The 72,089-nt window shown below is 41.2% G+C and overlaps 1 protein-coding gene across 1 annotated transcript; it reads right to left on the bottom strand.

Moving 5' to 3' along the window:
- Positions 1–4,723: 4,723 nt before the first annotated feature.
- snta1 (syntrophin, alpha 1) lies at positions 4,724–39,905 on the bottom strand. The gene is made up of 8 exons (XM_086041826.1): positions 39,499–39,905; positions 31,296–31,481; positions 11,184–11,379; positions 10,909–11,098; positions 10,543–10,673; positions 9,790–9,986; positions 8,107–8,294; positions 4,724–5,737 (listed from the first exon to the last, which is right to left on the bottom strand). The coding sequence occupies exons 1-8, from the start codon at positions 39,785–39,787 to the stop codon at positions 5,645–5,647; spliced, it is 1,470 nt and encodes a 489-aa protein (XP_085897952.1). The 5' UTR covers positions 39,788–39,905; the 3' UTR covers positions 4,724–5,644.
- Positions 39,906–72,089: the final 32,184 nt, after the last annotated feature.

A 72,089-nucleotide genomic window follows, 5' to 3' on the forward strand; every position in this document is an offset into this window, starting at 1 on the left:
GCCTCAGCTTTCATTTTATGCCTTTTTTTCCCCTTTCCTCCTGCACTTGATCCCATACGCACATTTGACACGGTTTTTGGGGAAGGTGATGGGAATGTGCACCTCACTAACGTTCCACCTGCACTTACTGTAAATGACACCTCCATTGTTGTTCCTGGAAAGTTCCCCACAATCCTGCTTTGAAGGGGGAAAATATGTCACCATAATGGAGCGTGTGCGTGTGTGTGTGTGTGTTGGAGGGGGCGGGGGGGGGGGGGGTGCGCGTGTGCGTGTGTGCGTGTGTGTGCGCGTGGAAAAAATAGATAACATGCTCTTTGAATTGGAATATGAATTGCTCATCTCATGCTTTGGTATTAATCTCTCGGCCTCTTTATTCGCTCTAGTCCTTTTGTGTTCAAGAAGGAAAAGAAAGGAAATGGGGGGAGGAAAAGGAGAAATATTGGATATTGTAGAATGTCCTGTTCGGAATTAGGTCAGCTCCAATCAAATCTTAAATGTTATCGCCCCCCACCCCTCCCATCCTGACTGCACTTCCACTTGAAGGAATAGTCATGTCTTTCTTTGTGCTTCCTCTCAATAGAGACACAGAGACCCCTGCTGACTCCCACCACACACTGATTTGGCTCTAACGCGGCACACGAGTGCCATCTGTCGGACTCATCTATAAAATACTCAACTCGATTTATAAATGGAAAATATTCATAAAAATGCATCAATTGAAATAAAATGAAGAATAAAAAGGTAATTAAAATAATATATGAATACAAAAAAAACAAATAAGTCGAGTTCAGTATTAATAACAAACATAATATTACAAATAAAATACTACTAAATAAAAAATAAAATAAATCCACCCATATTCCATTTAGCTAGCACCTAGTCAGCTGACTTGGGCAAAAGCTAGGTACACCCTGACCAGCCAATCACAGAGCACATAAAGTAAAACAACCATTCACATTTACAGCTATGGACAATTAAACATTCAATGAACCTAACGTGCATGTTTTTAAGAGTGTGTAGTGGGAAGCCTGAGTTACACAGAGTAAAGAAACAACAACAAAAAGTACGGGGAGAGCATGCAAACTCAATGAGAATTTAGTTGTAATTATAAAACAAAAGCTTTAAAATAAAATGAAGACATTTAATTGCATTTTGTCAGTGACAAATTCCAAAGTGTGTGGCCTTTAAGGCAGTGTTTCTCAACCTTTATTGAGCCAAGGCGCACACACACACACACACATCGGAAAAAAATCTCATGACACACCACTTAGCAAAACGATTTACAAAAAGTGGCTATACAGGGTCATATGTGCCTTCTGTCATCTCGTGGAAGAACATGTCATTGTTTTGCCTGTTACTATACATGGTCGGCATAAATAAATTATGTAACAAAACTGTCTGTTTTCTTTTAAATTAGAAAATACTTTTTTTTTTGTCAAAATATTTGACATTGGATAATTTCCCACGGCACACCTGATGATCTCTCACGGCACACTACTGTGCCATGGCACACTGGCTGAGAATAACTGCTTTCAGGGATGAGCAAGAGAAAGCATGAGAAAGAAAGTAAGAGAGAGAGACTTCTTCAAATTAAAATGCAGATGCATTGAGCCCAAATATTAAATACAACAGAAATTCTTTCATGCACAACATGAGGAAGCCCGTGTACACAATTTGGGATTGCTCAGTGAATGCACAAAACTACATGTGTTTGTGCACGTGAACAATTGAGAGAGTTTGCGCTACAAAGAAAAATCTCTGGCCACAGCCCGCATGTATTTGGCAGTCATCTAAAGAAGAGAAATCACATGCACCACACAAATGTAGGACTGCTCCCTTAGGACTTCTTCTTTTATGTACCTTTTCATGTGTTGTTATGGATCGCATGTATGTCTTTATTTATTCATTCCTCGGCTGTTCTTTGGGGATTCACAATTATGGAGGAATTTAAGTTAATTATGGCAATGGATCTTATTTGCATTAAAAAGTACAATACATTCTTATTTCTCTTCAGTTAGTATAAGGCCATTAACACTAATTGGCATTTTTTGGTTTATTTGTTGAAGCATCTCTCTCTCTCTCTCTCTCTCTCTCTCTCTCTCTCTTTCTCTCTCTCTGTCTCTCTCTCTCTCTCTCTCTCTCTCTCTCTGTCCCTATATATATATATATATATATATATATATATATATATATATATAAATTATACACAACATTAACAAGTCTTTACATCAAAAGTCTCTATTTCTTATCTAGTAAATAAATAACAGAAATAACATATGCATTGACAAGTCTTACTTTTTTCTTTATCTATTAAATAAACAAAACAATAAAAGTACAATTAAATGCACACACACATAACTGATCACTGTTTTTTTTTTTCAATTTTAATAAATAATGAAAAGGTTGTTTTTTTTAAATGATATATAATTATTAGAAACAGTACTTTTGGGAGAAAAGTATGAAAAAAAATAAAACACTAGTTGTATGTTTGCCTAAAAAGGATCATCCTAAACAAACAAACAAACAAATGGTTGAGGAGATCCCTACCATTGCTGTTATGCTGTAAATGCCCTAAATGAATTGAAACACACACTAAAATAATGAAAACATTTTCATTAAAATAATTATGCTATCTTAGTCCTTAAACCACCTTTTTGTGTGATGAAATGATTTGTTGATCGTCTGCTCTTTTGTTTATTTTTAGCAGCGTATAAAAGTCTGCAATTCCCGCACTGTTCAAAGATATCATGTTTGCTCTGTCGCTTTCGACAAAACTGGGAAATTCAGATTCCCCCCGCCGCCTTCTTGTTCCACATTTCTCCCCATCCCAACATTGTCTCCACTGCTCCTTGTTCATCAAAATATATTCAACACCCCCTCCCCACAATCTCTTCCCCCCCTTCAGCAGATCTGACAGGCTGATTGCCAATTTCACCAGAGTTCAGCAGAAGCCAATGTGAGAGCACCCCTGCCGTTTCCACGGTAACGCCGCAACAAGAGGAGGGTGAGCAGAAAGAGGGGGTGGGTAGATGTGATCAAATGTGATGGTTTTGATATACGCGCAGCTCGCATTATGCTGCCACGCACACGCATACACAGCATCTGTTCCATGCCGATAACACGTCCTTGTTGCAGTAAAAGCATGTAAGAGGGAAAACAATTGGCGAGCAGCAGGGCTAATTGCCTCCATCACACACCCCGCTGACTTAACGCTGCCGACCATCATCATCATCGTCGTACGCATCTGTGTGCATGTCATAAACGCCCCCTTGTTGAATAGAGGCCGCATGACAGGCGCTTTTGTTTTTGCTTGTTTACGATGATGAGATGGGCCATTAAGGCTTACCACTGTTGCATGAGAGTAGCATTTCTTTGTGTGAGACCGCAGCAACTCTTCGAGGTGCTCAACGGACCGCCAGGCCGAAGCACTGTGTTCCGATAGTCACAGGTCGCAATAATGGGTACGCCCGAGATGGCAAAATGTGAACAGTAAAAAAAGGGGGCAGACTCTTCAAATGTCATTTTCAGTCGACAGAAGACAAAATGGCTGCCCCCGGAGATGGCTAAAAATGAGTGGATTAAGAACTTATTCCACATACGCATTTATCAAAATACCCTGTTTCAACTAGTGGGCTTGCATAGAACATATTCTTGAAAAAAAAAAAAAAATTCGTTTGTGTTGACTTTCCACTTTGACAGCGTTTTCCATTATATATTCGCATTAAACTAGCAAGTCAACATTAAGGCAATGTTGTTTGGCTGTTTTAAATGCACAACGAGGTCATCATCATTTTAATATATTTTTGTGACTGTCATGTTTGGTCTGTGTTGTTTTTTAGTTTTGTTTTCTGTGTTTTTTCTCGTCAATGATTGTGTCCACCTGTGTGCAGTGCAATCATCTCCCTCCTACCTTGTGTTTTGTCCAGGTGTTTCTCGTTTTCAGTATGCGCCGTCATGCATTTTTACTGTCATGTTGTTTTGTTTCTCCTAGTGTTGTGTTTTGTTTCTTCGTGTTTCTTTGTTGCTTTGTGTTTGGGATTTTTCCGGACTTTGTCTTTGTTGTTTTGTGGTTAATAAATAGTTTTTTTTCAGTAAGCCCTGCTTCTCCTGCCTCCCTGCATTTGGGTCCTCTAACCCAGGACAGTGACCATTTTTTTGCGGTGGTGTGCAGTGCAATTTTTCACAGTGATGTGGTTCAATTAACCTTTGAATATTTTCAATAAATGTGAACTCAATATGCTTCCAAAGTAAAAAAATATATATAAGTAAGAAGTAAAATATGAAATAGTGTATGAAGATGTAATTATATCAAATATTTTCAACCTTTGCGTCAGTTATTTATTTGTATTGAATTATTTTTGAAATTGTGAAGTTATGACTTTACTACATTAAAAAAATAATTTTTAAAAGTTTCCCTTTTTATAGGATGACAAGACACCCCCTTTAAATGTGAATCAGCCCCCATCCATCCATTTTCTTTCAATTTTAACCCGGGTCCTCATGAGGGTCGCGCGTCCCAGCTGACTTTTGGCGAGAGAAGTGGGGAACACGCTGGCCTGGTCTCGCCAGTCAATCGGAGGGCACACTGGGACAAGCAACATCTTACTCTCACATTCACAACTATGGACAACTGAGAGTCTTCAATTAAGCAGAAATGTTCACCCCAAACCTTAGAACTGTGAAACGTGTGAATCCTATAAAGGAAACAGTAGGACAATGTATGTTAAAAGTTACCAAAGTTTATTACTGGTTATGTACAAACAACCCTTAAAAGGCACACCTTTGCTTTTTTAAATAAGAATACACATTTTACTTTTGGAGAGCGTTGACGCATATATTATGAATACAAGTCGATATTTTGTGTTGCAAAAAGATTGATTTCAACGTGACATGTTTCATGTTTTGTGTGAATACAACAAGTACTTTGTGTAGAAGGCCATTTATGTGCTCGAGTGATTAAATAAGTATACATTAACTAAAAAGTACGTGAATGCATGTGTGTACCCTTCTTTAGTCGAAGTCCATCTATTTACGAGGCCCTCTTGGTTAGTTGCCTTAATGGTTTTAATCAAAATCTGCAGTTAAGCTAAAACAAGTCAAATAAAAATAACTTTAATGACATTTTTTGTCATATTACGATCTCATTCAGTATTATCATAAAACCAGGGGGGTATCATAAAAGAGTGTTGTTTTGTGAGAAGGCAACTTGAACATCCACAAGTTCATCACTTAATGAATCCTTACATTCATTTTTGATCACGCACTGATCAGTCTCCCGTCATTCCGCTAAAGCTGTCTTCTTTTATTTAAATAGAGGTTTGTCCAACATCAACCATCAAGACATTCATGACGCATACATACAGAACAGTGAATCAATAAAAGGTGAAGGGGATGCTTACCAAAACTGGGGGGGGGGGGGGGGGGGGGAATGCCAATGGCTGCTGCATAATCAATGCGTGAATCATGAGCGCTGCATTTGTGAAAAATCTCAACACCCAAATGTCCGCCGGCCTTCCGTGAGAGACCAGGACGAGCCGGAAGAGAGGAGAAGAGGTTTAGTCATCACTTGCTGCTCTCAAGTCAGTCTGGGTTGTTGTTTTTGTCAATGTGTCAAATATTCCTAATGCAAATGTTGCGGACGTCATCATGCCAGGAGGCCGAGTCGCTTGACCTTCGCGGAGAGAAACGAGTGGATGATGAACACAATCGTCTTGGGGCAAGAATGAAGGTCCAGTTGCTGAGGACAAAAAAGGAGTGATTAGTTTCCCAATAATGATTTGTAGTAGTTTACCTAAATTGGTGGATTACCGTATTTCCTCAAATACACAATACATTCATCAATGAATCCCCTGGTGCATGGAATAAAAAAAAAATTTTAAATGCCACAAGACAAAGTAACACCTGCTGACGCCCTTCAGAAAATATTACCTAATTAGCACGAGTCAGATGATCATGTGTCAAACTACAAGCGGGGCTGTAAAGCTGATGTTTAAGGGACTTCAAATGAAGAATTACATTGAATAAAATAAAAGAAGTATATAATATGAAATTGTTATTATATTAGGCTTATTTACTTAATGATTTATTTTTTTTAATTTAATCATATATTTATAGTATTTGTAATCGGTATAATTATTACAATTAAAGTTGCATATTTATTAGATGTACATTTCCAAATAACGGATAATTATAATTATAATAGTAAAATTAAAATGCATTCATAGAAAAAAAGCCCTGCTGTCTAATATTGTATATGCCTTACTGCTATTAATAACAGTAATATATGTCAATATAAATGATGTACTACAGGAGTGTCAAACTCATTTTTGCCGCAATCCACATCATAGTTATGGTTTCCTTTGGAGAGCCATTAGGACTGTGAACCAAGATAAATATATTATAAATCGCCTGATATTACATTTACACAGCAAATCGATGAATAGCTAGTTTTGAAATCGAATGCCAATTAAAACTATGTTCACACATTATTACATTTATTTTAGAAGAAGCCGGCTCATTCAGCCGACGCCTAGCCATAGAATGACGCGATGCGGCTCATGACCCAAAGTCAGAATCGGCTAAGTACATCTAATTGCAACATTGTACCAACAAGTTCAACACACAAATGCACATAGCCAGCTAATATTTAGCTTAGGTCATACGTAGCTGCAGCATATACATAAATAACTGTACATACAGATACATCCTATGGTTACATGGACTGCTTAGATTGGATAGACTTTCCTTGCTTGCCCTTAAAATGCAGCGTTGTTTGTCATATATATTTTCTCTCTAAAGCAAGACAAGGTTAGCCAATCAATTGGTGTTCAGTAGCATGCTTTTAGTAACAGCTGAAAGACGCACGCGTGAGTGTATGTGTGTGTGTTAGAAAAGGGCTGAGGGGCTGTTCGCGTGAGTTGAATCCAATGCTTCTTTTTTCAATTGAAGTGAAAGTCAACTCAACTTTTTTATTTTCAAGAAAATGTTCTATGCAGGCCCCCTAGTTCAAACAATGCATTCTGATTAATATTGTGTTTGTGGAATATGAGTTAAGTTGTAAAATCCATCCATTTTTTACCATCTAAGGGGTCGGCCATCTTATTACTTCTGTCGACTGAAAATGACATCACAGATGCGCTGAGGGCTCAAATAACGACCAATCATGGCTCAGTTTCAGAAAACAGGTGAGCTGTGATTGGTCGTTACGTGAGCCCTTAGCAACTGTGATATCATTTTCAGTTGAAAGACGTGACATAATGGCCGCCCCCAGTGATGACTAAAAACAGGTGGATTAACTCTTATTCCACAAACGCAATATTTATCAGAATGCCTTGTTTCAACTAGTGGGCTTGCATGGAGCATATTCTTCAAAAATAATATGTTTGGGTTGACTTCGCTTTAATAAAGTATTTGCAAAATAAAATCAATCCTCTTATTCATGTTAAGGGTATTAAAATTCAAGAAAATAACTGAAAAATTAAGGGATTTTTTTTACAATAAATAAAATATGCGATTAATTACGAGTTAACTATGAAAAATGCGATTAACTATATATATATATATATATATATATATATATATATATATATATATATATATAGTAGGGTAAAACTAACCTGTCTCACGACGGTCTAATCCCATATATATATATATATATGTATATATATATATATATATATATATATATATATATATATATATATATATATATATATGTTTACAATAATATGTAAATATATTCTTAGAATTACTATGAATAACACTATTTACAATTAATTCAAGTGCATTTGAACAAATAATCTTCAGCTCCACCATTCTAATTAATACCTTACTACAAATAACATTTGTTATATTGTACGTATTAAGAAAATAAAATAATATTGATAGATTAGTTCATTATTGTGTACACGTTTTATCCTATCAAGGAAATCAGTTCTCACTTCTATCACTTCTCTTTTTCAATGATAAGTTCGACAAGGGGCAGCTACTGACATAACGGAGAAATTAATAGTCGCCTGGTACTCTCTTCAGTTGAGTCGATAAATAACCACCTGGCTACTAAAAACATGAGGAAAACAGTACGAGCAATTTGTGTGCTTAACTGACAATTTCGGCCTCGGGCCCTCCAAAGTCAAGGAACATCATGCGGACGCCGTCATCCGACGACATCCTCAGACGCTCGAAAGGATGCTGCAGCAGGACGCTCTTGCGGACGCCCAACTCTTCTGTGAATAGCGTGAAGCCCTCGTCGATGTGCACACCCAGGGTGCACTCCTTTCCGTTCCAGCTGCAGGCTACCGTGGGGGGGTAACAGAGTGTTTAAAGCCATTGCGTGCACACTGCTCTTATTCTATGCTTTTTAAGCATAGCAGACTATAAAAAGAAAAAAATGGTTGAAACTAGAAAGGCCTACTAGAACAGCTGAACTTTATTTTGGGGGTAAGCAGAGGTACTTTAAATGGTGAGGGTTGTGAGATGACGCCTATTTAACTTTTTTGTTGTTTGTTTGAATGTGACTGTTTGAATCCGAACGCAAGAACCTCGCAAATAAAAGAACAAGTGACATAGAACAGGGGTGTAAACTTTTTCTTTATATGCCCTGTACAAGACGCTACTGTTGTCCATGTAATGAGATACAATACAAAAGTCATTCATCCATTTTCACGCGCCAATTACATAGAGACAACTATTCACATTCATTCACATTCCCACTCATTGACAATTTTGAATTTTCCATAAATTTAAAATGCATGATTTTGAGATGTGGAAGGAAGCCACATTATTACCACTTGGTCACCATGCTGCCGGCAATATACAGAGCGTGTTGCAGCACCTCATATGACCACTAGAGGACACTTTAAGACTATAAAAGTAAGTTTCTATGAGTTTACACTGTACCGTGTATACCTGTTTTAAAAAACCCAAAAAGCTTTATCTAGACTGTCTTCCTCATAGTCACATAAACCAAGGAAACTACTAATCGTGTCCCTTTTCTTATTCTCTGCAATATAATGTAAACAACTCTTGACGTCATTATCTCTATGACCGATTCCTAACGCCGGCTGGTTGTTTATGTCTCCAGAGTAGACATGTGGGCTGTGTCAAAAGCAAACACGATATGGATCATTTTGAACATTTAATGCAAAAACTAAAAGTGATCATCAAAAGAATCAAAAGTGGGGAAATCATTTGAAGGAGGCTTGAATGACTTTGAGAGACTACTTCCCATCCCTACTTCCCATCCCTTAAAACTCAAAGTGAAATTATGTTTCTCCTTGTAGAACTATTCAGCTACTAATAATAGCCTATGAATTCTACTTGCTATTACAATTTGCCTGTATTCCCTAACATGTATTATTGCGTGTAAGTGCCAAAATGTAAGTTTTAATGACAAAATTTCCGAATTTGTGTTAGCATGATATTTAGGCTAGTATGTTAGCTAATACAGCCGATGAACGTCTGTGGGGGTGGTTTGTGTTAAATAATTATAAGGAGAAGGCAGGTGGAAGAAATGGTCTTTAAGAACATTGCTGCCATTTTGTGACATCGATATATGATGACAAACCCATTTCAGGAGGGTGTCAAACATTTGCCTACTCATGGCAGGGATTCGTTGTAGTGTGTGAACCGCTGCATGCATGTGCTAAAATGCTTTGCTGCCCTGCCGTATGCTTGTGACGTGATGAAAAAGGAGAATTGTAAGTGAGTGTTGTGTTTTAATTGTTGATTTCATTTTATACTTGTATTTAATATTAACGCGCCTTTGACTACAGTGTTGCAACTATGTACCTGTCGTGACCTCCTTGATGAGCTCAGCGGCATTGTGGCAGCCGTCGACCAGTAGGTGTGTCCACGCCGACAGCTCCTTGGGGGAATCCACCCGGAACACGTGGGTCTCCACACCTTGCTTGGTGCCCGAACGCAGGCCAAATGAAAGCTCCGATTCCAGGAGTGGAGATGTTTTCCCCGGGCCGGAGTGAACCAGCCTACGGCAGGCATGGAAATTGCAGAAAGAAGGAGGACATACAGTACAGGGTTAAAGTATAAAAAAGGGTGGAACCATATGAAGTATGACTCATAAATTCTCATCACACTCATGTTTTCCGAATTCAACATCTGCTAAGGCAGACATGGAAAGAGTGAGAATGTGACTCCATCATCACTGAACTGGACTTGGTGTGGCAAAATTTTTACATTACAGGGGATACGCCAAAAGCAAATAGGGGGGAATATACAGTGCAGATGCACTGAATGAATGTCTATAAGGTCTGACATGACAGCTCATGTAACACTTCTACTAAGCAGCAGCCGCCTTATGATCATAAACATACAGTTGTATGAAGGTCCTATTTGTGCTAACACAAATCACCTGATATGATATCCCAGATAAAATACAGTTTTCATCAATTTATGTAACAGTACAACACTGTGTGCCAAATTGGAAGTTGTCTTCTTTAATTTCCCAATACAAAATATCACCATAAAAAAATTGTGGGTGAAAATCACCCGACGTTAGTGTTCTCGGGTTAATCTATGTCCTACCTGGTGGTGATGAGAGGGTGACTCTTAGCGGGGCTGCAGATGGCCTCTTTGCTTTCGGGCAAGGCGGGGTAGAGAAGCAGCTCTCTGTCAGTCAGCACAGCGAGGATGGGCCTCTCGGGTCCCTGCACCGCCTGCACACATCACACATTTGTTGACAGCCTCTTAAGGAATCAGCAGGCACGACGCAAGGATGACAGATGGGGTAATAGAGCTCATCCGGTTCTTATTACATGTTGCATACACATCTGCCAAACAATCCATTTGCATCTCCACCAATTTGGACATTTTCAGACACTTCCTGCAACTGCAATGCTTTTTTCCTATTGAAAAAGTGGATGTTAAATGTGCTGTAATCCCTCTCCTTACCTGTTCTACAATCCAGCCCAAGTGTTTGACTTCCATACCAGGCTGCAAGTTCTTCATCTCGTCCTTGACTTGTGGTAAAAGGTTGGCAGCACCGGCCTGGATGGCGTTGTACCAGGACTGGGCCATGGCTGGGTCTTTGGCCCGCAGGAACACAGAGTTCTTTCTGTTGGGCGAAACCACCTCGAAGTACCTGGCAGGAGGAGATGACTCTTGACTCATCTTGACTCTTCTCACCAATCCAAACTGAACAAACCGAGTGAACCGCTTGTATGTACCTGTTTTCTGTGTCAGGGGGGCATTGCTTGCGGGACACCTGGCACATTTTCAGCGGGATGCTGCGGGGTTCCTTCGCCTCGGCGGACAAGAGAGCCGCACCCTTCTGAGGCGTCGGGGGAGGCGAGTCCCATGGGAGAGCTCCGCCAGGGGATCCCGAGTTCTTGAAAAAGGCTGACATCTCCTTGATGTACTTGACTGAAATGCAATGAGGGTCTTATAGCTTAGCCGTTCTTTCAAAAGCGGCAATTTCGAGTTATTATGAAGAGCGATGAATGCCATTATAGCCAAGGTACGGGGAGATTGGGCTTTCAGGTGAAATTTCAGGATGAGCCTAAATTGCATTATAATTAGAGCAAGACTTGCTATTATCTAACAGGGAGCTGAATGGCAAAAATTACAATTCGTGACATGCTGTTTGATGCATGATTGGACTAATACATTTGGAATTGGTATTTAAACAGCCAACACCCCCAAGATGACACCTAGCGATTGGTCAACAGCACCTCACCGTTGTGAGGATGTTCGCAAGTGGCCACTCAGCTTATTGTATCACAGAGCAACATCGGCAGCTTGAAAAAGAGATACAGAGAGACTGAAAGAGTCACAGGGAGGCATAAAAGTAGACATCCTTGTGGATCAAAACGCCTGTGGTGTATTTTGTGGGGCCTTGAGTTCCATTTTGGAGAACAGCAAGTTGGGCAATGTTTTTGTATGCTTGATGTGCAAGAAGATTTGTCTATTTAAGGAAAAAGTTATCCCTTCTTCAGTTACATCCATATTGCGATGTATCCCACCCATATACTGATATCGTAAAATCACTATATCACACTGGATTGATATGGCAGACGAAACACATCTAAATGACGTCCTATCAAGAGCTATTTTTCAACCCCACCCTTGGCTTAACTGTCACCCGTGGGACTGTTCAAAAGGGAAATTCACGATCTGGGAGCTCTGCTGCATTACTGACAGTGAAGACAAATGGCATCTGTGTATCCATAATTACAGGGAAATTTGAGGCTAAAGTGGCCATAACTACACTATGTGGGCATTGGCCATACTATATGTATAAATTCAATGTGTTATTTGCACAGACTTTCCCATGAGGTCTTGATGCTGCCTTGCTTCAACAGCGCTTATTCTTGAACCTTGTACTTATTGCACATAGACCTCAACTGAAAATGCGTTATGGAGATTATTGCAACATTTCCCCATTTCATCAGCCGTTTCTTCCAGTTCCCAGGTGCTTGGTGCCAGTTGGACAAATCTTCTAGTATGTTAATGAAGGTTAGCAACCCTGAAAATGATCAAAATTACCTAAATAAAAATCTCACTTTAACACAACAGCCTAATTGGGCATGGGGTTCTCCAGACTTTTTTGTGCCTCTACTTTTGATCAACAAAATGGTGATTTAGTTTACCTAAAGCACGCCTATTGATTTGAACTCCTCTTATAATGTATGTGTGTGTCTGTGTGTGGTGTGCTTGAAATAACCACCGCAGCACACCACACACACATCCGACAACAGCAAGAGCTCAGGGGGCTTCCTACCTGGCTAGCGTTCCGTTGATGTCACAGTCACACAGACCATATCGGCCTACACAACACCACACACAGGACGAGGAGGAAATATCACTCTTATCACACCCCAAACCAGAGGATAATCGCTGAGAATAATCGTTTTCCTGACATCCAATGTATCCTTTGCCAACTTTTATATCAGTAAGCACTTGTATTCATATTGTTGAAGGGATACGTCTCTGACAGCTGAGCTCAAAGCTGAGCATCTACGAAAAGGCAGCACTTTTGATACAGCTACACAAGATTCATCATAAGAGATATTTAGAGTTATTCTGAACCTGAGGCAACTTGTACTTTTTAACCATGACACTAACACATTTTTACACATGTGCAACACACTCAGAGTAAGCTCTGGTGCAGCAGGCCAAGGTCTGGGGTATGAGTTTGGCAGCAAGTAAAAATAGCCCGGGGACTAAATCAGAAGGCTGAAGGTAGAGATCTGGTTTCACTGAAGAAGTGTGAAGTGCTCTCGTCTTGCTGAAGGTAAAGAGTCATGTAGCTCGGAGCAAAAGAACACCAGGATGGGACATCGGGAGCGAGCGAGGGGGGCTTCCACCGTTCCCAAAATAGATTGCATTCCTGACGCTCAGTCAACCAGGCAGCCTCTCATGCAGCTATTTTGTTTAAAAAAACATTAAGCTGTAGGGCAAATGTCGACAACAGATTCAGTGGGATATAAAATGAAGGAGCAGCTCGAATGGCTTGGCTGATCACCGGTTTAGACCACGTTGAGAAACTCAATTCATTCACAGGAGAGATGTCTTCCTACTACAAACCAGTAAGGGTAGGCAAGAATTGCAGGAAGTTAACTATCATGTGCAAGGTCCAACTTTATGTGTTGTCTTTGGCATGGAAGTGCAACAGTTAGAGTTACTCCGCTGCACCCAACTAGTCAGTAGTGGACATGTCAATACCAGGACCCGAATGAGCTCCTGAAAATGAATTGAAAACAAGTGGTCTGAACATTATATATACACATATATCTCTGAAGTCGCACGGCCATGAAGTTGTACAATTCAGAATTTTACACCAAAATGTTCTGGAAAAGTACAGTATGCCTCTGAAGTCACACAAAATGTCAGAGTTTGAATTGAGCAATTGTAATGACAGCAATGACCACTGGGGATGTGAAAGCTGTCGAAATTGAACTGTGTTCACTCATTCTCCAAGTTACTGTTTTGCTCGAATCATCCATCCAACTGGCTCCCCGCATAACTCCGTTCCTTCGCACTTCTTTAAGGAGTTTCTCCCGAGTATTGGTAAACCGATTTTGGCCATTATCAACAGCAGCCTGTCTTCTGGTGTAGTCCCCCAACATTTTAAACATGCTGCAGTGAGTGCAACCCCTGCTTAAAAACCTGGCCTTGATCAAGGTGTGCTGTCAAATTTTAGACCCATTTCCAATCTGCCTTTTATTTCTAAAATTCTGGAAAAAGTGGTTCACTCACAGTTAAAATATTTTTGGGATGAACACAATGCCATGGAGGTTTTTCAGTCAGGCTTCAAGAAGATGCATAGCACAGAGTCAGCCCAGTTATGTGTTTTTAATGACACCCTCCTGGCAAATGACACTGGAGACTACCTAAGTCTCGCTTTGTTGGATTTGACTGCAGCATTCGATACGGTCGACCACAGTATTCTTTTGACTCGTTTGCAACACTAAGTGGGCATTAGTGGAAGCGCTCCAGAGTGGTTGGCTGGCAGGACTTTTTCTGTTAGCCTAGGTTCCTCGGAGTCCCCCTCTTGTATGGTGTTCCACAAGGTTCTATTTTGGGGCCCTTGTTGTTCTCATTGTATTTGCTGCCCCTGGGTTCCATCCTTCAAAAACACAGTATCTTCCCTCCACTGCTATGCAGATGACTGTCAAATCTATGTCCCGCTGAGCAAAAAAGACGCTTTCCCCTTAAGACCACTTTTGTCCTGTCTAGAGGACATCAAAGCCCGGATGTCACTAAATGTCTTTAATTTCATCCAAAAGAAAACAGAGGTTATGGTGTTCGGCCCCAGTGGCTCTTCTACATCCCACCCTGTTGACCTGGGCCCCCTGGCTTCATATCTAAAGTCAAAAGTCTCAAACTTGTTGAGTGATCTTAAATTGGGCCAGCATATCAGCGCTGTTATAAGGTCCAGATTCTTTCATCTTAGACAGCTGACTAAGGTAAAGCCCCTCCTTTCCCATCAGCACTTAGAAACAGTAATCAATGCCTTTGTTACATCTCGGCTAGATTAAAGTAATGCATTTTATTTTGGATTCGGCCAGTCCTCTCTCAAACGTCTCCAGTTGGTCCAAAACGATGTTGCCGCCTCCTAACTGGAGCTCAGAAGATGGAGCACATAACACCAATTCTGGCCTCCCTTCACTGGCTACCCGTGCATTTTAGGGTTCAATTTAAGATTCTCCTATTTGTCTTTAAATCATTAAATGGCCTCGCACCAAAACACATTTCTATTCTCTGGCTTTTGAGACTGACAGACCTTCTGCTGTTTTACTATGTCTATTATAAGTAGTATTTTGTGTTAATTTATTGATTTCGCTTGTTGTATTATGGCTATTTTGTTGTTGTATGTAAAGTGCGTTGTTACAGTTGTAGCTGTTGTGAAATGCGCTATACAAATAAAATTGTATTGTATTGTATTGTATGTCTTTCCTTGTAGAAGACTGTCACATGAATTCTTATCTCAACTACACTGTGCAAGCATGCTGGGGTTGGAAGGCTGAGAGTTAAGTGGCAAAAGATTAACAGGTACCTGCTACATTTCTCAAGTAGCTATCAACTTGTGTACTTAATGTCTCAGAAATGACCCTCTGTCTATTTGCTCTGGTGCCAAACGATTGGATGTTTGCTGTGTGCGGCAGCCAACGTCTTCTATGTTGCAGGACAAAGATTTAATGTTTGAGGTTGAACAAGAGTGGATTTAAGTGGAGTTTTACTCGATTTCACAAAGTGGCAATTATGCAGGATTTGTTCTTCATTTGCATTGGTCTATAGTAGGTGATGGCGCCATGTAGACAGACATCAAGGCTAGCACTTTGGTTGGTGATGTTTGTTCTCCATATTATCCCACTACAGTAAATAATCGAAATTAAAGAGCAGCAAGATCTGCGATGAGGCAGGGTCATTGGTTTTGAGATATACGTACATGGAGATACAAAGGGCCATGAACCTACATTTTATAGAGCTCTATTTTCACAAAGATGATGAAGGAAAGATGGCAGTGTTGCACCCACAAACAGCTATCGGAATGGAGTTAATTGTGGGTGAAAAGATGAGGGGTTGGGGATGGAGGATTATGAAGGAGTCAAGGAATGAACAACTTGGGAAAGAGAGAGAGAGAGAGAAAGGAGAGGAAATTGAAAGTAAGAGAATCAGAAAACAAGACGAGGTACATCCAGCAAAGCCCAGCCAGAAATGTTGCCATGAATTCCAGGGGCGGTACATTCAATACAGAGGCTAAAATTAGCTGAGATGGCACTGTTATTACTTCAGCTTATCTGGCAGCCAGTGAGACCACTTTTGTACAGCATTTGTGTGTGTGTGTGTGTGTGTGTGTGTGTGTGTGCGTGTGCGCATATATGAGTTCCTTCTTCCACAGAATCCCCCTCTAAGCTTTCCTTGACAAATCCTGACCAGTCATTTTCAGCCAATGCAGTTTAGACATCACTCATTTAAAACTAAGGTTTGTATTTTTTTTTTTTTTTTTTGGAAAGCTTTTAAGGCTGCCAAAGCCAAAAGCACCATTTCCAAAACACTAGTTGTAATGGAAAAGTACCAGCAGATGATTTGCTTTTGAATTATAATTATAAACACATCCAATCAATTCCCCCACCAAGTTGTCAGTCGTAGCTGACAACATGACAGAATAAATACTGCCTGCTACTTTGACTTGATAAATGTCATCAGTGCATGAAAGAATGTGTGATCACAATGTCTGGTTCCGCCTTTGCGTCAAGGCAGCAAAATGAAAATAAAAACAAGAGCACACAAGGAGCACATACATCTGCCAAAAAAAAAGGCCCACAAAAATAAATGTCAGATTACCACCTCCTAGTTGAGCACTTATGTCAACAGCTGAGTTGTGTTTCTGTCACTAATAAAAGCTAGACTTTCGATGAAAGTTTTGTCCCCACTCCTGTGGGAGGCAGTCTTATAACTTAAAAGTGGCTGACAACTGAAGAAGCAACCACGTCGACCCTTGTTAATGGATACGATTTTTAGGATAAATTATCTATGAAAATCTGCCCAAAAATGGTCCAATAAATTGCCACACAAAGGTAATATGATACATAAATACATAAGTATTTTTCAGTCCATAAATATGCAGTGATGTTCCCAAAGTGAAATGCATCTTAAATCAAACAATTTGGAATTTGAATTCAGAATTTTAAGGAAAAATGTGCAACAGAGGCTGAGAAGGGATTTTTTTTGCCTTATCCATCAACATTGTGTCTCCTTTACTAAAACAGGAATTATATGTTAGAGCTAATGTTACTTAATGTGTAAGAACCCTGGCTAAGCTAAAAGTTGATTAGCTTACTTATTCTTGAAGGAACAATAAGCATATAGAAGAGGAATCAGAGAGTGAGAGTAGTTCAAAAAGAATACTTCTCACAACTTCTCTTTTATCTTCACTCGACAAGGACTGTACTATCTATAGCTGACTAGCATTATTTTCTCTTCTCCCGGGCATATGGTCTTGTCTGACTTGGTCATCCTCTGATTAAATCAAACAAGAACAACTATGCCCCCTGAACCAAAACAAAGAATACAGTTTAATGAGTTATTATTAAGCAAGTTAGAAGTGAGACATTTATTCAATGTCCCATTATTTCCTGTGGAAAATCTTGTTTTCAAATGCAAACACGCTGGAGGCTGACAAGCGTCCTACAACCAAGTCTTTGCCATTTGAAGTTTGAGGTGGCATTAGACATCAGTATTGTAAGAAAATTTGCTAAAAGAGCAGCCATTCATCTCTTTCCACTGGTAACCTTGGGAACGGCTGGAATGTCATTGGTCAGCCAGCGACCTCAGAAGCATGTGGTTGGCTCTGTAAAGCATGCCAGGAAAACAATGTCCCAATGTTATAGCACCAACAAGACAAAAAAAAACTATATCTGGAGCCAAAACAACATTGTAAATCACAAGCATTTGCGATTGCCCATTCAGTGTACTCAGGTCAATCAAGGTAAAACAAGCTATTACTGGCCGCAATAAGTCTTAAGTTTTGAAAAAGTGGAGTTCTTACAACAAAGTGCAAATATTTCAAAGTTGCAACACGTGCACACCAGCTGTATATCATGACCATCAGTGATCACACTGTGTGCCTTTCGTGGAGATTCCTGGACCACTTCCCAAAATGTGATTTCTGCAGACGGGTATCTTCTATACACATAGAGGCTGAAAATTTGAGCTTTTATTGGACGTGCCTATGGAACTGGTTTATGCTGAATCTCATTTGTTGAAGTTCATAAGCAGCAATTTGGGCATTTTGTCAGCTGGGAATTTCTGTTGTCTCAGTTAGTTGCCTTGGCCACTAGCACCGGTGAAAAATTTGCTCTACAAATAACTTGTTGTGTTGCAAGTAATCCAGACTGTGTGAAAATGTGATTGTAGCAGAAGATAGGCTAACTGTTAGCTTTTCTGGTAACTACATTGCATTTGCAAACCCTTCAAGAAAGTATTGTTGATGTGACACTGTACATCACCTACTGTACGAGATCTTTGTATGTCCGGTGTTAAGATTAGCCTGGGTTGTTAGTGGAAGGTGCAGAGAGTCTTTGACTCGTGAGCATGTTCATGCGTACAGTGGTGCCTTGAGATATTGTACGTGTGACCTCACAAGTTTTTGATGAGCGCCTTATTTTAGATTTTTTTTTTTTTGGACTTGCAAGCAAAAATCTGACATATGACCGCCGCATGGTTGCAGTGAAGTCAACTCACAATTCTTCAAAAAAGAGGCTTCAAGCTATTTGTGACTCTAATATGTAGTTTACTGTCAAATTTAACATCAAACAAAGATAATTACACATTGCCTTTAAATCCGCTGTCTTAATGCTAACCCATAGTAAGAAACGCCATACACAAATGGGCTAAAGAATAGCGTCGGCTGGGAGCGCATAACTTCGTTTTTACCACTAAAGCCGGGAGCGCTGTTGCGTCTTTCTACCCTTAAAGCCGGGAGAGAGTTTACGTCATTTTCTTTTTTTAATCCAATTCTCGGTCTCTTAGCCAATGAAATGCATCAGAATATACACGCTGTCGTGACGCCTCGGTGGATGTCGCAGAATCTTTTCGAGCATAATGGTGGACGTGCATCGCGGGAGCTCTGAAATAAGTAACGATAGTGACAGACAACGCGCTTGTGTACTTTGAACCAGTGGATCAGTCGAACGTGATATATGGTTAAAATATGTGTTTGTAGACAATGACGATATCGACGCCTTTGTAATAGAATAGAGGATGGTAATTACCACTTGATTTTTTGGGGTTAAAAATGTGCTTGTTAATTCTTTGATTGAGACAATAAATAATAATAAACTCCAGCCTATGTGAAAGACACATGTCTAAGCTCTCAAATTCTTTTGGAATTATATGCATATTATATATTATAAATATATTATATATGTATATTATATCTGCAACAGGGTCTGAGAGAGCAATTATTTTGGAGGTGTTGAATTTCTGGCAGAAGCTCAGGTTTAAGAGGGTAATTCTACAGTTGTCCTTAGGTTTTGGGGAGATGTTCAGCCAGGCGCTTTAGGCCTTAATGGGTTAAGCAAGAGACATTCAAACACAAACGGTGCAGCAACACATACTGGCTTTACTGAACCCACGAGCAACGTTTGCGCAACATGCAAGCCCAGTAATGCCTGTACACAATGAGCGAACATACACAGTTAATAAATAACGAGCTGCCAATGTGTTTGACCGCTTAAGGTGTGCTTCGTTCAGGCATTGTCAGTCCGTCAGTCTGTCAAGGGCTTCTCTTCTCCTGAATGATTTAGATAAATTCATTATTCCCATAGCCCATCTCATTAAGATCATGGCTTACCGCCAACCCCGCGAAGGTACAGCAGCGATACGGAGAACACTGATTCAGACAAGTAAACTCATTCACATTCTGCCAAAGCACCGATGTGATTACTTTGCATAGTGTCAGGAGAGTTCATTATACTAATTCCGCAAAGTGAAAGTGAAGCAAACTTGAACAGGACCTGGCCTGTGGACAAGAGGCGAGTATAAAGGAGGTCGTGATGCAGACTTCTCCAACATTCTGTCTGGAGAGTCAAGATGAATCCACGCACACACACAAACACAGTATGTACTCATGCATCATGCAGCGAGATGGTTCAACCGAGTCCACGGTGACAAAGTCCTGGCCGCTAATTTATCAGGGGCCCTGCAACAGCCAGCGGGGTGCAGAAGGGGTCCCGCTAAGCAAACGTCACGCTACAGAGGGAGACGGCCCTCCGGGCAAAAGTTGCGATTTGATCAGGCTTTGTTATTTTGTGAGATAATCCGTCCCCTTGCTGTGCGTAAGCGCAATTTGCTCACGGGCCAGCAGATCCAAAGGAAAAAGAACCGAGCTTTGTGTCCAGAGGGTCAGAGCTTTCGCAGCAGGGATAATAATGCACGTAGACTTGGGACGGGACCAGAGTCGGACTGCGGCATGAGATGGTCGGGCCACGGGATAACTGCTGTGTGACTGTGACCATTGGCAAGTTTTTAATGAGAGGACAGCAAGACACGCACAGTGGAACCTCTTCTCGCGTCTCTACTGGGAAGACGGTTGACCTCAAATGTGTTCGTTTTTTTGGCAGGAACTCCACACAAATCTGTTAATCCATCAAACCTTTGGCATAAAAAACAACTTCAGATGGAGAACATTCTCAAATGTCAAGTATTGTATATTAAAACAGTTCCCAGGTGTCAATAACATGTCTGTGATACCCTTTTGTGAAAATACCACAAGGCTCAAGAAAAGAATTATAGCACGTTATTTGTTGTCTTGATGAAATTAGCCCTTCCGAGAGGGTGGCCCTGTGTCTTGCAAGTAAGTACCGTAAGTAGCGACTGAACGATAACCTGCTGGGCCAATAGTAAGTACAGATTTTGTTTCCAGGGAGTTGAACAGACAAACACGGATTTATACATCTGTAAGCAGAGCTCAGAATGTTGAGAAAAAGTGATCGAGTGTAAAAACACTAATTCCATTTTCACTCATGGAGGCAGCACTTCATACTAGGGCTCCAGCTATTGAATATTTTTAGAATAGCTTCTTCTCCCGGTTATCACATCGCTTAATTAAAAAAAATGAGTTGGGCATTTTTAAGCAATCAAATGTGCATGTGAGGCGCAGGTATTATTCTTGTCAATTACATTACATTCGAACAAGTTGTGGTAGGCTATATTAAATTAGCTAACCTCGATACCGTGTGACGGCGATGTAGTACATTAGTTCGCTCTGCTTTGCAGTACACACATGGCACTTTATTTTATTTTTTAAGTGTGAAATGTTTCCAATTTTTGACACTCTCCAGCATCACGCCAACTTACAATATTTCTCCACAGAGTGGTGTGTGAGTCTGTACTAAAGTTAGTCAGTGTGCAAAAAAGATGTCTGCAAAGCTCTGAGGCAGAGATTTTGTTTTGATTGGGCCAGTTTCAGCTTTGACATGATAGCAGGGTCATTGCACATGTGAGGGATGGGAGTGTTTTTCTACATTGTAATGTTTCAGACAGTGAAGTCAGTCATCCAGCCACTGCTGTAAAGCGGCTCAGGATCTTCACCCAGTCTAGCTGATCATGTCTACTTTGCCATGTAGTCACAACACGCACTGTCCTTAATTCAACTTGTAGAGGTTTGACTGTGACTTTTGCTTCACATTACTAACACTAATTAGACATTTTTTTCCAATCACACATAAAAATCTAACCCAAGGAACTGAAGTAAAATGTTCTAATTTTGAACAGAGACTCGACAACCTGCTGCTGACCTTTTTAATTAAAGAATTTTTAGGCGGAAGGGATGAGAGTGAAGTGACAGGCAAGACCGATGATCTGACAGATAAAAAGAATGAAGGAATGCATCCTGAGAGATTCAATCTGGCTATTAAAGAAAAGGTGTGCTTTTGGACTGAAAATCTTTTTTGTCTGATCCAGAAGCAGTATGGCTTCATTGGATGCGAAACAGCATCACATCAATGGATCAGCAACACATGCCTTCTATAGGCAGTGAAGATGTCAGAAAGTGCAAAACTATGATAAGCTGTCCATATTCATAACTTTTGAAAGTCGTGATATAAATGAGAACAATAGTTCTGGCGATCATAATCCAGCTTTCACCCACACAGCTGCTGTGCTTATGTGCCATATCACTTGTCGTCCGGCTAATTGTCAGCCGGGCCCGAGAGGGACAATGAGAATTGTAGATCAGCGGGACATCAGAGTAGAGCAGGTCATGTTCGGACTAAATTGCAAGCAGCATCTTGGAATGGATTCTATTCATAATTACATAATGAAGCTGGAATTTGAGAAACAAAGGCTAGAATTCATTTGTAAAACCTTTAGCCCCATTTCCATCAAACGGAACAATTGTGGGTTTTGACTTCAAAACAGTACAGCAAATTGCAAAAACAACCCTGCCATTGAACAACCATACATGCGAACAAGCAGCGGCAGTGGAGAGCAACATGAAAATAGAGAATGTTTTGATAATTACAAGAAATGCGAAGTTTAAACAGAACTTGTGTTTGTATTCATTATTAAGTTAAACGTCTTATTTTCTCTACTATAGTCATAATTGCTCTTTGACCGACCAAATAAAAATATGTCAGAATACTCAACTATTTAATTACTAAAATATTCAATAGTTGCAGTCCTCGTCACAATCCTGCCACATTCTATAACTAACTACTCAACCTACTGTATTTTCCGGACTATACGTCGCTGCGGAGTACAAGTCGCACCAGCCATAAAATGCATAATAAAGTAGAAAAAAACCATACAAGTCGCACTGGAGTATAAGGCGCATTTATGGAGGAAATTAATTGTGATCTTAGTACACATCATTTCCACCGAGCTACAATGGTAACATTTAGTTAACATTTACACATGTAGCATACAAGAAAGTTACGGTAAAATAACTTTAAACTCAACAAAACGGTTGTAGATCAATTAAATAAGTCTTTTATTTATCACCGACTGTGTAGTTGTTTGTTGTTTCCAAGTCTCCAAAAGTATTTATGTATTCGGTTATAATTATCTCTTTGTTCTCTTCCCCGCTCTCAGCTCCATACGTGTGGCTGATGCAAGACCCCAGCCAGTGTCTTAAAGCAACAGTACACCATTTTGTATGGATGTATATTGGTAGACAGTCAAATTGTCTTTATCATACTATTTTAATTACTTATTTATGAAAATGTTAGATTTTAACCGTTTAAATTATTCATGCATTCTAATAGCTTTTAGGATTTATCTTTATGTTTCTTTATGTGGCTTAAAATAAGATGGGATATGATATACACTATACATGTTATCCTGCCCGTTGTAAAGTCAATATGTAATGCAGGTTTATATGCAGCCTTAGAACGCACTCCTGTGGTTGTTTGGTGTATTGTTTTCCGACGTTGAAAAGGAAAGAGATACAATATAATGTGTTAATAATTTGACACATAAGTCACTCTAGAGTATAAGTCGCACCCCCGGCCAAACCATGAAAAAAACTGTGACGTATAGTCCGGAAAATACGGTACACTAGCGCAGTAGTGTTTCTATAAAAACACTTATGGGCCATCAAAGTAAAACAATTTTAAAAAATGTAAGTACATACACTAGTTAACTGAGCTTGCCTTCTTGTGCTGTGACACGTGACAACATATTCTGAACCACCTGTACCTGGTAATGTCAGCAGAAATGTGTCAATAGAAATGGCATCTGTGGCAGGGGCGGAGCCGTGGGTGGGCCTGGGTGGGCTGGAAAAAAATATGTAGTTAAAAATTTATAGGAAATGATTATTCTATTATTATTCAGTTTGTCATTTTATTTGAATATACGATGTGTCGGGACCGGAGGATTGTGCTCAGTCAGAGAAATATTTAGGCCCACCCTGAATTTTCCAGGCCCACCCATCAGCCACGTTCTAGCTCCGCCCCGATCCTTTGGTGATCCGAGTAGTTTCCGGTGAGTTGCTGTTGGGTTGCAGATTGCCAAATTGCAGAGCTAGATGCATTACTAGTTGCTCATTGGCTGACATCAGAAACAGAATGGCAAGAAGCCAAGGTGAAACAGAGCACGTCTTGTAATAAACAGCCACATCTCAAGAAGAAAGATTTCAAACTGTGACTTATTTCACTGGACAGCACTGATTTTCTTACATGCAGTACTGTATTTGCAGTGGTTCAAGCATGGCTATATTGCAGACAGTCAAAAGACCAGATGCAGGTGTGCAAGTGTGTGTGGCAAAGAAACAGACAGTGAGAGATTATATTTGGTGTTAGCGCCTGTTGAGAGTGCTGACAAAGCGTCACAGGCACAGATGAACGTCCTCAAAATCGAATCGCACCCCAGGCATTGGCCAAACACATCAATGCTTGCGCACACGGAATTTTCACACTCTTGTAAAATGGTATTTATGTGCTTAATGATCACAGTTGGTGCGATTTTGTTTGCATCCATCTGCTCCATGATATGACACTGTCAGCATAGTAAAATCAAGCAGAACATGGCTCAAGGCCAAGCACTTAGGATGTAACAAAGCTGCCATTTGTGTTCTCATGCAGTCGTCCCCTGAAACTGACCGACAAATTGGGCTGTTTTCTCTCACAGAAGGCCTCATCCACTGATTGAATATGCTCAATTAGCCACTGACAGGAGCCAAAAAAGAACAAACGGGTGCCAATGTGCACAAAAACATGAAAAGAACATGCAATTATTAAAGGACTACCCGAATAGCCACACATTTGTGCTTAATTAACGGGCTGAGTAAAATGGGACGCAGCTATTTCAAAAACGTCATAATTTAACCACCGTTTCCATCAAAGTCAACAAAGGGATGATTATTGTATGACTCTAAAAGATTATCTTTGGAGACCATTTCGAGGTTAAGCAATTCGGAAAATGGATGAATGGATTAACCTGTGGTGTGGGGTCAGTCAAGAATGATTTACAATTGTAAGTGTTGAACCTGTTGATGATTTGGTAATCAACACAGAGTCCAGCCGAGGCAGGGAATCTATGACGGTTGGATGGACTGGAACAATAACCACAGCTAACCATTTGCACATTTTACAGAAGTGATTTACAAAGTATTGGGTCCAACTAGTGGTACACGGCGCTACCTTCAGTGGTATGGGAAATAATCCTTGCCCAAGTAGAATTCAGTTCAAGTTTAAGTTCAATATGTTTTTGCATTATGTAACAGTGGCTTAAAATTAGGGATGTTCGATGCCACTTTTTTTTAGCCCAATACACTTCAGTGATCAGCAAGCTATTACCTTGTTACAAAAGAATGAGCCCTGCGACTGCCGTGATAAGTAGCAGGCCAGCACAGCTCTGCGACATTGAAAGTAACACACAAACATTGAAAATAAGTTATAAATAGCGGCGACACTTTGAACGTTTAACGTCGCCATGGACTCTACAGTAAAGGCACTTGGTTCCCAGAATGCATTGCATGGCGCAATACATTTCACTAATGAAGTTATAAGGACATTACTTTTCTCTCAAATATATTTGTGTTACTAGTAGATTGTGTGTTTTTTTAACAGCAGACCATGACTTTAGGTTGTGTCTGTGACATGTGACAGTGACAAAACATACAAACACAAAACATCAATATAAACCTTAAAATGGGCATATGAGAGGATTGACATGCCATGGATAGCTTACTGAGAAAATCATTCTGGCAGCCATGCATGCTTATTAGTTCCTGTTAGTAAATTGGCTGAAAGAGGGCAGCCAGCACTGGTATTCGCCTCCATCAAGAGAACCCGATACCTTGAAATAAGGCTAGTATCGGCCCGATACTGGTGTCAGAACTTGCCCAACCCTCCTTAAAATAACGTTAAAAACCTTACTTTGTGATGGACACTTTTGTGATCCTCACTATTGTATTTTAATATTGAGAACGATGTTGGTACTTTGAGAGTTAAATACTTTCACTATTAAGTACTTAAACTAAACCACTGGTTTACAGTTTCCACTTAACCTGACATGAGTGAGTTTGGAATGTGGGGGAAAGCTGGAGTCCCCAGAGAAAATCCATAAAATCATGGTGAGAACATGCAAACTCCTTCAGGCAGGCCAGAGACGATACTCAAACACTGACCTTCAGGACTGTGAGGCAGACATGCCAAACACTAATTCCACTGTGCATTTGGAGACATATTTTTCCAGAACATTTTGGTTGAACTCCAAATTGTATGAATTTTGGGACGGTTCCACGGAACATTTCTTTGCTTTCCCTTGGCATTAAAGCTATTTTCCCAAATGCATGCGACAATAGATGATGTCATTCAGGCAACAGTTCAAGACTACACAGTGAGCAGCAGCCTAATTGCTATTGCACAGACTGGATGGCCCGATGCAGCTGACATAACATCTAAAACATGTTCCCTGCCTGCCAGTAAAAGTTACTATAACAATGGAAAGACCTCCACTGCGGCGCTTCCATAACTAAGTCTGCTTAATCCATGTGTGTGATAGTGTGTGTGCAGTGAGTCACGGGCCAGTGATGAAAAGGACATGGGAGAGAGAACCAGCTGTGTCCAGAAATGTCCTGGCAGAGGGAAGCAGCTCTGCAAACTCTGCACAAGTAACTTGGTACTGAGCTTAAGTCCACGCCAGAGTTGTGTACACTGTAAGAATGTTTTATATGACTCTCTTGTAGCGCCTAAATGAATGCATGCTGGTGCAGCCCTGTTTGAAAATACTAACCGCTAGACAACGGAAACCAATTTGGCAGGAAGGCAAAACACGCGGTGTGGAAAGTGAAACCAACAGTCAGGTAATGTTCATGCACAGAGGTTGCTTTTCGCAGTTTTAACTTTGGAATGAAATATTCAATAGGTTTGGCTGGGGTCCAAAGTTGGGTTTCAAGTCAGATTTGTGGTTTCAAATTTGGGTATTAAAGTAGGGTTTCAGGGTTGGGGTTGCAAGGTTGGGATTTTAGGCCCAGGTTAGTGGTTCAAAGTACAGTTTCGAATTAGGGTTAGGAATTCAAAGTAGGATGTCAAAGCCAGGGTTAGGGGCTGCAAGTAGAGTTTTATACAAGGAACAGGGTTTTAAAAGTGGGATTTCAAATCAGCATTGGGGTTTCAAAATGGGGCGCCGTTGGGGGTAAGAAGAAGGGTTTCAAACTAGAGTCGGTTCATGTCAGGGTTGGTGTTTCGCAGTAGGGATTCCTGCCAGGGCAAAGTCAGTTTCAAATTGGGGTTAGGGTTTCAAAGTCTGCTTTCAGCTAGGGCGAGGGTTTCAAGGTGGGGTTACAAGCCAGGGCTGGGCTTCAAAGTAGGGTCTCAAGTTAGGGTTGGGGTTACAAAGTAGGGTGTCAAAGTCAGGGTTGTGTGCTCCAAGTAGGGTTCCATGCTAGGGTGGGGTTTAAAGCCAGGGTTGAGATTCCAAACTAAGGTTTTAAACCAGGGTTAAAGTTTCAAAGTAGGGTGTCGAGTCAGCGATACATTTTTAAAATTGGGTTTCAAGCCAAGGTGAGGGATTTAATGTAGGGTGTCAAAGCCAATGTTACTGGTTCAAAGGTACAGTATCAACCAGGGTTAGGGTTTCATATTAGGCTTTCAAGCTTGGGCTGGGTTCTTAAGTCAGAGTTTCTGTTTTAACGTCGGGCTCCAAGTCATGCTTAGGGTTTCAAAATAACATTCAAGCAACTAACTATCAAGCAAAATGCATTGTCATTGTTACAAACAAAACACACACAAGCACACACACACACAAGGTTGTAACTATAACTGGGAGGAAATGAAGGCAGCTGTGGATTTCATCTGGTGTTTTATATTTATCTCACCCTCTCAGGTGTTGACTGTTGTTACTCTCACATACAAACACACATTGATTATGCCATCACATCTTGATATACAGTCAGACAGGACGAGATGGCAACGCAGAGGGCAAGAGGGCACCCGCTTGGGAATGGGAACGGTATGGAATGTCCGTAAGTTTGATTTTCTTTCAAGAAGTCTGATTGACAACATGCACACTTTCCTATTCATGGTGAGAGGTTTGGGGAGAATGGAGGAAGAAAGAGTTTCACGTTTTAACTCTATATGTATGTACTTAGTAAAGAACAGCCAGTGTTTATGCAACAATGTATTTACAAGTCTGGCTCGGAGGGGTAAAGGATGGTACATGTGTTAAGATAATTTATGTCATTTGAGTGCTCATTTGTAACATGTTTGACTGATGTCTCTAAAATACCATATTTTAGGACATAACATTTTATGATTCTTATTGGTCATACACGTGTAGGAAAGAAAGTTGACATTAAATGTGAACTCCTATGAAGAAAATACATTATCAACAGAGTTGGGCATTTTACAAAATGTTGCTAGTCCATCATTTGTCATCCATCCGTCATTCGTGAGTCCGTCGTTTTTCATGACGAACCGAATTGTGATTGTCAGTCCGTCAATCCGTCAGTCAGTCCCTGATTTTAGTCCATCAGTTAGTCCGCAAAAAAACATCCGAAAAACGGGCGTCCGCAAATGACGGACTACGATCCGTCAGTGACGGACTGACGGGCCGTCACGGGCATTTAGTGACGATTACATGTACAGATGAAAACCTACTTCCGCCATTCGTCAGTCCGTCTATTTTAAAAGGTGTTCCGTCATTCGTCTCAATCGTCAGCAAAATGGGCATCCATCGGGGCAGCCATTAGCCCCCCGCAGCTAACAGGCTAACACCATTGCAGCATCAGTGCAGCAATTAGCGTTAGCCATATGAAATTATCTTCTAACCGGAACTCAAGATCACGGGTCATCGCCAATCAGGCAGCCGAGGAGCTCCACCGCATCGCAGTCACCTGCCGTTCACGCAACCGTAGCGGGGCGAGCGCTAATTCTATCCGGCCAGAGATGCTCCGCGTCGTGGTGCAAATGGCCGCTTCGAGAGCGTCAATTTCGGTATATGCAGCTGCCCCGGAGGTTGGCTTGGTGAAATTTCAAAGTTGGACTTGCTTGAGAAAAAAAAAAACTGTGAGTTTTCAAGTACGTTGTGCCCCAGGATTACTTATCAGAAAAGTATGTCCAATTCCTATCATTAGTATCCACTTCTTGTAATTGGACTGAGAAACCGTGATGGGAACGTGAAACTGCTTCAGTCACTACCACTGCATTGCAAACTACAGAGCCATCTTTTCCTGTGTGTAAAAAGCACCTTCCCGCCAGTTACGCATTCCGGGTGTAGCAATCCTTACAAACCTATATTCAAGCTAAAAAACACAGGAATTTTTTTTTGGGGGGGGGTTGGTGTGTCTTGGGGTTGTAATGGATGAATGACAATTCTATTCAATCTTCCTGTCCCGCACATAAATAAATAAATTTTCTCTCCTCTTTGCAAATACAATCATGTAACTCAAGCAAAAATAAGTGTGTTATGTTAAAAAAAAGAAGGTAGTGCACCCTTTCCCACCATGAGCGTGCTGGTCTCTTTGGTCTCCTTGCTGCTCTACTGAAGGCGGAGCCTGCCCGAAAACAATCCTGACTTGACAGATCACAGAACAGCACCGCTTGAGCTGTCCGCTATCAACACTTTTCTGCTTGACTGTGGACAAGTAAGGCAGGAGCACTGAGCTCCCCTGTCTGCAGCTCTGCTCCTCTGGCTGAAGTCAACAAAACTCACCAGCAGGTTTGCTAATGCGCAAACAAACATGGGGGAATTTACATATCTAGCCATCGTTATAACACAACTAGAAATTGCACCATAACAAACATTAAAAATTAAATACAGACGTGTTGTACTTAAAAGTGAAATACAACTGAACTGAATCCAACAAATGCGCTGTGGTGAGATAACATTTAAACCAGATAAGCGGTACAGATAATGGACAGATGAATACAGGAAGTTTCCCTGTAATATGTTCCCAGCAGGCCCACTAATTGAAACAAGGCATTCTGATAAATATTGCGTTTGTGGAATCAGAGTTAACCCACCCATTTTTAGCCATCTCTGGCAGGGGCCATTTTGTCACTTCTGTCAACTGAAAATGACATAACAGCTGGTCGGGGCTCAGGTAATGACCAATCACGACTTGGTTTCAGAAAACAGGTCAGCCGTGATTGGTTCTTTTTGTGGGGGGTTTTTCTACAAAACTTGAGATGAATAGCTTCCAGGATATATAAATTGGGTTTTCATATCTTCAACAGTCATTAAGGTACTGTATAAGGTAACATAAAGTGGCATAGACTTATCAAACACCCTGTATTATGCACAGTTTGAACATTTAATTCAAAGATTCTTTCACATGCCACTAGAGGGCGCCAAGGTACCACACTTTAAGAAAACCTGGCTTAGACTTGTTGTCTGATACTTTAGTGCGTAGTTACTGCAGAATTATTGACAGTATTAAAATGTTGACGGCCGCGGGGTACACACACACCAATAATTGGAACAAATTCAAGCATTTCAACCTGTTTTGATCAAAATCAGCAAAGGCCCAATTGTCAGTTGTCTCTAAAACATTATCACGCTCGTGGGTTGTTGCAAGGGTGATTCCTGTTCCTCCCCAATCTGTTCTGAAAACGGTTGGGCCTGAGAGTCGTAAATGTTCAATATTAATGATGGCAAATCAAATGTGGTTGGCCAACACCGAGGAGCAACAGCTTGTGTTGAGTTTGTACCGTGTGTCTCCCAATTTATTGGCCACAGTATGGACAAGTTTTTGCTACCTCAATGTAGTTAGAAGATGAGCTAGCAGTAGTGATGCTACGAGATATGCTTGAAGCTTCATTTTAAAACTCGTCTACAATTGGACGTAAAAGTTAGAAGTTCAAGCCAATGACGAATTTAGAAAATGCTGGAACATTCATGAATATTTGAGTCCCTTTTTACTTTGATCTTAGACTTAAAATTCTACAAAGTGTGTCACTTTCCCATTCCATTTCAAACTTCACTACATGAGCTCTGGCGGCAAAAATAATGAAAAAAAAAATACCTGCTGATTCTCACTGTCAACATTCCATGGCAGAGCAGATGTTTTGTTGAAGTGCAGCACGGCACAATCACACAATACTTTACATCCTCCAAACAGCAACACATCTCTTCATTTGTATTCTGTTTGATTCTTTAGTCTGGTTTTATACGGAAGCTCATTATTTGAATGCATCAAGATAAGTGTGATCAAAGTATGAGTCAAAAGAATTGAACAGAAATAATCATACATGCCCCTAACCAGCGTTATGGAAAATGTATTAAATCATATTAAAGAGTATGGATAAGGTCGGAAGAAGAACTTGGGCATTGTTGCACTACATCTGAAGTGTTTGTGTAAATCTTATCCATGTGTGTAAACGTCTTACCTTCAAGTATGACTTCCTTGCCAGTCTTCTTCAGGGCCTGCACGGCCTCGTCGTGCGTGGCTTCCCGTAAGTCACAGCCGTTGACTGACAATATGGCGTCGCCCACATAAAGCGCCTCCGTTTGGTCGGCGGCCAAGCCCTTAAAAATCTTGGAGATGAGAATGGGCATTTTGTTCTCCTTCCCACCTGCACGACAGGATGCGCATCATCATTTGGTTTGCAAGAGCCTGGTGTCAACATCAGTGGGACTGGTTGCCCGCATGGCACGGTTCATAAAACAAATTTAACAAGAAACTACTGTACATTTTCTGTAAAGGGAAATCAACCCAAACACATTTTTTCAAGAATATATTCCCAGGAGGCCCACTAGTTGAAACACAGCATTCTGATTAATATTGCGTTTGTGGAATATGAGTTAAGCAGCAAAATTCACCCGTTTTTAGCTAGCTCAGGGGGCGGCCATTTTGTCACTCTGTCGACTGAAAATGACATCACAACTGCTCAGGGCTCAGGTATCACGGCTGACCTGTTTTCTGAAACTACGGTGATTGGTCGTTACCTGAGCCCTGAGCAGTTGTGATGTTATTTTCAGTTGACTAAAGTGACAAAATGGCCCCTGCCAGAGATGGCTAAAACGAGTGGATTAACTCTTATTCCACAAACGCAATATGTATCAGAATGCCTTGTTTCAACGAGTGGGCTTGCATAGGACATATTCTTGAAAAAAATACTTTATATACTATATACTAAAATACTATGTTCTATGCTGCCTCACTGGTCTAAACTTGATACTCTGATTAATAGTGTGTTTGTGGAATACGTATTAAGCAGCAAAATCCACCTGTTTTTATGAACCTCAGGGGGCGGCCATTTTGTCACTTGCTGTCGACTGAAAATGACATCACAGTTACACAACGCTCAGGTAACAACCAATCACGGCTCAGCTTCCGCAAACAGGTGAGCCGCTGTTATATATTCGAGGATGGTAGCCCCTAAGTCAACAAATATAATACCTGCACTTCGCATGCATACGTTCTATTGGTATTGTGCATAAAACTTTTAAAAGGGAAAGTCAACGCAAACATATTTTTTTCAAGAATATGTTCTATGCAAGCCCACTAGTTGAAACAGGGCATTCTGATAAATATTGCGTTTGTGGAATAAGTGTTAACGCACTCATTTTTAGCAATCTCTGGGGGCGGCCATTTTTTCTTCTGTTGACTGAAAAAAGACATCACAACTGCTCACGACGACCAATCACGGCTCAGATTCAGAAAACAGGTCAGCCGTGATTGGTCGGTTGTGAGCAGTTGTGATGTCATTTTCAGGCGACAGAAGACAAAATGGCCGATCCCAGAGATGGCTAAAAACGAGTGCATTTTGCTGCTTAACTGATACTCCAAAAACGCTAAATTAATCCGAATGCCGTGTTTCTAGTGGGCCTGCTGAGAACATATTCTTGAAAAAAATATGTTTGGGTTGACTTCCGCTTTAAAATAGTTCAGTTAACCTATGACGTTTTTGGGATGCGAGTAGGAAGCTGGAGCACACAAAAGAAAAAACCATAACAAATTTTGCATGATTTAAAGGGGACAGCACAAGGAGGGGAATCTTCATCCATCCATCCATTATCTGTACCGCTTCTCCTCACAAGGGTCGCGGGGCATGCTGGAGCCTATCCCAGCTGTCTTTGGGCAGTAGGCGGGGGACACCCTGAACTGGTTGCCAGCCAATCGCAGGGCACACAGAGACAAACATCCGCACTCACTATCACACCTAGGGGCAATTTAGAGTATCCAATCAACTTACCATGCATGTTTTTGGAATGTGGGAGGAAACCGGAGTGCCCGGAGAAAACCCACGCAGGCACGGGGAGAACATGCAAACTCCACACAGGGAGGCCGGAGCCGGGATCGAACCCACGACCTCTGAACTGTGAGGCGGACGTGCTAACCAGTCGACCACCGTGCCGCCAGGGAATCTTCATATTATTTCATATGTGTCTTCCTTCCACACTAATTAAATCAAGGTGAGCGGGTTAGCAACTGGAAAAGTATGGTCACTAATGTCAGCTGGCGGTTGAACTCTAGTCTCCCAGCGAGGCAGTCATTATCTATTGTAAAAGACTAAAAAAGCATTCAATTAATTTCAAATACGTCTTGCACAAGGTTGCTCCATGCGGGATTTAGGAGTCAATGGCCTTTCTCCTCCTATGCATGTCGAGCACTTTCCCAATCGAGTTTTGGGCAGAATGGTTTCCGCATCTATTGACCTGGGTGGCATCAGACAAGCCATTTGCTGCATGACTAAGTATTAGAAATGAGGCGATGCCCAGAGGAGCAGTCAGTCAATATGAGGTGCATTTAGGGAGGATGTAAGGGCAATTTTCAACAAAAAACAAAACCCGCAAAAACATTATTAATACGATTGTAGTTACAATTAAACCGTGGAAGTAATTGATAGAGCTCAGAAACGAAAAGACTGCCTTCTTACTGTGCTTGGCCTTTGTCTCATACATACGTTTAAATCTATGAAGGCATGCGACAGTGAGTGCACAATTATTTCTTCCCATAGCCATCAGTCAAACACTTAATCCTCACATATTCCTTCATCATCCCACCCTGTCTTCTTATGTCACGTACACGTCTGCACCTCCAAGCTGGCAAAGTGTCGCTCGTACGACATGTGGGATGGCGAGGGGGGGGGTGTACAAGTGACGCAAATGGTGACATAGGTAGATTAGCGCTTGGATCACTTCTGAACTGTATCATTCATTCAACATTTTTGGTTGAATTCTCACTTGCAACGACTGCCCAAAAAAAAGGTTCAATTTCAGAGGCTCAATTTCGAGCAAGGCATTGTTAGCCAAATGGGCATGTAAGGAGAGTTTAGTCGGACCAAAAAAATCTCCTGTGTCATAATTTCAAAATTGGTGAACAGGATTCACAATGATGTAAAGTGTGTATTTCTGAGTTTTCAACACAAATCAAGACACAGTTAAATCTGCACTCCCACGGGATTTAACTCAAAAATATCTTTACAATAGCCTTTTCATTTGACCATTTATGACTCACACATTTTATAAATACCAGATTAACAAATTAGCTGTTCACAATGGGTATTCTTTCAAGCCTCTCAAAAATAATTTTCAGCCTGGAATCGGTTTTGAATTTCCCACACTCTTTCTGTGGATGTGACGTCATGCGAGTTCTCGTCGTTGTCTCACAGAGTCATGACCAGAAGCTATTATTTCGCCATAATGGATTCTACTATATGTAGCATGCCCAAGATAAACACATTTTTTCAATGGAAGCCAAAAAAAAAGGAAAACCATGACAAGTGAAAAAAAAAAGATTGAAACTTGCTAGTGACCAATGCTGGGCAAGAACTCGGATAAACATCAGTTTCGCATTGGAGCGGTCGAGAGTACTGAGATTGGACTTGGGCTTGAAAAGCGATGCACAAATGGCCTTCTTTCTACCCCAAAGGTAAGAAGTGAATATATTGTGCATCGTGCTTGGAAGAAAGGCGTGTGCAATTTCACATTTCGGCCGCAGGTTGCTGTAGCAATTAGAAACTCAAAATACTGCACAGAGAATTTGTGAGGCTGAAATCAGAGGATATCGACATTTTTAAGGGTAAACAATGACTCGAACCGATTAATCAATTTTCAAAATAGTTGTCGGTTACTTTGATGATGAATTAATTGTGGATTTATGGATGCATTTGGATACATCTACCGGTAACCCTTGACACTAATCAGTAGCCAAGGAGTAGCTCTCCATTTCAAAAAGGTTGGTGACCCCTGGTCTATATACTTTTAAAATCATAAATTGTATGCCCAATGTTGATTTCCAAACTAATACAAAGTATGTTTATAGGTTTGTCTCAAAGAAACAATTGCTTCCATCATTAAACCTTGTTTAGTGTAAAATACAAATGACTACCTGTTCAAAAAAAAAAAAAAAAGGCTTAACCCAGGCCTACGGTGACCAGACTTCTCTCTGACCAGACACTATCTGGAGACCTGCAACTTTGCTCTCTGCTTAAATTAGACAGAGGCGAGTGAAGGTTGACTGTCTCCACGCTTTCTAAACGCCAGGGTGGGCACCCTAAAATTAACACGGGTGGTCCACTCCCTGACACATAGCTTCCATCTCTGACCAATGACAACTACCGGCGGCTCCGCTCAGCTGTTCACTCGCTGTGGTGTCAGCAGACCCACATCTTGCCACTTATCTTTTTCACTTTTGCTTTCTGTTGTCTCCCACCCTCCTTCATCTTTTCCTTCCAAGCAAGCCGCATCTTAACAACAACATCAAGCCAGCACGGTGCCGGCAATCATTTAGTTTTAATAACAAGCCGTGTGGCTCTACAGCCATGCCATGTTCACTGAGATGGACATTACAGTTTTGCCATTAGAGGCTCCATTGTTGTCAGGGTGATGGAAAGACGCAGAGATGAAATAAACATGTTAGTGTCAACTATAATGAGGTGCAACAACCCCCAATGACTAGTCATCATGTGCATATTGCAAACTAAAAAAAGACATGTCTAGAAAAGCTGATATTTTTGGGCCTTATTTCCGCGCTGCGCAGACAAAGTCAACCTGGCAAATTTCACACCTTCAGGGGTAGTGGGACAGGGACACCTGAAATAAGACAACTGAAATAACTCTCAAGTCTAAGGCCCTGTTTTTTTTTTTTTTTAATGCAAGATGCCGATTTCTGTGTTAAAGACAAAAGCAGATATACTGGGTCATCTGTTGCAATTGGAATGTACTGGAATCCCCTGCACATACGCAGTTCACTCTTAAATTCAGCAAAACAATTCACATTTTTTTAACCTATCCGCAATTTTGTCTTGATCTTAATCTTACTTATTCAAGTTTTTTGTGCTCGTTGCGAAATACAATGGCACCATAAGATGGTGCAAAAGGCCTATCTAAACAAGAAAGTAGTGCGGTTGGTCCAAATTGAAGTGATACATCGATTGAGAGACAAGCTTTTTATGTTGCAGCGGAGCTAAGTTTAACCTGGGTTGTTACGGAGAGTCTTTGTCAGATGTGCAAAGTGTACGTAGCTAATAGGGTACATTTATTTTTAAGTCCTGTGTAAAAGGCCTGCTCATCTATTACACCATCAATTTTGATGTTGTAGTTTTGTGAGTTTAAAATCAACACTCCTTTCTGAATGCAGGGACAAAGTCAAGCTTTTAATTTTTCTCAGGTAGAATCAATTCCATAACAGAAATTCCTGTGTGTACGGTGAAAAGCCTGAAAGGCATGAAATATAGCACCTGAGCCTTATCTCCCAGTCAATGAGCTCACACATTTCATTTTCTTGTTGCGGGATGCCGTGTCACTGTGTGAAAGCACAAATAGTTGGGAATAACCCGCCTTTGTTAGGTCATATGTCACGAATGTGATTTTACAGGATCTCTGTGTAAAACAAAGCTGGAAACTTTACCCTTTTTGACGGTCCATCCTCTGTCCTCCGTACGCGACCTGGGTACCTTTCCGTCCTCGTCCCTACGACCTTATTCATAAAAATGATCATCCTCCAACCCCGTCCGTCCTCGTCCTTTTAAAGCGCTTCCATCCTTACATCCTCGTGCTTTTAAAGCGCTTCCATCCTTCCATTACCCTCCGCCCAGCAAAAACCAAAAACAAAAAAAAAAACTCTGTGCACTCATAAACATTAATTAAAGATCATTAGCTGGCTAAGTTCCTATGCACATCTACTTACCGGCTGGGAGTATCGTGAGTGGATTGAATTGTTTACAACTCTTTAACCAAGATAGCATTTAGCTGCAACACAAGACCGTCATGATGTGATGAAGATGATGATGATGCCGACTGGAACAAGCCAGGGGACATCAGGAGAATATTTAAGATTAGGTAATAACACAATACTGTTGCGTTTTATTGCAAAAGTTTTTCGTTTTAACGCAAGACATTTTCAGTTTTTTATAAATAATTATTGCAAAATAACAAAAGGTTATTTTAAGAAGGAAACAAAGACTTCCACTTCTGGGTGGTTTAAATGTATAAGCTGGGAGAGATTTTTACGGGTTAAAGATGTCCCACACAAGGACATACTTTGCATACAAAGGGATAAGGTACTGAATGTTAACAGTTAGTTAACAAGAGCAAATTTCTATCCCGGATTACACACACAAGACAGGCTGGGCGTGTTTCTGTCAGTCAATGAAATGGCGTCTTGACTCGTGTGGCATTATCCATCATATTGCATGTGTTGAACCGCTATAGGGCAGAAAATACATGCGCAATGTGACTACTGGGAAGAACCCAACACAACATGTCAGCCAGGACTTGACCCGGTTAGGGACGATTAGAAGGACGGATGAAAACCTACCTCCGTCCTTGCTTAGTTTTTTAAAAGAGTTCTCGTCCTCCGTCCGACCAGGACGGACGCCCGGACCATTCCATCCCTCGGACGCAATGCCTAGACCTGGGTATTTCCATGCAAAACTCCCCAAGAAAAAGTTCTGGTATTAATGATAACCATATTAGCGGGGATGGAACGGAAACACACATTATGGAACAGTTTGGGCGTCCAGAATGCCCGGTTAGTGCCGCTACTTTCAAATTTTGTTTGCATTTAGAAAAATCCAACCACAGCATGATCTCTAACCACTTTATTTACATAACTTTAACTGCCCAACAAAGTGTCCTTCCTACCGAGATGCCAGCTGGGGTCATGTAAACAGGATTGCAAAAGGCTTTCAAACAGCCGCCACGCTGTTTTGAATACACATCACAGTTACGTAAGATTGATGTTAGATATGGGGAGGTTGCTGTTTTGTCCCATTGGGAGCAACCAATCACATATTGCTTTAGTAAGCACTGCACCAATTTTAAAGTAATAGCCTACTATTAGTCATCATTCATTCATATACTGTAGATATTTGGTATAGATAATATGTGTAGACGGTCGGCTAGATCTGTCCATACAGACTAAGCGAAAGAGCAGAGGTTAATGTATGAAAGTTACTGAAATAGGTGTTTTACTCAAATCAGTTATTTCCTTACTATGGTGAAACATTACAAATTGTCAGGAGTCAGCAAGTAAAACTAACATTTAAGATAACATAAGATACACAGACCTTAGTTATTCTCAGCTATGAATGGATAGCTAATGGATGGCTAAATATATCGATAGATAGATAGATAATCAATGCTAATATGTTAGCCAACTCTAATGCTAACATGCTAGCCAAAACATTTGTAGGTGATAAATTGTACAATTTGACTAAATAAGGTTGTTTGGATTAAAATATTTTTTTATTTGGCCTTAAAGTAAAAAGGTCTTAAATTTCAGGACATTATACTAACATTTAACTTTACTCAAAGCTAGGCAAAGCTAAGCTAAGCAAATCTTAATGATTAAAAGTGTTATTGAAAAGTGCTACTTTGGATTAAAACCGCAGAAAATATATATATATATATATATATATATATATATATATATATATATATATATATATATATATATATATATATATATATACATTTTAACAATCAAGAATCAGCCTGTAAACTAACATATCAGACAGACCAACCAACCGACCGATCGATGGATCGACCGATAGATAGATAGATAGATAGATAGATAGATAGATAGATAGATAGATAGATAGATAGATAGATAGATGGATAAGATAGATCGATAGATAGATAGAGATGGATAGACAACTCCACATAATGATATAATCAATACAAAAATAAACAATAAATAAATAACAACTGTAATTTGACAGAGCTGTTATGAAAAAAACACCCCAGAGGCTACGCAGTGTTAAAAAAAAGAATATATATATATATATATATATATATATATATATATATATATATATATATATATATATATATATATATATATATATATATATATATCCTAGTTTCAGATAATGATACCAAGAGGCTCCCTGCTGAGGCAAATAAAGCATGGCGGCTGTCAACTTTTGGACCACACAACAAGTTCGTTGAACATTCCAGAATGTGCCAAAAACAAAATCGAGCTGCTTTCATTCGAGAAACCAGCGACACTGCATCCAGAAGTTAATCAATCACGTTTTCCACGCTCGGTGACAAAAAGTTGAACTCCAACTCGACTCGCGGCGTTTTGGACGCGACGTCGCCACGCCGCATTTGAGTCCGTCGCGAAAAAGTTGATCTCACCTTTAATACTGATCCCGAGTCCTCCGACATCTTGCTTGGTGACTCGCACCGTGCGCTTCACGTTAGTGATGGTCTCCGGGACAGGACACGAGCTGAGGTTGGGGGGATCTCCGTTGATCGCCCCCGCGGGATTCGGATTGGGTTTGGCCGTCTCGTCGGCGCCTTCGCCGGGGTTGACCATCAGCGTGTCCTCGGTGAGCGTGGCCAGCACTCGGGTCCAGCGGTCCACGGTCACCCGGAGCTCCAGCAGTCCCGTTTTCTGCGCCTTCATCGCGGCCGCCATGTTCATCGCATTCCTGGAATAACTCTAGACGGGGCTGGCGGTCCTGTGGAGAGATATGGAGGGCTGGGGTAGGGGGCACACACACTCACACGCACTCAAACACATGCACATGCACGCATGCATGCTCACACAACTCCCTCATGCACGGTCGCCCGCCCTCGCAGTATGTTGTCCTCCAAAGAGGCTTATCCACTAGTAATAAGAATTAAAGTTAATTGAGAGTGACACCATTCCACACTGACTGTAACACAATCCAGTTCAAATGTGGTGCTTCTTGCTCACATACTGTGTAAATGCAAACTGCAATTCCCTCAGACATGCTGGAAAGAACAGCTGCAGCCCAAATGCCAATGAAGAAACACATTTTAATCAGCAGCACAAAGATACACACACAGCCTGCTATTATGTTTCCATTGTATGTCGAGATCAAGATTTCCCAAACCTTATTGGGACAAGACGGGGGGTGGGGGGGTGGTGCTGGGGGCATTACACCACCAAACAAAAATTGGCACAAAAGTGGAACCAAGCACTGCCGGAAAAAAGTAATTGATGTCCACAAAAAAAAGGTTTAAATTGTACTGTACAGGCCTATAGATGCCACAAGATGGTGACAAAGTACTATGTTTGTCTAAAATGAAGCTCCTCACTTCACTTCAAGCGGGAGTTCACTGTGCACATATTACAGTAATTGTGTATCTTCGACCTCTATTGAAAGAATATTTTATTGTTCTGCCTGTCACCATGTCACTGGCATAGATATTTCATTAAAAAGATCCGTTGTTTTTAGCAAATAAATAGTTTTTAGAGTTCAGACCAATTAAGTCAAATTGGATAATATCCCACAGCACACTGGTTGGGAATCACTGTTTTAGCTCTAGTCTAGACAGAGAACGTTTAGGATAATGTCAGACTAGTACCCAGATCCATACCAGTTTTTTAAACTCGAGCTGGAGTCACAATGGATGGCTCAAGTGACATAATGCCAATAATTGGATCAATGATCATGGAAGTGTACAGAAGGGGAAAAAACACATGCTAACAGAATCAGGCGTCTTCCAAACGTCATGTGGATCGAAATCAGATAATTATCTGCCATTGTGAGTGGAGTGTAAACAAGCAGATCAGAGTTCGTCTCCTTCCGCGAGGGTTTAATGCTTAATATTGCACTATGGTTCTTTCTGACTGGCTGTGAGCAGCATATGACATCAGAGCTGATCTGAAAATTGACTTTTGACTTTTTTTCCAATTGCTTTTAGGCAAATAGTTGGGTCTCTAAGAAATTGTCAAATCAAACCACCAAGTCGATCTTTTATAAGATGCCTACTTATAAAAATTGTGTTTGTTTGATGATGTATACACACTAATTTAGTGTAACGTAGCGACTTGGTAAGTGCTGCCTCTACGAGTATTAGCACATTTGTGAAAATACACTCCATCAGCTCTGTCATGGTAATAAATGTTATGCCTAGAGGGGGCGGGGTTAACAACTTTTGCCTGAGGCAGGACCACCCCCTCAAAACAGACTAACAAACAAGGGTGTTCAGTGTGATTCTCTGTACATTTTGACACAAGCATGTCATAGACATGTTAGTAAAACACGTTAACTATTTTGAATTATGAAAAAATGCATCACATGTCTTGTGTAAAGTAAGTGCGATGATCACGTGGAAGCCCTAACAATTCCAACATTACAGCTGTTGTGCAATGAGAAGCGTCATGACTGAAAGACACCATTGTTGTCACATGGAGTAGCAAAAAAAAACCCTTAAATAAATCAATTCATGTCTTCATGAAAAGGTCAAAAGTCATTCAAGATGATACAATTGTCCTGTACTATGTACAGTGTTGCATCCGTGAGACTGCCAGCTGGTGTTGCATCTGTTTCACAGCAGGTGAACTAGCAGCAAAAGTTGCAACAATAGTTGTGGGTGGCCTGTAGACGACCCTTGCTCAAGTTTAGACCACTGATTAGAAAGCATATAAAATCACATATTTACGTGGCTTTCAATTAATATTTTGTAGTAATACAAAACTGCCCAACAGATTTCATTAGCCCACGCAGGCGTTTTATAAGCTTCATAACTAATACTCTGCTTCCATCTAGTGGTTGAAACGCGGCACTGCTTCACAATAAACTGTTTTTGTTGTTGTTGTTTTTTTAGCACGTCTGCATCACAATTCTAGTTTTGCATCTCGGCTCAGGTTCTCCTGTGTGAGTTTTCACGTTCTCAACGTGCTTGCGTGAGTTGTCTCCAGGGACTTCGACTTCCCTCACCTTCCAAAAACACGCATGTTAGGTTTACTTGAACACTCTAAATTGCCCATAGGTGTGAATGGTTGTTTATGTATAGGCCTACTGTTACACTGCGTTTGGCAGGCGACCAGTGCAGGGTTCACTCTGCTTCTGTTGCCAAAAGTCAGCTGGGATTGGTTCCAGCTCACACCAAACCCTAATGAGGACAAGTGCTATATATTTAAAACAAATGGATGGATGGATAAAATACAACAAACAACGGTAAGCACAAGATAACCAACACCAATGCTCGAACATGCAGTATGAGCAGACTAATCTTTCTAACCATCTCTGTCTTACATTACATGGAATAATCGCTTCAAGATTAGATAAGATTAAAGGTGCATTTAATGTGCCTTAAAAAATATACCCCGCAATCTGTCGCGGGATTAAACGCACCGGTGTTTATCTCAAAATAATGTTATTTCCACCATATGCTGCATGAAAGTGGTGTATTAGAATTTATTCAGGTCAAGTGCATTGTAAACAAATACAGTGGAACGTTGGTGGTTTGGATTTTACGATAATTCTTCCCCATTGGAAATCATCACTGTAAAACAAATTTGTTTCAGAGTCTAGCTGTAGCCATCATAAAAACATTTATAACAGGACATCCAATGTTTTTTTCGATTTTAACTTGTGTAAGTGTAAAAAGAAGTTAACCAATATTACGCCTATCATTTTCTTCACATTCAAGGTGACTTTTTTTTTTTGCCATTTAAAACAGTTCTTACGTTCCTTTACAATATGCCCGTGACAGGCTTTTGTCAAAATATCCAAATGACTTCAGATGCACAGTCATCACGCGTTAATCATCGGTGTTATGTTCCAGACCAACCCTATAATAGACAAAATAATCACCAAGTATTTATTATTTATGACTATTTGAAAGCTTCACACATATAATACCAACATATTGTGAGGTGCAGGTATTATTTTTGTTCACTTGCAGTCACCATCCTCACATTCCACTGTAGTATCTGTGAATTTGAATGTGTGTGTGACTTTAAAAGGAAGGTCTGGCCTGATGTGGAAGTGAGCAAATGACGATGTAAAGTTGGCCAACCGGCTAAAGCGTGAGCCACTGCTTGTGTGTAGAGTGAGTTGGCGCTATCGGCAGGTCGGCTTAGATTGTGCTTGTGTTTACTGTATTTTTTTTTTTTTTTCCAACAAAATGATTGAAAGATCACCAGCGGCTGTGTTAATCCTCCCTCTATCCCAAACACTTGTTATGGATTACAATTTGTTTATTTAAAAAAAAAAAAAAAAGCTAACTGTATATTGTAGATGTGCAGTTGTTCTCTCACTTTTAACACCTCTTGTTGAGACCAAAAGCAAACCACACGGGCCAATCTTCTGAGCTGGCTGAACTGAGCACTTGTGAGTAGTATTAATGCTGTGGGTGGTGTGTGTCTGCGTGATAATGTTGAGCATTATGACAAAGTGCGCCATCTGACCTCCAGTCTGTACATCTGTCAGTCTTGTTCGCCTTTGTGATGTTGAGCGGCAGGTGGCCAGCAGCCTATCATTCACACCAGACCCTTTTTTTTTTTTTTTTTTGGAACAAAGCTAGCATGAATTGAAGTCGCAAAGAATACATTGTCCACTCATAGAAAACAAATTTCTACTTAGTCAATAGGACGTTAGCGGTCTTACGGTGATGGCGTGTGCCTACCATTAACATGTGGTCAGTGGGACATTGTCAGTTGTTGCTGGACTGACTTTTGTCTTTTTTATTGCCTTTGAAGACATGCGTAATACGGATTGGCTCCATTTGCCATTCAATCTCAATCCGATAGGGAAAAATAATACTGTACAGAGCTGGGCATTCCACCTATCCGACAGACCGGTCCATCTACTGTGTCCGCCTATAACGGACGTCCATTTTGTAGGTGATAAACGATAGACGGGAACCTAAAAAATAGACGGACTAAGCATAAGCATTTTTTCCGTCTATGTAATCATCTATCGTCTATGGCCACGGTGAGGCTTTCGTTCCTCGTTGGCTGCCGTGAGGCTTTTTGATAGCTTCTGGGTCCTAAAGGAGAAGCATTTACTCGGGCTGCGGTGAGACTTCCATGCCACAGTGAGTTTTTCGTTTCAAATTTCTCTCAGCAGCGGGGCAACCACAGCTGCATACCAAGAACTGTACATGAAGTAAAAATCAGACAAAAAGACAGGTAAAGCAATAAATTGATAACATAAAAAAGTATACGCAAAAGTCAGAGTCTCATGTTGAGTCTAAAGCCAAAGAATAAAGATATGTTTAAAACGAGTTATTCACATATTATTATGACTATAATCCTATAATGTAAACAACTTTTGACCGGTGAGATGCACTAAGCCTGAAGTCAGTGGTCTACAAAATTAATGGATGGTTTCTGCTTTATTCTCAAATTATTACCACTTAAATTTCTTAAAAATGTATGACACTGTAAGGCTTTCTTTTTTTTAAATATACCAGATTATTCTCATAATGTCACAAATGTAATCTCACAATGTAATTATTTGTGTTGCTTGTGTGGTCCTACATCTTCGTACGCACTAGTTTATGCGCTCTCAAGTGCTCAGCGATAAAACGGACCGCGGCCCCCTCCGCCGAACATCCCGCAGCTCAATCAGCCACATATATGCATGTCTCAATTCCCCAAAGACAGCGGACAGTTGGGGTAGCCCACCCCCACCTTCACCCACACATCCACCCCCACCGACCCCGCTTCCCTCTGCTGCCTCCTGCTCCTGCGGCCTTCTCTGCATCCCTCCCCGATCTGTTGAGGGCAACAGCTCCAGAGATCTACCATATGGGCCAGTGTCTGAGCCCTGTTTGTTCGTGTGTGTGTGTGTGTGTGTGTGTGCTGTGACTGTTAGCCCGCTCCACCTGTTCCACTGTGACAGCAGAGTCCACGGCTCAGCTGCAGGCTGGTGGCTGCAGATGACACCCTAATGACAATAGGGGGGGAAAAAAAGTATGCAGAGGATACTTATGAAGTCATACATTGGCTGTTTCAAGGTTTACTTTGTGCACTGACATAACAATACTGTACGTAACTCGAAACAGTTGTTATCTCAAATCAGTTTTCACCATTAAAATCAATGGAAATGTAGTTAATCCATTCCAGCCTTTCCTCAAAAACAAACAAAAGTTTTGTAATGTTAAAAAAAAGGAAGCAAGCACTCGCTACTATTCGATTTATAAAACATATGCAAATAACGTGGTTTCGTAGAGTATAAAGAATCAATCTTTATGGGAACATGATTAAATAATTGTGACTTTTTCTGGTGTACTTGACTTGACCATCGGCCAACCCATAAGATGGATAAAACCGGGTGGATTTTGCTGCTAAATTTATGTTGCATGAAGACAGCATTTATCAGAATACCGTGTTTGGACTAGTGTGCATAGAACATATTATTATAAAGAAAATGTTTGACTTGAACTTTAAGTATCTCAGTACACTGCTGTAGTCGTGTTATGTTTGTGAGTATTTTACGTGTTCTAATATCTGTTACTGAAAGAGTTATAGTGCGGCAACTATCGATGCTATCCGTTTGTCCATTTATGGTGTTCTGCGTTGTGCTTTAGCAAACAGCTAGCAAAAAGCAAAATTGTGTAATTGTCTTAAATACACGACATGTTAATTCTCTTGGGTCACTGATGGTTTAGTTATAAATTCACTTAAGTGTGGTGCAGGCAACGTGGGTTCTGTTCCCACTCAGTGACGGCCAGAATGTGAGGTTGGGTGCTTGTCTTAAACTTAAACTTGTAGAGGAAATAAACAACTTGAAGCCTCTTTGATTGTTCACTAGCTGCCCAGATCAATACATTTATTAATTCTTCCAGTACCAGACTTTTTCAAACCCTCTGTGAAATGACATACAAATATGTCATTTAATCAGCATCTGCGGTGAGTATGATGAATTTTATTAAAATGTTTTGAGTTTGGTATGTTATTAGATACGTATCGATTCTGAACTGCTGCAGATGATGTACAGTATGTGGAAAAATTGCATACTGTTGTATTGGTTTTTTGGGGGGGTGTTTAATATTGGTGTTTTGTAAAATTGTCATGTTATAGTGGTGATGTTAAGAGTAGATCACATTGGGTAAGTCCCGATTAAAGAGCCAGGTGCCAAAAGCACAGCCAACCACTGTAAACAACTGGTGGAGGCCCAGTAGTATATACTTAGAGTAGGTGGTCTCTGACCATGCACATCAAGCTTCCTCTTGATACCTCACAGACTTGATTCATGTCCATATTTCCTCCTGTGGTCTCAGACAGCTGGCACACCAGACCCTATCTGGTAGTGACACTTCACCCCCACTAACCCACCCCGAGCCAGGTCCATGTGGGAGCCAGACCCCGGGCCAAGGCCAGGGCTTCCTGCTTTGGAGGGGTGGGTGTGATGTGGGTGAGGAGGAGGGTGGGGTGGGGACTGAGAGGCTAGCAAGATGGCCCTAGTCATCATAATCATTAATTGCATGCTGGTCCTTCTGTCCTCCTCCTCCTCCTGCTTGTCATGTCGGGGGGTGCGGGGCGCACGGCACGTGTATCAGCTGAGCCCAGGATGCTTTTCGAGTCACCAGGGTCATGTGGCAGACGCCTGGTTAATTCTCATGAGGATCCCCAGCAATCGCGTCAGCTCCAGCCTGCGGTGCGACCGTCATTGTGCGCTCGGCGGCCACAACATTAGGAACACCTGCTTCAAGGCTAATGAGATCCACTACAACTGCGTTGTATCAAAACTGACACGCAAACATTTTTTTATATTTTTACCCATCCCATTAATGTATTAAAGCACACTTTACAAACACTTTGTTAATTTGCATCTCATCCCCTCAGAACCTGTAAAAATCATTTTTTTTAAACAATAACGAGACCATTGTTGTTTATTAACTAGAACTTATTAGTAGCCACCCATCAGAGTAAAAACATGTGGCGACAACTCTCCGTGACGTCCCCAGCTAAACTTCTCTCCAAACAGTGGAGATACACTTACAAAAATCTAAGAACAGCTGATATATATATCACATCAACATACTTTCTTGACACCACTTTCCACTTTCCTATAGCCAGGGTTTTGGCGGCAGGTTGTGGAATCTTGGGCCCTTACAGAAGAAGAAAAAAAAAAAACGATGAGTTTGTGAATGATGAACCGCAAATGGGCACGGGTTCACTGTATAGTGAACACCCATTTATCACAGGGGGATACATTCCAGACCCACCTTCCATCTCTCACACACACACACGCACACCCCATTTCAAGCATAAATTATATAAAAAAATACTGTTTATATTGTAATGTCTGTGCGCCTGAGGTGTTCAATAAACGGCTGAAAAGTGCGACTGTGGCTCTCCTTTCCCCCATGCGAGGGCATTGCCGTTAGTAAGTACTACGGCCGATCAATATGGAGTTTTTGAGGTAGATGCCGATTCCGATATTTGGCACATTGAAATTCTGATAGCCAAGTAATCGACAGATTAGTTAAAAATATACCGGTATATATGATGAATCAAATAACATGCTTTTTGGTCTCTTTAACACTTACAACAAAACACGTATGGATTACAAGCAGAACATTTGACTGTTTTATAATACTGTCCTTTGATATTTAACTTTACAACAGAGAGAAACATCTTTTTGGGGCGGTGTTTGAAAGTTATTATCTCACTTATGATGTACAGTATTATGTTCATGTGTAAAAAAAGATCATCTGCAAACATTTTCAAAAATCGTCTCATTTTGGCTGATTTTAAAAGCGCTAATATAGGCCGATTAATCGGAGTGGCCTAGTAAGCACACTGTACAAACGCATGAAAAAACAATCGGCGAGTAGGAGGGGGGAACGATGAACCGCAATCTAACGGGGGAATATATAAGGATGATGAGGCACCAAGAGGGAGGAGGGGACGACGACAAACACATGACCAGATGGAGAGAGAGATAGCCCTATTGTGTAGATCCCTCCGTCCCCTCAGCCACACGTCCCTTCATGCATATATACCTTTACATTATTCAGGAGGCTATAATGAGAGTAACTGAACGCGGGGGTCTCGTGGCAGAAGGTGGGCCACAGGTGTGCAAGGCTGACATGTATTCTTCAGTCTGACCTCTCATTATGAACCCCCCCCCCTTCAGATTCTTTACAGGGCGACGTTTGATTTCGTCTGTCGTTCACATATAAATTATTCCATTTCCATTTAATTTTAAAATCTCTTATTGTCCGCTCATCTGTTGGTCCGCCGTTATCGCGGACATCTGTGTTTCCTTTGTTGTGCATCATTCCTGATCACTCGCCTCCTCCCTCCCACTTACTCAGCCGATATGGATTATTGGATGGTTTGTTTATTGTCAATTCCCAATAGGGCCACTCACAGTCTAAAATCATAAAAGAACTTTTAGCCTCCATAAAAAGAGACGTTGAATATAGTGAACCGATGCAAACAGAAAAAATGCAACGATGCCCACTAAATATTTATAATTCTCTATATTAATAGTTAATAAATATTCGCAGACGATGACCGCAAAACACTTTGTCATTTCAAACTCATCTTACAATATTCCCCTTAAAAATAAATGACTGACAGATGATTTGATGTTGAAAAAAAAAATGCACAAGTTCAAGGACGCTGGCTTCGCAACCTGTAGAAATACCAATTACTACTTTTCTATTAGCCATTTTATTATTTTTTGACTCATACAGAGGTACTCTCATTTAAAATACAAATATCGTGTTCACGATTCACAAAATCTTTCTAATTGTGTTTTTATTTGTGGTACCTTTCCTCAGCTATTTGCTAAAACCTCTGCTATTCTTGGTATTTATGCTATTTTTTTGTAGTCTCCTAAGATTTTAATAGGAAAGTAGGAATTGGTGTTAGGAAACTATGTTCAAGTGATACATTTAAACTGTTCTTAGATTTTACGTCAGGGAGTACCAAAGTTTAACTTTGTTCGTGTAAGTCACAGAAAGTTTTTGCAGCATGTGTACGTTTTTAAAAACAAATACGCTACAAGTGATTTTATATTGAAGAGTAATGTTTTAAGGTGAGTTTGTAATGATAATAAAGTGTTTTGGCATCATAGTCTGGGGTTTATTAACAGTGTAAACTAGAGGTGCAACGATAAATGGACAACTAATCGATTATTAAATTAATCAATAATTATTTTTGATATTAGGTTAATTGTTTAGAGACCTTGTTAAACTTAAAGAAGTCAAAATCCTCTCAACAATAAATATTCGTTGATTTGTGTAGTCTTCCATTAAAGCAGATGTTTTTGTTTTCTCTCGAAATAAGACATTTGCCAACATTTCTAACATCTGATTATACTTTGGAAAACAATAGTCAACATTTGCTGATTTTCAGATGGATGGTACGGACCAAACACGTAACTGAATCGTAATCAATTCACGTTTGATAATAATGTCCTGTTTTAGAATAAAGGGATGGAAATTAAAACATTTTTTAAAGTGTGTCATCAATTTAATCAACAAAATAATTGACAGATTAATCAATTATTAAAATAATTGTTAGTTGCAGCCCTAGTGTAGAATATTAATATAGACAATTGGGTGTCAATTACCATTTTTTCCTATTCGCAGTGGGGGTTACTGCATCACAAATGACTTCCTATTGATTAGTTACTTAGTTAGTTATGTTCTACTGAAAATTGGCAAGTACCGATTCATGGTTTACTTTATTATGCTTTTTTATCACTATAGAACAGTTCCCAGGTCTATTAATATGACATGCTGTCATAAAATACCCCCAAAATTACAGCTCATTGATTTTCAGCCTCACTGAACTCAGCCTGTTTTGAAGGGGCAGTCTTGTCTTATTCAAATGAGCATCACTTTCACCATGGCAACAAGAGGAAGAGCTAGAAGTGTTAACTAGCCTGAGTCTTAAAAAAAACGGGTCCCAACTGTGAACCACTTGCAAGATGAAGTACAAGCATTGATTGAAGTGGAGGCAGCACATCATTCGAGAAAACATCCATTTAAAAATACATAATGTAAACATGAATATAAAACATAGAAGAAAAAGAGTATAGTGTGAACATCATCATAAATCGGTTGTGTCACCAAGGAGCTAGTGTGTTTGTAGTACTCGACTCTCCCGGCGTTCAAACAACAATGAGCAAAAGTGTTCCGGTTTTGTGGAGGTGTGCCAGCAGGGCACGCACCTGCTGTGCCCACGCAGATGGCACCACTGCTGAGAAAATAGGCTAAACAGTCCCCGACCGAAAATGACCCCACAAGTACACCCAAGTGAAGCAGCAAATAACAGGGAGAAGGTTTCCTCCTGGAGGGGTGGCGGTGTTTAGAGTCTGCCAAGATGGACACTGCACTGTGGAGAGGGTATGTCAAAGGTCGTGTGTGTGGTGCTGTCACGTCACAAGGGTCATCCTCTATATTACAGGGGTTCGCAATTAAACGTTAAAGACAACCAGTTTACCAAAATGTCTTCAAGCCAAGATTCGGAACATCAGAAATGTTTAGCATACCGTATGTTATATTTACCTCCCACATACAGACACACATTCATCACATTCTCACCTATGGACAATTTAGAGTGATGGTTATTTGGTTCTGGGCTGCAGAGAGAGACTTCACAAAAAATATTTTATTGATTGTTAGTTTAATCTTGAAAATCACGTTTATCCGCCTGCGACGATATACACATCTCTTGTTGCCTCTTGTTACATCTCTTGCCTCGGTCATGTTATACAATATATAAGTAAAGTAAAACCACAAGTTAGTAAAAATGAGTACAAGCCAAATGTCTTTGGAGAGCTTCTTTGGAAAGACGACAAGACCAAATGGTGAGACAGAGGAAAAATCAACAACTTCCAGGAGTAAGGAAGCCACATTTAAGAGATAGTAGCAGCAGTCCTACTTAAAATATCGCTTTATCGCTACGAGAAAAAATATTAGATCTTAACAACATAATGGTGTAGACCAGAGGTCTGCAATCCTGTTCCTCGATGGCCGCTGTCCTGCCTGTTTTCCCATCTCTCCTTGCTGCAGCACACCTGATTCAAATAATCAGAATCAGGATTATCTGATCATTTGAATTAGGTGTGATCAGAATCGTGATTATTTGATCATTTGAATTAGGTGTGTTACAGCAAGGAGAGATGGAAAACAGGCAGGACAGCGGCCTTCGAGGAACAGGATTGAAGACCTCTGGACTGTTTATAAGTAATACTATTGTGTCTTTGGCCATTACGCCACGATGGGAAGAGAAACAAGGGCAGCATTCCCGCTAATGACAACAACTACATTCCAGGTAATGGTGGATGTTATTTTAATTATTTATTTTCATTTACCAATATGCCATTCCATCTAAAAATTGCTGCACGTGAAACCCATCACCGTCGCAAAAGCATCTGAGGGCTGCCGAGTTAAGTTGCAATTGAGAAAATACTCTCAATCATCACTCCAGAGACACCCAAAAAAATTTCAAGTACAAAGACACGAATGACGCTCAGCTTGCAGATTAGTTGGGCTTTGTAGGCTCTAAAATTGGCTCAATCAGCAGATGGATGTCATGCCTGTCACCCGGGAGGGGGTTGGTGGTCACGTGTAAAATTTTGCAGGATCAACGCCCCTTCTGGATTCAAACGAGAGAGTTCCACCTTATCCTGCCGTTGAAACACTCAGCTGGCCAGCGGCTCATGTCAGCTGATTTACTCTGCAACAGTCCCGCTGGTGCGATTCAAGCGGATGCGACAAAGACGCAGAAAGGCGATGGAGGGGGGTGGGGTGACCGGGGGTGCTCGTGCAGCGGGGTCGGTACTGGGCTGGGGTGGGCTCAGCGGCCAGCTGTCACACAGAGGGGCCATAATGACCACGGCAAATCCCAGCGCCCGTCTGAGCCTCCTTCGACTCTGACTCGGGCCTCCTGCTAACAGACCAGTCATGCCTTTGTTAAGCTGTCAAGTAGCTGCTTGACAAGACGACTTAGACAGCACATTGTTGTCACAATCAAAGGTTTGGATTGCATTGATGCATTGTTTGGGTCGCTCACTGAATACATGCTTGGTTTTAAGTTGCAGCCATTGATGAGGTATGTTCGGAAATAGCGGCTGAATTTGACAGTAATAACATTGATCTACGCAGCTTCTGATGCATGCCTGTACCTGGTTGGCGGTACACGGATTCACGACATCCTGTAAATCATCCCCAGAACATATCTAAAACCAAGCTTTATGTCACCGTGTTCCGCTCGGGAATCCCTTAATAGTCTTGATATTTCATTTTATCGCTCACAGATTTAAGACACCCGGTGCCGGGTGTAGCGAAGCAGCCCCAGAGCAAAACAAAGACCGAGCTTTATTACACCATGTAGCACATTTTTCTCCATCTTGTGACAACGTTGTACCTTGAACAGATGCAAGACACCCTGTGCCGGATGCAGCAAAACATAACCGAGCCTCCTCCGCGTTTCACTGTAGTGTTTTTATTTCAGTGACCGTTATGGGGTTTTCGTTGTTGAATGGAAGCAATTTTGTCTACTTTATGCATCGCGTGAGGTATGGCTGTTATCATCCTTTCCCAACTAGAACTGCCATAACATCTGAATAGCTTTAGACCAAAAATTCACAACTGAAACATGCGTGGCTCTCTGGGCGAATCGTTAGAGGAGCTTGGCTCAGGTGTAGTAATTTAATGACATATCATCACCATCATACCAGTTTTAGTCCATTTTCACTTTTAAATATCATCTGCTCAATCTGACACAATTTCTATCGTCTGTCTATGCAACTCCATTTAAATTAATATCTCCACATGGGGTCCAAGCACGGAAAAGTGCACATTAGTACCGCAGTAGCAGTGAGGCTCGTTGCTGCAACGTATTAATGCCACTGCTTTGTCCGGACAACTGTTTACAGCGTGCACCTGCCAATAACTACATGGGTGGCTGCTCCATACAACTGCTAAACACTCTCCATTAAGGCCAGAGGCCAAAGGTTTTGCAGCTACAGCTCTTCTTAAATTGGTTTACTTACACATGTCCCCGTAGGAGAGATATTTGAAAAAAAAAAGACGTTCATTGGACACATTAATGATTTAATTGATTAGATTGCTGTTTTTTTGGTTTTTTGGGGGTAAACATAACACATTTTCTTAGATGGTAAAAAGTGTAATTTACCTGATTCCTTATGTTATTTGAGATTTTTGGTGGATATTTTGCTATAGGGGCAGCAAAAGTGGTTAACAAGTCTGCCCCACATTTCTGAGGTTCTGGGTTTGAATCTAGTGTGCTGTTTTTATGTTATCTTTGTGTTTGTACTTGCAAACGTCACATGACCTAACCCAGAAAACGCGTGAGCCGAGACAGTCGTTACCAGGCCCTTTTCGGCAAGTGAGTAAGTGGCAAAATGGCCGCGCCCTGAGATGGATAAAAACGGGTGGATTTTGCTGTTAACTCATATTCCAGACATGCAATATTAATCAGAATGCCGTGTTTAGAGTAGTGGGGACTCATAAAACGTATTATTGCAAGGAAAACTTTGGAGTTGACTTTCGCAAGGGCCACTTTAAAAATCTTGACCTTTGTCTTTATATATATTACAGTAATTTTGAAAATGTGCTTCATCAGAGCTTTCTGTATAAGATAATAGGGATTTTTCAAGATTTTGGGGTCGCCTTGTCTTCCGTTACAATAGATCTGCCTCTGCACTGAGCAGCAGCCAAATAATATTTCCTTCAGAACCAAAACAAGAGCAATCTGTTGTAAGCTGACAGTCTTTATGTGAGGATGCTTGATGTGATATGTTCACAAAACAGAGCAGAAAGTGGAGCAACCATTTTTGCTTATGGAAATGAATGAGATTTATTCACCAAGGCATTATTAACCCTTTCATGCATAGTGGTCACTAAAGTGGATAGCTATTTAAGAGTTACTTTTGCCTATATTAATTAATCTAAATTAAAAATACATATTTTTAACCCTTTCATGCATTGATTATGATTTAATGTTATTATTTAAAATATAAATATCTTTTTTAGTTTAATTAACATAGGCGAAAGCAACTTTTAGATAGCTGTCCACTGTAGTGACCACTTTGCATGAAAGGGTTAAAAGTAAATGTTCCTATTTCAGTTGTAAATAGTTTCTCTGCATCTTAGCATAATCGAAAACCTCTTTGTAAAAAACACTATTTTTCATGTTTTGTAACAATGAATCTAGTTTTACTGTTATCCATTTTACAATAATTTATGACAACATTTGGCCTCTGGGTCCACTTGAAGTCCCGCACAACTGAACAATTTGACCCCCCCGCCCCACACACACACTTTAAAGCCTGTCTTTGCAGCTTGTGCATGCAGTAGCCGACGCTTTCCTCCATGGCAGGAGCGGTAGGTAATGACTCCTGCCACGGTGGAACTTAATTTGTTATTGTAGCGGAGCAGCTGTGCAGCATGCTGCAGAGAGCAGGTGGCGGCCTGGTAGGAGGAGGGGACGGAGGGGCAGGCTGGAGGAGGGGTGTAGGACGAGAGCGTGTGGCATATGGGGGTGGCTGTAGGGGGGTGGGACAATGATGATGATGATAATGATGATGATGAAGATGACGATGGTGGTGTGTGTCCTTGAGATAGAGGTGGTGTAACTCACAGCTCTGTCAGCCAGCATCCAAATATTATGCTTGTGAAGAGCACTAATTCGAGAGATTCTGAATGCAGGCCAGATCTGCTCTCACTTTGTTGTTTTTTTTGGGCGGGGAGTGTCTGGAGAGTTGTGGCTCAACAGTTGGTCCATTGCTTATTGAACATTTTGCCTTCGTTTCCACGTTTTGATACGTTAAGGCTTTAATTGTGCAAGCTGGCCGTTTAGTTCATTTCAGTGGCGCTTTCAGTTTGGCAGGAGGGAATGGAATCAATACGTCAACAAGCTGAAGTGGTGTTGTTCTACTGTGACCACAGATTTTCATGTGTTTTAGGACAGATAAAATAGTATTGTTCTTACAGCGGAAGTCAACCCAAACATGTTTTTTCTAAGAATATGTTCTATGCAGGCCCACTAGTTGAAACACATCTTTCTGATTAATATCGTGTTTGTGAAATATGAGTTAACCAACAAAATCCATCCGTTTTTAGCTATTGCTGTGGGCGGCCATTTTGTCACTTCTGTCGCCTGAAAATGACATCACACACCCTCAGGGCTCAGAGAACGACTAATCATAGCTCAGTTTAAAAAAACAGGTGAGCCTTGATTGGCCGTTACCTGAGCCTTGAGCATGTGATGTCATTTTCAGGCGACAAAAGTGACAAAATGGCCGCCACCTGAGATGGCTAAAAATGGGTGGAGTCTCCTGCTTAATATTCCATATTAATAGTATTGCCTTGTTTCAACTAGTGGGCCTGCATAGAACATAGCAGAAGCATAGCATAGTTTGGGTTGACTTCCTCTTATTAACCATACTATACTATACTACTATACTACTATTAATTATATTCAAGATGGACAGCATAATTGATTCATTGTTGAGGAGGAGGTTTTTGTTGGATTTGTGTTGTTCAAAGTGCTAAAGGCAAATGAAAAGGCATGTGCGCCAACCTCTTGAATAATGAATTCTTCTACTTACTGTAAACAGCCGTTTCTAGACTGTCCTCTCATTTACTCTGTTTCTTAGCAGGAGTGCTTGTTAGTGAGGAGCCACTGTCAAGCACTGTCTGGCTCACTTCACTACCCCGTGTCCTGTTCAGTCCAGTACATACCAAGGTCAAAATGCAAACGGTTTAAATGTACCAATACGTTCAGTGAAAAAGAATTTAAAGATTCTAAATCGAGCCAACATTTTTTCCCGAACCTTTTTCCACATCAGGGCCCATTTCTCTTTTTCTAAAGTCCTTATGTGGAATTTATAAAAGAAAGTACGATGCAAGGTTGAAATCAAATTATTATATTATATTATACTTCATGTGCACTTGGAGATTCAATGTTTCCAGTTCATCAGACAGTAGACAATTACATAGAGTGGAATGGGATGTAATTGTCAGATTAAAATGCATAAACCCATCATTACAACATCTATATGAGGGTTTAATTAAATAGCAACCGGCCAGAAGGGACCAAGCAACACGCTTTGTACATGTTTTCAGTGCATTTTTGCTGTGCTTGTCTTGATTTTCCAGGTCTCTGTACTTCACTTGATTTTTTTTTTTTTTTTTTTTTTTTTTTTACTCTCTACTTTTGGACACATCATCCTCATCCTTTACATTGTCAAAATAGGCTACTTACTGTTTTTTGTGGAAGATATGACATCAAAACATGTAAGGTCAACTGTGATGGAGCTCTTTACTGATTGAGATATTGCTGTGTAGGTTACTGTGTAGGTTACTGAACCATGGCACTATTTTAAATAATTGTTTGACGTTCGACTCCAAGAACGATTCGTGGCGAATGCGGCGAATTGTGTCTTGTGCCAGCCTAAAAACAGCGTCTGGAATTAAAAAAATTCTCCATTTAATCTGAAAATACACACACACACATACGCGATTATTTGTTTCTATTTGCTAATTCAGCATTTTCTGCAGGTCAGTTATGATCAAATACTGTATATATAAATCCCAAAATTGTACTTTTCTACTTTTACTTAAGTACGTGAGTTGAATCAGTATTTCTAATGTTACCAGAGTGTACCTATTTACACACTTTGTACCCACTTTGTCAACATGCTGTATTTTGACTCTTATGACTGGCAACTAACACATATCTTCAGGTGTTAAGGCTCCAAGCTGCACACTCCGACCTAAAACAAATGTCTCCCATGTCCTTGGTGCTATTTTGCTTCTTTCATGGATACCCTGACTCAAAAGGGTCATGAAAATGCACAAGTGACTATAATCAGAGCATTCTGTTTTTTTAATAGTCTGTGCTTGAATGTGCCACAAAACAAAACACTGCCGTCCTATTGTCAGCCGAGATCTTACGCCCATTAGGCTCCATTAAAGAGTGAGAATAAACTATGCATAACACATACTCAATTGCTTTATCTTATATGTTGCCCCCCCTCGTTCTCACGACAGCTATTATGCTCCCATTTGTTTGAGTAGCAGCTTTTCGGTCTGTGTGTCTTTTCAGCCGAGGATTTGGAAAACCTTAATCCACCAGGCAAAGTTTTTTTTTTCTTTCCACCATCTGGAGTTTAAAGCTTTTCAAGAGAAAAACACCAGGCGGGGAGAAACCAGGCTGCTGGAGCTTCTGCTTGATGCAAGCAAGACTTTTCTTTTGCCTCACTTTTTGTTTTTCTTGTTGTTTACGCCAGCTTCCATATCAGGCTTTGTTAGTACAGTGCTGCAATGCCAGCTGGGTCTGTTGGAGTACAAGGGCATGACTGCAAGGCCCTCCCTCTGTGTCGCTGTGACCCCCGCTGAGGATTTCAGTCACTGTTTGCACACTCGCAAGACGACATGCATACAGTGGCAATGAGGATGCTGATGGTGTTGATGATGGGGGTACAGTGGCCACCAGGGTGCAGCAGAGAGTGTAACTGTAAATGGTCAAAGGGTTGAATTTGTCTTCATTGTTTTCCGTGGCTCCAGGGTGTAAGTGGGGTCATGAAAGAGTGGAAAGTGCATGGTAAATTCCCCAAAACATTCCATGGGAAAGTTCATGAGGAATGTTCGCGGAATCCAAAGAGATTAGCCTGCCGGCTAACAGGAGCAGTTTTATCGGAACCGGGTATAGGTAGTATGAGTATAGGAGAAATTAAATTGAGTTTGCAAGGAAATGTGTAAGTTGAATATGTTGAAGTTGAATTAATGCAAATGTATGGGGATTTTTAAATGAATGTACTACCGTACATAGTACAACTTTTGACATGCACCTGCAAACTCAATTATTTAAAATCTCTTTAAAAATAGCAGTTTGATTCAATAAATTACTTAAATTTAAAATTGAATTGAAACATTTTTAAATATGGGTCACTGATGGTGTAGTGGGACACACGCCTGAGTTGTATGCGGGCAGTGTGGGATCGGTGCCGGTGTGTGTGCCCTGCGACTGGCTGGTGACCAGCTCGGGGTGTAGTCTGCCTTTCGTCCATTGTCAGCTGGGATAGGCTCCAGCACCTCCCCGCGACCCCGTACAGGATAAGCGGTTTGGAAGATGACATTTTTAAATATTCCCTTTCATTAGTGACATGCATGCAAATTACTGTACATACAAAACAGATTGTAATCTATTTCAATACATTAATACATTTGTCACCTTCTGCCTACAAACTCATTAGTTGAATTTTTAAAAAATATTTAAAATGTATTTATTTAATCAAATAAATGAAGACATTTATTCATTAGTTACAAAAATACCTAAAATTTTACGCATAGCCTCTTTAACTGATCCTTTTTTAATCTTTTATTTATTGCAATTTACATGTCTTATTGTTAATAGATGCATGGTTGTTGTTCATTTTACAATTGCTATTATTATTATTGTTGTGTCATTACTTTTAATCGCTGAGTCTTTTTTGACCTGCACTAATTTGTAGGTAGTACTTTGAACACTGTCATTAAACAGCAACAGACGTGAACATTGACTATCATAAAACCCGCAATTTTACAACTGGGGTCACAGTTGTTGAATACCCTTCGGTCATGCACATTTTCATCTTTATTCCCATACAGCAACTCTTATTTGATCCTGTGACTTCCCAATTCCTATTCATGTGCAGACCTACTGTATGTGTAAGGCAAAAACTGTCTCGAAATATTAGCATCACATGACGCCAATATCAATGTGTCAACTTGTCCTAAAGCCACTAATGTGACGCTATGCAGAAAGCTAAACGGGCCCGTGGGAAAAAAGTGCATTTTGTGAGCGAGCATGAATCTCACACACTCGTCAATCATTTCAATGTCAATCCCTTTGATTCAATTAGCCTCTCTTGGAAACATGTGGATCGTTTTGGATGGAAGCCCCTTCGATCATTTTTCCCATTTGCCTTTTATTCTTTGGGCTGAGTCGGATTCCAATCGCCTGACGTGAAAAAGGGAAATAAACGAAAAGAGGCCCTGCAGGTTTCCATTAGAGTTCTAATTGGTTTTGGCTTTTGCTGGGCGGTCAGCGCCGGTGCCAGACGTCGGCCTTTTGTGTTTTGCCATGTGGGGAGAATGTTCTGGAGGTAGACAGCGGTACCTGCAGTCATCCCCTTCAACTCCTCTGAGCTCTGCTCGGTTGTTTTTGCACAAGAGCGTGTTGTTGCTGTCAAGATTTGTGTCTTTTCTGCTGGCGGCCAATATTTGTTACAGCGTGCGTCATGTGTGCGGTTGCTTGAGTTTTGTTGTTGTGCTGTGCGTCTGTGTGTGTGTGTGTGTGTGTGAGAGAGAGAGAGAGAGAGAAAGAGAGAGAGAGAGAGAGAGTGTGTCTGTGAGGCCACAAAGTATCACTCACTCCCCCTGGTCACCGCGTGGGTCTTCTCCACCGGGACCGCCACCTGTTAATGTTTTACTCCGGGGCCCCTCGAGGCTACACCGACTCCAGAACCTTCCAGATTTGCTCATCGTGGTCCATCAGACCACTCAAATCTGGCTCACATTTACCATCACAGGATCCAATCTGGGTTGGATTTTGCACTTCAGCTGAGTCAAGATGCTGATCCAAGTTTGATTAATGACTCACCGGCAACAATTTTGTTCGGCGAGCTTGCCCGGCTGGATTCCCTTTTTAAGATGTTTGCAAAGTGCCGCTCTCGTGAGAATGGAGCAAATTTATGGGGTCATTTTGTTGCCCAATTCTCCTCGTGAGATCACCACAACAAAGGTATCTGGCTACTTCTGTTTGAATGAGAAAGTGGTGATCATAACCAGCAAATTAGCCAGAACTTGCCACGGGTTTGTCACGCATGTATTTTTAAGTCCAAAGCAAACATTCCCAGGCAGTTGCGTAGCACGGGATGCCAGAACTAGGCCGAGTTAGACTATTTGGTCAAAAATTGGACACAGGACAGGAATGGGATTTCATGTTTTCACTAAAACCCATGCACAAAAAGTGATTAATACTCATTTTTGGGGCAATTTAGTGCAATCAATTTTTCTGGTTCAAATTTTCTTCATAAATCTCTACAATTAGTTAGTGACCGAGAAATGCCCTAAATGACTACGTCAGACAAAACGGTGGCCTCAAACCAAAAGATGCCTAAGGCAAGCAATGTGTTTGAGGGATCCATTGCAACTCTGAAATTATGATTTTCTTTTATGACCATTACAATGTCTTGAAATTTTGGACCTCGGGCAGTCGTTGACTTTTGGGCATGTTGTTGTCAGCCACCAATAAGACACTAGGCCGTCACAAACCCTTTTTCGTGGAAAATCACTGAAATGATCATCAAATAATAGGGGCTCGTTTGGGCTAATTCCTTGGTAGCAGTTAGTCAAAGTATGAGCCTTTGAAATTCGCCCAAATCCAAAATGTCTGACTTCTTGTTAAATTTAGGGCACATGCCCTTTTTGGTGTGTCCTATTATGACAGACATATACGCACAAATCCATGTTGTTCGGTCGAACTGGTCTCAGGGGCTGATTTTTTGGGGGGATAATTTTCCAGAGGTTGCTGCTGTGTGACTTTTGGAGAATCGCGTTCGGGATCACTAAAATATACATATTTTCACTAGGATACGGCTCTTGCAGAAATTAGGGAATTTTGGGCATGTTGAGAGCCCTCGAACCCATGGGATTTTGACTCCATTTTTCGCATTTCCCATCTGTCTAGGCTAGTGGTCCCCAACCACTGGTCCACGTATGCAGGGCGTTTGTTCCCCGGCCACAGAATGATTTCATTTTTTTATTTGTAGTTTTTGGGGGTTGAGTCAAGCATATATTCCTTTAGATTGGATGTTAGCACCCCCCCCTCCCCCATCCTTGGCGATTAGTTAGTTTCCAATATGAAATATGCTATTCATCAACCACACCAAAGCTACCCACCCCAGCCCCCCTCATGGGTCAAAGAATGGTCGCTTGTCCGTGAAAAATCTGTACGACCGTGAACCAGTCACTGGCATAAAAAAGTTTAGGCAACACTGGTCTACGATACCTGCTTCCAATTGGAGCTCATTTGGGCCTAATCCCAAAAGGGCAACTCCCTGTTCAGTGTCAAGCATGGGTCCTTGAGACTTTTTAAGGTGTCCTGTTATGATAGACATGGCCGCCCAATTTTATGTTGAACAGTGTAACTGGTGTCAGGGACTGATTTTGTTTTTTGTTACATTGTTTTCTAACTTTCCATGAGTGACTTTGCAAAAAATCTGTGACTTTTCAGGCACGTTGAGGCCCTAAAAATCAACCCTCTCTCTTGCACTGCTGCGGAGGTCCCTGGTGTTTCGCAAAAAAAAAAAACTGTCGCCCTTGTCAACCCGATAGGAAATGTCGAGTTGCGTGTTTCGTGAGATCTTGTGCACTCTCTCCGCCGACGTCTGTTTCCAATTGTCCCCCCCTCCTCGTCGATGACTGCAGACAGTATGGCAACTCCAAGCGAGCGAGCAGTTAAAAGTGCGGGGTAGGTGCTGGGGGTCGAGGGAGGAGAAGAAAAAAAAAAAACGGTGAGAGAAACGAGTCGAAAGGGATTAGCTGTCAGGGAGAATGTGAGGCTAATTGAAGCCAGTTCTCGCACAGCTGCTTCTTGTTGCCGCTCGGCGATACAACGGAGGATGGGATCCAGATGTGCTCCCGCACCGAGGTATCGGCCGCCAACAACAATCCTCACAAATACCAGCCTTGCTTACAGGAGTTCAGGGCTATTTAGGGTGCCTTGACAAAACATAACTTCTTCCCTCGCGGAACATAACCCGACTCCCTCCTTTTGTGCTTGATTGCGCGGTCCCCCGGTTCTGCTTGGCGTTCTGTTAACGCTATCATTTTGTACAAAGTGGCGTAAACATTGCCTTGACATATGTGACCATTCCCCCCAAAGGTGGCGTGCAGCATTTACAGTAGCACGTTTTCACATGGCTTTTAGAAACGTTTTACGGATTAAACCTTACTTCACTGGCTCCGTGTCAGCTGTAGAATAGATTTTTCAATTCTGCGACTGGTCTATAAATTACCGAATGGTTTGGGTCCTGAATACATTACGGAAACGATAATTAATTATAAACCCAGTTAGTCTCTGAGGTCTGCAAACTTTAATCAATTAGTGGAGCCCAGGTTTCAAAGCAAACATGGCGAAGAGGCATTTAGCTGATATGCTGCATGCAAATGGAATAAGTCAGTACAAATGATTTTGTTTGTATATGTGTTTAAATGTTTTCAATGTATGTCTTTTTAGTAATTTTAATACACTTCCTTTTCTTGGCGTTGGAATGTATTCAGCTGTTTTTGGTTGTGTGAAACACATTGTGTATTAAATGTGCTGTATCAATTAATTGGCCTTGCCTTGCCTTTTCTTCTGAGTGCTCACCTGTTTGAAAGTATTTATTTTACTTCAAGGCTGGTTGTGAGCCAATCACAGGGCACATCCGTCACTCCATTTTATTCAGTGCTTGACCAGGTCACAGGTGAGCTGGATTTTATAGGAGCAATTGTATGCAGGCATTTAGCCACCAGTTTCCAACTAAGTGGCGCTACAAAAGTGGCTGGCCACTTCAACGTGAGACAGAGTGATCAAGTGAGACCAATTTATGATCCTATTTATTCAAGATTAAGATTAAGATGTTAAGATTCATATTTTGCACTTCATTATTACATATTGAATAGCAAAACTGAGCATCAAAAGTAGTGATGTATCTTGGGATCCGTTCTCATGTTGATTTGAAAGAGCCTGCCCATGATTGCCAATTACAAATTGTCTGAGACTAATTGTCAATTAGTCACTGACTGCACAAGCCGAAGGCTCGTGGCAGTAAGATCTCGCAAAGGACAGTCAGGAGAGTTTTATAAAATTACCACACAGCAGGGCTTTTTTAATTCAATTTAGCTTTGCTTCTGACAAGAAAATAAAGTCTACTGTTATACACAATGTGAATTTAAGGAATAAAAACTTTTGATTCTATATATAAAAGCAAATGTTCATTCATTATATTGTCATATTTTCCGTTGTTTAATAAAACCCTTGCTTCAGTTCCATGGGATTAACGTGCAAAAAAAAAAATATCCACAAAGTTAGAAAGTTGCTCCTCAAATGATGTGGATTCGCAAAAAGCTTTGCAATGAAAAACAAAATATTTCAAGCCTTGAAGCCTTTAGCCTGTCTTGAATTGCATGAAAACTGCAACAGCTCTCACAATAATCCATTGCCGTTCTGCAAACCGCAAGCACAATAATGCACACATTATATTGGCTCCTCTTAGACTGGCGTGTCCAATGTATATCACAGTTCATCTCTTCTCTATTCGAATCCTCAGCAATAAAGAACTTGAGCTGGGACTTTCACTGTTTGATTGAAAGATCCACCGTGATAACTTGACAGAATCATTCACCTCCAAAGGTCTCAAACTGTCAAACCCACCACCTCTCTTTCAAGCCAGTGTTTTACGGCTTCGCTGCTTGTCAAAAGTTGCCATTCATCATCTTCATCATCTTCTTCTGATGGGAAGCACATGCAATGATGAGCATCTCCAGTTGAAAGAAGAAACGTAAAAAGCTAATGACTGAGATGACACGTATGCTCATCAAGCACATGAACCACAGAGGAGCTGTATTACTTCCTGGCTTGTTCGACCACCCCCCACCTAGCCAGTCAGCCTGTGAGATTTATGACATTGTCAAGTTCATCTCATGTCCTGCTTCTCTTTTCACTCCTTCTGGGATATCTTGAGCATGTCACAAAGGCTGGATTGACACTGCAGGCCCAACACCCACCTAATGCAGATATCCTTTTTTTTAATATACTATTTTCATGTACGTACATTCAAGTGACATGCATCCCATATGGCTTTGTAAACACTGATGTTACGCATGAATCATGCGCAGACTCCCAAATGACATTGCATTAGCCAAAAGTCCACCCCATCACTGCCCACCCTGTCAGCAAGCTCACAAAAAAAAAAAATATATATATATATATATATATATATATATATATATATATATATTTTTTTTTTTTTTTTTTTTTTTTTTTTTTTTTTTGCACTGCATGTAACGCATGTTCTGATTATGCCAAAGGGATTTTGTCACTTGTGGTGCTTGCAGTTTAAATCCAGCCAAAGTTTCTGTGTGGCTCAGAACTGAGTCGAACTCCGTATCTTCCTCCCACGGGTGGAATGTGTTCTGGCCACTGTTGTTTATGAGTCTTGTCAGTTTGTGTCTCTGCTTCTTGTCCTTGCTTGGGGGTCCTTGTTGAGTTCTGGAGCGAGATGTCACTGTGGGGGCCGCAACAACAGCCCAGCAGGAGGTTTCCACAGTACGCCGCTGGAAACATTTGTGCAGTGTAAAACCTGAGGGATATGGTATTTAGCTCCCGTAATAATAAAACATCAGTTATAAGTATTATTCATTTTGAATTGTAATGTGGTCGACTGGTTAGCACGTCCGCCTCGCAGTTCAGAGGTCGTGGGTTTGATCCCGGCCCCGGCCTCCCTGTGTGAAGTTTGCATTTTCTCCCCGTGCCTGCGTGGGTTTTCTCCAGGCACTCCGGTTTCCTCCCACATTCCAAAAACATGCATTGTAAGTTGATTGGACACTCTAAATTGCCCCTAGGTGTGATTGTGAGTGCGATGACTGATAAGCAGAGGACGACTGATGGACATGAAAATTCGGTTTCAGGGTGGACTTTTGAAAAAAAAAAACTGGACATCGTGAGGATAAGTCAGACAATGCTTTTGGCTGGCTGTCTTGTTTCAACTAAGTAAAGAATTTTGTCTCCTTATTATACCAGGGTGTACGGTAATACTGTCACTAATTTTAGACTTATTTTGTAGCTTGCGCCAACCACCATGAGTCTATCCAGTGTGGACTGGACTCATTGCCCAAATCCGTGATCAATTTGTTTACATTTTAACCACTGAATCTTGAATCAGTTTGAATTGGTTACTAATTGTATTTTTGCCCCAAAAAACATGTCTTAGTTAAAAAAAATGAAACATCCAATTTTATCATAATAATAAATGGAAACTGAAGTGCACTTTTATAGTGCTTTATCTACACCATGTTGTCCAAAGCGCTTCACCAAGCAGCAAATTCACTTTTTTTTAAAACATACCGACGTGCTAATTTAAAATAACTTATTTTAACCTCCAGGATCTCTCACCATGCACTGTCGAGTGACAGAACCCAGGGTGTTCTTCCAAACATCCATCTATCCATTTTCTGAACGGCTTATCCCTTTAGACCAATTTTAAATCCATCAGCTTGTCGTCGAGCTGTTATCTAGCGTTAAGCTAACCTGAGTAGGGTTGCCAACTCCCAGAAAAATAAATAAGGGACACCTCATCGGCAGGGGCGGCCGACCTGACTGCCTTCAACTAGGGATCGGCAGATCGATACCAAAATATCAATATTGTGCTAATTTTTAAGTATGGATCCTCAAGCTAAAGTATTGATATCTGAAATTAATTCATATATACTGTATAATATATTTATTAATCCATGATTTAGAAGGCTGTATTGTCATCCAATCAGCATTTTTGCTATGTGTTGCCAAGGGCAAAGAGCTTTCTGCCTTGGCAGAAACAGACTGCTGGCTCTGGTCCCGCCCACCAGAACTTTGTAAACGTATTTGATTGGATGAAGAACGATCACAGTGCCCACGACTCGTAGGCACTACATGGAGTCCACGCCACTGTTGACAAGATGACATGGAAGTGATAACATATTAGTTTGCAGTAGTTTGGTTCAATTGATGATGTGTACACACATTGCACTGGTGTGAGCGCAACGGTAGCACACATGTGGTTTTGTTTGCAACTTTGTGTAAAAAAAAAAAAAAAAAAAAAGTCACTTCCGGTATCAATACGTATCGCGATATTTGGTCCAGTATTAAATGGTATCGTATCGAATCCAAAATCACTGGTATCGCCCATACCTACCTTCAACCTTCAAGGCATTTTTTTTAGCTCTTTTTTGTGGGTGAAACAATTTTTAACTATTCAAACCCCAGTTGAATAAGATGCATATTTTAGAATGATATGAACACATTAGAAAGTTATTATCCAGAAATTTACTTGAATACAAACTAACAACATTAACTTATCAAATTAAATATCTCTCAAACAGAAACTTTTCCTGCTTAACTTATGAACATTCGCATTCGCTCTTCTCTCTCTTCGCTCATGATACAAGCCACGTGTCATTTTATAATTAGGGCTTTAACATAGAGACCATCGCAGGACTCCCTGTAAACATGGCAGCCACTCAAAGTGAAGGCTCTATTGATATACGTATCTGCGCCAACGGCCTCCTGCCTGAAATGTACGTATTTTGCTTCCATTTTCGAAACGATCGTCAGTGCCTGTAGCAGTTCAAAATGTCTTGCGCAGCTTGGCAACTTGAAGCGCTGATAGCATTTGAACTAACAACCCCAAAAAAAGATGACAAATTGTAGCAATTGCATTTTTTGGGAGGACTGATACGCTTGAGTCGCGAGCCGCGCAACTGGCCATGGGCTGTCACGTCACTAATAGAACATCATTGCTATGCAGTTACAAGAAACATTATAGCCTGTAGACACTTTAGCTGGCAAAAGTGTACCGACATTTTATTAGCAATTCCTTACATTACACTACAGTGTTCCAGAAAAAAGTCACTTTTAGTCCCACCACTGAGGATATTATGTGTTCTCGGGGGGAGTAAAAACAGTGCAAGTCAAACTGTAAATACTCCTCTTGCATACAGAGAGGATTGTATTGCAATTCTGACAAGTCCAAACATCCCCGAGTCTCAACCTTGGGAAATACCAACACTTTCCTGCATGTGTGTCTGTGTGTGTGAGGCTTATCTTCCCCCGGGTTTAATTGAGCCCTTCACAAACCCCCCTCAAATGTATACAAGTACATACAAACAGAGTGACGGCGTAAAGCCCGAAGGCTCTATCTGCTGCCAGGCCAGGTGTTCCCATGTTCGCTGCCAGATGAGCCACCTGCACATCACAGGTGCGACGGCCGCCGGGGAAGTGAACAACACAGCTGCTGCGATGGCCTCAGGGACCCCCCCACACCCAACCCACCCTCAAAAAAACCAACAAAAAAAACAAGATGGAAAGTTTATACGGAATGGTAGCAGGAAGTATAGGATAACGCGGTGTTGTCAACACCTGACTTTCTCCTCTCGACAAATGACAGAAAGTATGTGTTGTGGTTCAGACCAGAGTGTTATGACTCTTGATGCTGCATGTAAGTACATTTATTACTGATACTTAGGAAGAGGTGATATATTTGGCTTGGGTTTCCTCTCCTTTAAGATTCATTTAATTGCAATGAAGAGTAACAAAATAAATGGAAGATTTTTTTTTCTTCTATAAAATAAGCTGAGGAAAAATGGCTTTTGCGCCAGGATTGGATTCCTTATTATTTTTTTCCAATATACTCAAAACATTCTGTGATTGCCTGGCAACCAGTCCAGGATGTACTGCGCTTTTCTAGCCAAAAGTCAGCTACGATAGGTTGAGACTGACACAAGAATATAATGAGGACAAACGCTACAGAAAATAGGTGGATGGCACAAAACATTTGACAAATCAACATTTTATGTTTGGTTCTTCAAGTTTCAGCAATATGTGTAGTGAACTGTGACCTTAAAACCAGGGTACGTACCAAGCGGTGATTTATGGCTGCTAATGCCGACATAAACAAACTTACATAAAATTACAGTTCCAGTTTCCCAAACTAGGCACACCTCCAGCACGAGGTGAGGTGAGTGGATTTACTCACTGTATGTGTTATGACTGTGTGTGGGCCCCGGCCAAGCGTTCTCCCTCCCCAAACATGGACTTGTTTAGAGAAGCGTCCGTGTTTACGTGCCAACGCGGCCATGACGCCAGCGGCACGCGGCACGTTTCTGCGATCCTTTCCACTCCAATTATCCAAAACCGCTGTGCTTAAAGCTTTAAAACTGCCGAGAGCATCCGATGGATGTCCACAGCAGTGCCTGCGGTTTGGGCAAAGGAGCTCATGTAAAGCAAGGGTTCACCTTCCTTTTACTGACGATTTTGTTTCTAAGGATAATTCCTGTCCTGAATCTATCGCCTTTATTTTTTTTAAATTTGAATGGCTGGTGTACTGGTTACTGGTTTCCAATTCAATACACCATTAATTTACAAACTGTTATTGATATAAAACACTTTACAAAAACATCCAGTGATTACATAAGTCAATTGAATTAAAAAGATTCCGTTTTTGTCACACTTTCTCTTTTAGTGTCACCTTGTGCTACTGATTCTGGTGTGCCCGCCTTGACCACGTGGCGGCAGTCTCAACTCCTCTTTTCTAAGCGGATTATTAGTCGCTTTTCACAGAGGATAAAGAAAATATGCCTGTGAGTATTTTTGTCTGTCTGTCTAGACGTGTTGCTGCACCATCTGTTTCAGATATCACATAAAGTGTAACAACAGTGCTGCTTGGATGCTAATACTTGGTCAATGTGCCTATGGGGTTTCCCATTGTATATTAGCATTAAGGTAGCTCCAAATAAGATTCAAAGCATCCTTTCTTCAAACTGTTCATTGGTAACTTACAGTTGAGGTTTACTATAAACCGGACACCTACACCCAGAGCTGGGCACTTGACCCTTTTTTACCGATTCCTCCACCCTTGACCTGGGTACCCTTCCGGCGGTGACCCCCCCACCCTTATTCATAAAAATTATCAACACCCCCCCCCCCAAAAAAAAAGTGCCCGTGATTGACGCCGCCGCGGGAGATATGCTAACGGCAGAAGCTTTTTAAGGATCATTAGCTGGCTAATTTACTATTCGAACCCGCTGTGGACACGCAACGAGCTGCGACATAATAGACCGATCAGAGCAGCAACAATTCCTGATGGATGCGTGGCATGTGTCGCAGACCTGTCGCCAACAGCACAATGCGTCGGTCACGTGAATCAATGCGGCAGTTGTTGCTCGCGCCGACGCGGGAGTAGAAAGAAGCCTAAAAAGAAGCCTTTCACTGAGTAGGCTGAGAGGCGGAGCCGCCTCGCGACCTCGTCAAACGCATGAGGGCCGATTAGTGGGCCGGACTAAATCCACTTCCGGCCATGCTTAGTCCGGACATTTCTTTAAATTTGTCATCTAACGTCCCCCCCCCCCGCCCCAAAAATGGGCATCCGGCCGGGCCGGAGGGTCCTACCGGTCCGGCCCAGGGACGGACTGCCCAGCTCTGCCTACAACAACAAGCTTATATTTAAACACCAACTTGTTCATCATGTAAATTTGTTTGATGAAACTCTGCTAGCTCAATGCAAAAATAGACGGCCTAACAGAAATTAGCATAGATGTTGGGGTAATTATAATCCTTCCCCCAAAAAATGTTAATTTAACACATAAACAAAACACAACTCTACTCACAGGAATATATTATTCTCTTTGCACTCTGCTATGGGTTGGTGACATTCTCTGTTCTTCTTCTTGCTACTTCTTCTTCTTCTTCTTCTTCTTTTTTGGCCAAATTACACTTCATATTTTCTGGTAGACCTCAGTGCTGCCCGGCTTGTTGTTGTTGCACAAATTGGTGCTACAGTGAAGGCGTGCAACTCTAAATTTAAGCTTGCCAAAAGAAATGACCCCTTCAAAATCCATGAAATAGAGAGGGTTTCACTGTAGCTTTGTTTTATTGGCACACCAGTCCTATATGTAAGTATGCACTTTTTTAAAAGACTCAAGATAGTAATTTATTGCAAATTATTTTGCGGACCCCCAAGCTATAGTTTGTGGATCCCAATTTGTGAACCACTGGTTTAAAGGGATGAGGGTTGAAGAGTTTGGGGGGTGGACTTTGGCGTCTGGCTGCACACTTGGCCTCCCCGTTTGGAAACTTTCGGGAACGATGCAGCCAACAGAGCGTGTGACCCCGCCGCTCATAAAAAAAAATAGAAGCACACATGCAGTCACTCTCTCGCTCACACTTTCACACTCACTTCCACCCGCCGCTCACACACCGCATCGCTCCCCGCGACCCCGCACAAAAATACCTGCGCCTCTTGTATTGGCCCATCTCTGTCATTCACACACGGGCACGTTGCAGCCGCCACCCCACACCCGCCCCCGCCCCTCTGTATGAGTGTAACAGGAGATCTGAGGGTTTTCCGTGGGTGAGTAGGTGGGTCAGGCCTTACTTAAACTAATGGCTCCCAGCAGTGTTGAATAGCCAGACACGCTGGAGCCGAGGCCTGAGGTTTTGGAATGCCACTGCCGGCTCAATGCCTGCCTTTCATCGGCACCGAGTCGGAGGAGGAAAAAGCGAGGGACTGCATGATAGAGAGAGAGAGACAGAGAAGGGGGGAGGAGGGACCCATTTGTTATGGGTGATGTGAGGCTGGCTGAAAAAGGAGGGGACAATAGACTGTGGGGGGTGAAGAGAGACAGAGCGGGAGAGGCGTGATAGGGCTAGTAGGATGTCAAGAGGGGGTAAAGCACCAGTCGGCTGATCAATCCCTCATTTGTTATTAATGCCTCTGGGGTGGGCGGTAAATGAGCCTTGAGGGAATTTAGCCAGAAAGCAAGGCTGTCGTCAAACTATCTGTTTATCCATCTACCCGTTCTGTAGAGCGCTTGTCCGAATTAAGGTCGCAAGTGAGCTGGAGCCCATGCCAGCTGACCTTTGACGGGAGAATTGAGGCATCCATCCATCCATCCAACCATCTATCCATCCATCCATTTTCTATACTACTTATCCATATTAGGGTGGCATTTGATCTCAAGACAGTCCCAAGTGACTATGAGAGAAGCAGGATGCGCCCTGGACTGGTCACTCGCAAATATAAGCCCTTGTAGTTAGGGTTCCGTCATGGTAACAAAAGCCGTGATCGTCATTGGCCAAGCAGTAGGAATGGGTACCGTGACCTGATACTAAAATGGAATTATGAAAAAACAGTATTAATAAGCTCCACCCTTTATGGTTCTGTTAACAGTCTTGGAGAAATTACTCTGAATGATTTTTCGTGTGGATATAGGCTATATGAACGCTATTTTGCACCTTCTGCCTCTATGTTTAACTCGTTTCGCATTTAACTAGAAACAAACTTAACATATTCGTCGATGCATTTTCACAATCTGAGGCGAGATATCTGGCCCTAGCCTTCCTGTGTGGAGTTTGCATGCAACGGGCGTTCCGTTTGCACTTCAATCTTGGTAGACATGATCCCGTACCAGCTCGAAACACGATCTTGTTATGTGTTACGTTACGTTACGTTACGTTACGTTACGTTACGTTACGTTACGTTACGTTACGTTACGTTACGTTACGTTATGTTATGCAGTGTGTGGACAATGATGGATCCCATTTGACTGATTTAATGTTTAAAACATAATGAAGCAGAATGGCATTATATGTACTTTTTGAAAATAAAAACACTTGTTTGTTTCTTAACTTTATTTGCCTTTTATGTCATGTCATGTCATCTTCCAAACCGCTTATCCTATATAGGGTCGCGGGGAGTTGCTGGAGCCTATCCCAGCCGTCAATGGGCGAAGGCAGACTACACCCCGAACTGGTCGCCAGCCAGTCGCAGGGCACACACAGACACTGTCACTGAGCGGGAATTGATCCCACGCTGCCCGCACACAACTCAGGCGTGTGTACCACTACACTATCAGCGGACTTTGCCTTTTATTTAACCTACAAATGTGTCGGATCATTTTGCCTGACCCTGTATATACATATATATATATATATATATATATATATATATATATATACATACACACATGGATAAATAAGAAATGCACATGACCTCTGAAGGTAGCGCGATGTGGTAATGACTGCTAATGTGTTCCACGGAAACAACGCTGACGGCGAGTCAATTAAATCTCTTTCCCAGGACAGTGTCACACAATTGGCAGTAGTTATAATGAACGAATTAGCCTCAAGTCTAACCACACCAAACAGCTTTGACACGTCATTAAACAACGCGGCGGGAGTTTGA

This window comes from Filicampus tigris, chromosome 9 (assembly GCF_054856515.1).
Source record: "Filicampus tigris isolate MCC_2025a chromosome 9, RoL_Ftig_1.0, whole genome shotgun sequence".
Taxonomy (NCBI): Eukaryota; Metazoa; Chordata; class Actinopteri; order Syngnathiformes; family Syngnathidae; genus Filicampus; species Filicampus tigris.

What these genes read in the sequence shown, in the direction of transcription:
- snta1 (XM_086041826.1), bottom strand. Translation starts at nt 39,787, where the DNA reads ATGAACATGGCGGCCGCGATGAAGGCGCAGAAAACGGGACTGCTGGAG. An exon ending in CCCCCTGACACAGAAAACAG is followed by an intron (nt 11,099 to 11,183) that starts GTACATACAAGC and finishes TCCTCCTGCCAG; the next exon opens with GTACTTCGAGGTGGTTTCGC. An exon ending in TGGGCTGGATTGTAGAACAG is followed by an intron (nt 10,674 to 10,908) that starts GTAAGGAGAGGG and finishes TGATGTGTGCAG; the next exon opens with GCGGTGCAGGGACCCGAGAG.